At 41.4% G+C, this 72,089-nt stretch overlaps 1 long non-coding RNA gene across 1 annotated transcript; it reads right to left on the bottom strand.

Annotated features, from left to right (window-relative positions):
* Window positions 1-37,155: 37,155 nt before the first annotated feature.
* LOC132686529 (uncharacterized) lies at window positions 37,156-62,591 on the bottom strand. Its single transcript, XR_009613736.3, has 2 exons — window positions 62,466-62,591; window positions 37,156-37,858 (listed from the first exon to the last, which is right to left on the bottom strand). It is a non-coding gene; the product is annotated as an uncharacterized LOC132686529 (long non-coding RNA).
* Between the last annotated feature and the right edge of the window lie 9,498 nt (window positions 62,592-72,089).

Below are 72,089 nucleotides of genomic sequence, written 5' to 3'. Positions count from 1 at the left end.
AGAGGAAGGGGCTAAAGGTGGAGGAAGAGAAAAAGTTGGACTGGCCGGGAGGGAAGAGGGAGAAGAATCCAGAATTAAACACCCACACATACACACACACACACACACACACACACACACACACACACACAACTCTGGATGAAACCCTGCTTTGTCTTTATATGCTTATTTGTTTTAACCTTGGTGATACAAAAGCAGGAAAAAAAGAAAAAGGGTATTCCTTCAGGGGAAAAAAAGATAGAAAATAGTTTCTGTCTTCTGAAACGTGAGTGAATTTACCTTCAGGACAGCTAATTCTATCACTTTCTATGGGAAGGCTGGGCTACTTCGTGCGCAGGGAAAACACAGACACGCTGGGGGCAAAACCCAAGTACCTGGAAGGGACCTGGATCCAGAAGTTTCAGCCCAGGAAGCCTGTTATCTTTTGTCATGCAAACTGACTGCTGTTTTGGTAGAGATTTCTTCCCAGATCCTGTTTCTTCTTAAGGAGAAACTCCTTCCTTCCCCATGTAACAGATGAACATATAGATTACTTGCTGCCTGTACTTTGAGGCCAGTTTTTGTGATCTTGGATGTGCTTGTGTTACTGTGTAGCAAATATTAAGTACCACTATGCTGTAGTTGTAGATTTGTGTTTATGGGGCCATGACATTAGGGCCGCACCGGTAATCCTAATAATTCTAGTAATGCTTTCTTCACCGTAACACGAATGAGGGCTCATTTCCGGGACACTTTTGAGCCTGGTCTTACATGATGTCCTGCTTTTATTGGCCTATTCCACTGTGGGTACGTAAAAGTTTAAAATGTCATGAAAACATTTACGGGGTTTGTATCGCTATTTTTTGACTTTTGACCTTCTAATAACCGTATCAGGCCTCATTACCCTGTTGTTTTGGAGAACACAGACAAAGACGCTAATGGGGAGCTTACACACAAGTTAGTTCAGTTTTTTTCACGAGACCGGCCTCTTTGAGCAACGTTACGCTCAAAAGCATTTGGTTGAACTTTCAATTCTCAATACATTGGTTTGTCTTGTCTGTGTGCCACTAAAAATGTATCAAAAACAAACGTGGTCCAAACAAGTGGTCCATTTTCCCCCATTCCCCTCAGAAGACCAATTTTGTTGCTGTTGAATGTTTCATTTTTTTAAATTAACTACGCAGGCTTTTGGGACACGTGGACCTGGTTGGCGTGCACTGGGGGCAAGAGCAGAGTCTGGTGGAAATGCTCTTGTGCAACGATACATAGTTGCGTGTGTTTATGTGTAAATGCCTGTTTATGTATACATGAAATGTATAAAACACTGAGGCACAAACTAATTCTTGGCCCCTATAATTTAGAGCAATTTTCCAGCTGAAAACTTTCCAATTCCTTGGTTTCATTTGTCTATTCCCTTCAAGCCAGAACTTACTCTCCGCAGGGGATCATAATTCACGATCTGTGATTTGTGTCTCAAGAATTCCTTGGGCACTTCACCGAAATAATTTTGTTTGACCTTGATGCCATTCAAGGCTTAAAAGTGAAAATGGAGTTGAATTTATTAATTTTCAATGAATGAAATGCCGGAGAGCAACTTAGTTTGCTAAGGCAGGAGGTCTCTTTCCATGCATGGAGAAGTGAGAATCCCCTCTACTGGTCTCTTATTTGAACATATTCTTTTCCTTGAATAAATGGACCACAAGCTGGCTTCCCCAGTTAGCTGTACCTCACTGTGGGGTAACAGCCAGCAGTAAAATTTAGTGCACAAGTATATACTATGCCAGGAAAACCCACTCTTAACACTGCAGAAGTTAAGACCATTCTCAGAGGAAAGTATAAATTCTTAATTCCTACAACCCTGTGCCCTTTCCCTCTTCGGCAGACCTACAATTAAGGTATGGAGAAATTAGATAGATAGATAGATAGATAGATAGATAGATAGATACAGAGATGTGGCATTTAGAGATATGGGCATATAGAGATATGAATATCTATATCGATAATGGATTTATAAACCACTAATGATATATAAATATATATCTCCCACTCCTCCAGCATTCCACTGTCTTGAGTATGCTGTAAGGATGCCCCAAGATTTTGCCCTGCTTCTTTTTTCTTCTTCTTCTTTGTTTGTTTATTTATTTTGAGAAGGGGTGGGCAGAGAGAATAGGAGGGAATCCCAAGCAGGCTCCACACTGTCAGCCTGGAGCTTGATGCAGGGCTCGAACCCACGAACTGTGAGATCATGACCTGAGCCGAAATCAAGAGTCGGACGCTCAACTGACTGAGCCACCCAGGCGCCCCCTTTTCTCTTCTTATTCTGCACATTTTCCTTGGGCATTCTCGTGGCTTCAGCCACCACCTACAGGCTAATGGATCCCCAAATTTCTAAGTATTGTCCATATGTCTATAAATGACCTCATTACCTCCTTCCCTCTGGGAATGCCATTACCACCACCTCTCACAAACTCACTCAAGAATTTCTCAGGCACTTCAAGGGAATAGTTTTGTCTGATCTTGATGCTATTAAAGACTTAATAATGGAATATTATCACACAGCCTCTCATTAATATTATCAGCATTAGAAAACTCAGGACCATCCTAAGTCCTACCCCTCCTTGCCCCTTACATCAAATGTGTTTCCAAATCCTGTTGATTTAATGTCTCTCACATCTGGCTTCTTTTTTCATTGCAGTTCTTACTCTCAGAATTAAGCCTTGATCTCCCACATGAAGAGTTACTCAGGGACTAGGGAGGCAGGATATTGTATGTGGTGCCGAAGCATCTGAGTCAAGGTTTCAATCCTAACTTGGCTGCTTACTAACTGGGTAACTTAATCAATCTACACCTATACCTTCTTGTAGGGTTATTTTGAACATATTAGTTCAGTGCTGATGCTCTTGGGGCTTTGCCTCTTTTACACAGTGAGCCTTCAATAAATGATCACACCTTGGGGTTGTTGGAGGGGGGGTGGGCTAAATGGGTCAGGGACATTAAGGAATCTACTCCTAAAACCATTGTTGAACTAGACGTAATTAACTTGGATGTAAATTTAAAAAATAAAATTAAAAAAAAATTAATAGATAAATGAGTGCTCCTTACTAGAAGGTTGCCCTGTCTTGGGTACCCACTAGATACCAGGAATACCTCCTCTGTTATAACAACTCAAAATGTCTCCAGACATTGCTAATATCCCCTAGGTGAACAAAAGTCACCCCCAGATAAGAACCACTGTCCTGACGACAAAGTCCAAACTGTTTTCTTGACTCACAAGGCTGTTCACAAGCTGAAGCAAGGTTCTCTCTTCTCTGCTTCCTGCCACCCCATCCCATGCTTCTATGTGCTAGTCTCATCCTGCCTTTCTGGCAAAGCCAGGTCCTTGCCCAGAGCTTTGCCTCCCCTTGAACACGGTGTCCCTCTGCTGTGATGCCCTCCTCCAACCTCCCCCCTAACAACCTTTTCCTTTCCATCATACATCCAGCTCCCATGTCCTCTCTTCCCTGGGTCACCTGATCACAGATCCTTTCACACAACACTTACTGTTTTTATTTTATACTTTTTTAATCTTGCTTAGTACATTCTGTGTTTGTCCATCTGCCTACTCTACTTACCCTTAGTGTAAATTAACTTCTAGAAAACACATATCGTAATCTATTTATCTCTGTCCCTCCATAGTTGATAATATGGCATCTAACCCATCATAGGTATTTCGATAAGTATTTTCAAACAAATTGGACTGCCCTATGTCCTCCTGTTTACTGAGCCCCCTCTAAGTGGTAACTAGTGTATACTTTAAATTTCCCTTTACCTACTGAAATATTCTCATCTTAATTGTCATTTGGTTAGACCCCTTTGTGACAGTCAAACTAACAACCTAATCCACTCTTGGGCAGTAAATGTTAATGACATGGGGCATTCCCCATCCCAGAAGCCGGTTGCCAGGGCAAGGGACTGTGGGTAAGCACACAAACTCCACAGGCAGCTTTCCTGGGTTCAGATCAGTCTTGGTTTTGTTTTTTGTCTTAATTGGTAAAACAAGGGTGTTAATGGTATTAACTTCAGAGTGTGATTTTGAAATTAAATGAGGTAATGAATCTAAAGCACAAATAGATATTGCATAAAACTTGGCTCTGATTGTTAGATTTATACGTCTATGTAAGAACCTATTGAAATAATGCCTTTATTGCTGTGCTAAGACACGTAGGGAAGTCTGGTGACAGGCAGGGATTTTAGAATGTGTAAAATCATGCCATGTAAGCAATCTCATGTTTTAGTCCTTAGGGCAATCATATGTCTACCATATAACAAATGCCCCCCCATAAAAATGATGTCTTCTTCCTCCCACAACTTCTTCATTGATCTTTAAATGCTTCTTCACTATGCTTCTTGAAATGCTGACTTACCCTCACATTTTATATATATATATATATATATATATATATATATATATATATATAAAATATATGTGCACCCAAGTATGTGTATATAGGTGTTGTTTTTTAAGGACTACCCTTACTCAAACATGCTATACACATCTTTCCCTTCATCTAAATGTTAGGAAGAAATTGGCCTCTGGCAGTAGTTACTAGGCAAGTTCAAGTGCCAGTCATCCCAGTGTGTACAGCTGTGCTCCCTATGTGTTCTGCAAGAGCAGTGGGTGTCTGTATCGGCTCAGCTCTACAAGCAACTCATTCGACGTGAACCTACAAACTCTGAGGAGAATATGGAGGTAGGGTATATATGGGTAGAAAAGTGTCAGACTGACTTATATGTGTCCTATTTCTACCATTTCTGGCCTTCTTCAAGGAGGAAAAAATCCTATTAACAGACATATTTGGTGTACAACTTATTCCAATGCACAGCCTCTTGTGAATCTATTGTCCCTGAAAGTATTGTCCCCTGCAACGTCTTTACTCCATACATGTCCTTTATCTCATCCATCTTGGGAGCACTTGAGTCTTTGCATAGACAACCAAAAAAGTAGTTTGGATGGGCTTCAGTACATCTAGAACCTTCAGCGGTCTCAGTGGCTGCATTAGAAAATCACGTGATCATCGATACCAGTAAATGACATCATTTGACAGCTGTCAGAAGCACAACGGTCCAAGCGGGATTGCTGAACTGGGATTCTCCACTGTGAGCCTGATTCGGTTTATAAATATCTGTATCACCATGTGCATGTTACTTTTCTTCTCTGGCCCAACGTCATCATTTTTCAAGTGGGAATAATAACATACGGGGAGGTTGTTTTAACAGTCAAACAAGATACCGTATTAAAGACTCTTGCTGTTTTAAAGGTTTACATATTAGTGTTGAACGTTAAAATATTAAAGCTTAAATGTCAAAAATTTTGTATGACCTTATTTTCATACTGCAGAAGTTTCGAGACCATGACTTCACTTCTTGACATAGCACATTTGCCATATGTAGAGTGCCTCTGTGGGACAGAGACTATGCCACCCTCTGGAGTCACAAAGAAGAAAGACACAAATTGCCTGGAGGAACTTAGAGTTGGTAAAAGACGTGCACAACAGTGCATTGACCTATAGTAGGAACTATAATACAGACGATGTAGAACGAGCAACAGAAACGCCAAGGAAGGAGGACTGAACGCCCTGAGTTAAGCCATCCTGGGCAGTACATGTTAACGTGTGTGCTTAGAACTCCAGAAAGCCAAGTTTTATCAACTTGTATGCTGTCTTCATGGAGCTGGATGAGAATATACAGACGTGGAGGTCCGTGTTGTGGTGGGCAGCATTCAGAAGCTACTAATAGCCAATATTGATCGCAGCAGGGTTCATAGAGCAGCTTTTTAAAAAACATTTACCCCTCTAAAATCAAATTGGGTAAGTTTATCTAGACTTCAAAGATTTCAGGTTTTACATTTATTTACCGAACATTTACTATGTTCCAGGCACGGAACTGGATGTTTTTACTGCATTATCACATTTAAAAGCTAAATAAAGATGGAGGTAGCTTTAATTTAATCCCATTATAAGCTTCTGCTCTCCATCATGAGGCCATTGCTATATCCTGGCTCACAGCCCATACTCACACTACTTTGCTGGAATTCTGTTGAAGAAGAAATCTGTTCTAACCAAAATATTCTAAATAATTTAGCTGCCAGCCTGGGAATAAAAATAATATCTCTTTGGTAATGGATTTTTTTTTTTAAGGAACTGGCCTTGAATACCTACATAATATCACTTTTCTTAATAAACATTTACATGCTCTTCAAAGTTTTCTGGTAATTTGTTCAGCAAATGTGTAAATAAGAGAAGGGGATTTGTTGATGTATCCGCTTGCTTGGGGTGGCCTCAACAAAGTATCACAAACTGGGTGGCTTAACAGCAGACATTTATTGTCTCACAGTTCTAAACGCTGGAAGTCAGAGATCAAAGCGACCGCAAGGCTGGTTCCTTCTGAGGACTGTGAGAGAGAATCTGTCTCATGCCTCTCTCCAGCCTTTGGGTGGTTTGGTTTTCCTTGGCTTATAAAATCATTACCCTAGTCCCTGCCTTCATCTTCAGATGGCGTTCTACCTGTGTACATGTCTGTCTACATATTTCCATTTTTTAAAATAAAGACACCCACCATATTGGATTCCAATCCACCCTAACGATTTCATCTTCACTGGATTACCTCTGTACAAAACAAACCCTACTTCCAAATGAGGCCACATTCTGAGCTACTGGGAATTAGGACTTTGGCATATAAATTTTAGAGGGACACAATTGAACACGTGAGAGGTGGTAAAACACCTCTCTAAATACTGATCCTGGAGAGGATTATAAAATTAATTCACGATAGAGGTATATTAAAGAGCTAGAGGGTGCTTCATGGAAAGATCTGAGGTATTACTGATTGTAAACCCCCTGAAGAAAACGTAAATCATTGCTAACAACTTCTTGAACTTCAATTTACTGATTTCATTGAGGTTAGTGATAATCATTCAATTACTTTTGCATTTCACCACTGATTACTAACAGCAAGAGGTCGTCAGTAGTAGGAACAGTATCTGTGTGGTCACAGCGGTTGCGGGGGGGGGGGGGCAAACACACATGCATGTGCATGCATACGTGACAAAATAAACTTTGAAAGTGCTTTCAACCCTTCAAACTTTGAAAGTTAACTTTTTAAAGAATACATATTACCTTCAAATGAGGCTTTGCCAGATGGGTCAACCCAGTATTTATTTTTTCATTAACATCTTTCTTGTATGATTTTAAGGAAGTCTTTTGCAAATGTATTATGTGCCCCAAATAAGATTTAACTAACATTTATAAATGTATTTCATTGTCATTTCACATTTATTATCTTATTTGATGCTAGAACTAGGAGGGCCATAGAGTACTGAAATCTCTACTTAACTGAAGAAAAAAGAAGGCCAAGGAAAATGAATAACATATCTACCATCACACAGAATCTGTTGGGGAAGAAACTAGGTTGAGAAGCCAGGTTTCTTGCCACTTAAAGCAAACAAAATACAGCCAAAAACTTCCCGGGAGATACAAATGTACCCAAACACATGTTTTGTCACATTGTGAAACTGCACAATTCTTAACAGTAAAATTGTTGAGTTACCCATTTGGTTTTACCTTTACCTCTTCCTTACTCTAATCTGGGTAATCAGGAGTTAGAACCAACCTGACCCAGAAATTGTGCCAAAGATGTTGATGAAAGGAATTTCTCCTACACCAGCATGAATTGGTTTCACAATAATGCAGCTCCATGAGATTTAGTGGATTTTGCTTTCTTATGGATTAAAAAGCCTTTCTTATATGAAGCTAATTCCCAGGATATAAATAACCCATCAGAGGTCAGGTTGTAAATGTCCATAGCCAAAGTCAGGGGTTTTAACCACCCGAGAAGAAGAAACTCTAGGAATCAGATGGCATTTGTGAAACGGAAGTCACGAATCTATGATCTATGCCTCTCTTGGCCACAAGTGACACGAGCGTTTCATTCATAGTCAGTCACACGGTCTCAATGAGTGAAGCGCTCTCCACAGACTTTATAAGTGCATGTTCTGCACCCAATCCTAACCTCTCTTCTGGGTTCTCATTCACCTACTGGACATTGTACTCACTGAACCATCTTGTCATTTTGTTCACGGGCTATATCAAAAGCTAAATTCACAATCTTCCATCAAAACCAACTTCAACTCGTAACCACATTTCTGGCAGGTGTTCTTGGCACACCCTGGCTCAGAAATCCAGTCATTTTTAAACTGCCCTCAAGCAACCCCCAAGTACTAAAAATTCTCTCTTTAAGTGTTTCTTTCTTTCCACTGCTCTGGACAGGACCGTAGTTTAGGCTTTAGTGCTTAATTCCTACAAGAGAATAATGGCCTCCTACCTGCCTCCCATGTGGGTTTGGGCCTATAGAAACAAGTCTTGGCTTGCTTAGGACCCATCCAAAAATGTACCTCCTCCAACCCCTATAAACTCATCTCCATGAAGAGCAGGCCACATTCAGTTCTCTGTGACTCATTAAGCCCACAGATCTGCTTTCTCTTACATGGAAAGATGGGGTGGCTGTCTCATCAGACACCTTTTCCGTCAGCCTCCTCTAGCTCCCTTAGAAGCTATTGATCCTGTCATGAGCTTTTCAGATGGTTAGAGCGCATGAGTCTTAACTGACGTCACAGAATAGCCACCTTCTGCCTGTTTCCAAATAACATCACCTCAAATTGTTAACAAAATCTCAACTCCTCAAAACTATATTGACAGACTATTTTGTTATTCTAGACTATGGTGGTTTAAAACAAAAGATTTCTCTGGCTATTTCTACTTATGCAATCAATACCTTTTTGTAGAGACTTGGAAAATAAAGAAAAACAAAGAGAAAGGTTTCTTAAATCATCCTATAACCACTTAAAACACTATGAAATTGTTCTCTTTCCCCCACCAGTACATTTTAATTTTTTTTACGTTACTTCATCTTCATTCTCGTCCAATGTCATTAAACTATCTATACAGTCTTCAAGTATATAAAATGTATTGTAACTTAATCAATTACTTCAATTATTAGATATTTGGTTTGTTTATAAAATTTTGCCATTGGTTAAAAAATCCTCGATGGATATCCTTATGAATTTTGTGCACACTTCTGAGAATACCTACTCATCACAACCTCACTAACACAGAAAGTGACATCTACTTCTCAAATATCTTAACAAGTATTCAACTACCAAAGTGGATGCTTTCATATTAATGAAAGACTGTATTTCTTTTCTGAATTATAAGATTATATAAATTGCCCTTTTGATATGGCTATTACTTCTTTCTTACTGAGGTATAAAGGCTCCTTACAGATTAAAGATGTTATATTGTGATGGAATTTTAAGCTTCAAAATGCTCATGGTATTTAGCAATCGGGAGTCATTTATGACTACAAAAGTAATCTCAGTGGAGAGGCTGATATGGGATCCACTTTGCCAAAATTGAAATATGAAGGAAAATAAGGAATTAGAAATCTGGTATTGAAGTAAAGAGAGAAAAGAAAGAGAATATTATGTAGAGACAGAAACAGGATGTAATGTAAGGAATTGTTTGTGTATGTTTCTTAGTTTGCATTACTGGGTATGGGAAGAAGATAGAATGATCAAATCATGAAATGAGATTCCAGAAGAATAAGAAATATATGAGATTGAGAATCCAGATAGAGAAAAACAGATTTGGGAAGGATGAGAGAGACTCTTTCTCAAGAGTTAAAGGTGCCTGAAAATGCAGACATCTGGAGCTGTGGAAAGACCAATGAAGGAGACCAATTTACCATTTTCATCTCTAGGATATTTGTCTCCTTTTCACTAGCTGAGACACTGATAAAAAAGAAAAATGACATGAGAAATGGCAAAACAATGTCTTCACTTGAGCAGCATAAAATCACTTTTCCTCCAGAGAGATGGATAGAAGATTTGGTTTTTATAAATTCTTTCAGAGTCATAAGGGCTTTGACTCTAAGGTAGAGGCTCAAAATTAGTTGAAAGAGGCATTAGAAATATGCCTAAGGAGGTAATCAGAGAAAAGACAAAGCTGATTAAAATAGGACTTTTAAAGAGAGGCTTTTTAAATTATTATTTTGAAAGAGGATAGAGGGTAGAAAGGTGTACCTACATCTCCTCCTTAGCATTTTCTACAGAAAAAGCAATTAAAACCACAAGGTGTAAAACTTCATTTTCCAATAGGGTGACAGAATCTACAAAAAAAAAAATACGTAAGAGAAAAAAATTTCACTGAGTGCCAGACAGGGGAAAAAAAATGTAGTTCTTCAAGTAACATAGCAGCGCTATGAATCCATGTTCTATCACTGCTATAACAAATCATCACAAACTTGGTGACTTCAAACCACTCAAGCTCATTATCTTACAGTTCTAGAGGTCAGGAGTCCAACACAGGTCTCACTGGACTGAACTCAAAGTGTTGGTGAGGTGGTGTTCTTTCTGGAGGCTCTGTAGAGGAATCCATTGCCTTGCGTTTTCCAAAAGCCAGGGCCACCTGCATTCCTTGACTTGTGGCCCCCTCCCTCTTCAAGGGGAGCAATATAGCATCTTCAGCTCTCTAGACTCACTCTCCTGTCTCTCTCACTTATACCCTCATGAGTATATTGGGCCCACCTAAATAATCCAAAATAATCTCCCCGTCTCAAGATCCTTCAGTTATTCATGCCTACCAAGTCCTTGTGCCATGTAGCACATTCACAGGTTCTGGGGATTAGGGCGTCGACATCTTCGGAGAGCCATTATTCACCCACCACAGTAGACTATGTAGTGTCATTGGTAACTAAAATGCTCTTTGAAATCCTCATTTGGTGATAAGCCAAAGCTAGGCAAGGATCTCCTTCTCTGGTTTAAGAACACACACAAAAGTAAACGGTATTTGATGTATAATTTACATGCTGAACTTTCTTTATCCACAGGGCCTGTATGCTGAGGTAGGGAACAGCAAAGACAGGGGGAGCACTCTGCAGCAGCATTGAGTTTGAAACCCTTGAAGAAAGGATTTAAGGAGGCTCTGAATTCAAAATTGTGTCCAGCCCTGAAGTTTGAAACTGCTAAACCAAATTTGTCTCATCATCAGCCCTGACTCAGTATGAGGTTTCAGTGTTTCTGCCTTGTTTCTAGATCACTTCCTTATGATTACTTTTACCTCTTCTCAACTTACCTTTGATGTTTACCACCTTGCCCCATTCACTTTCCCCCATTTCGAACTTGCCCTTTTGTGTAGGGGCCTGATATGGTCCTTCTTACCTCAGTCCCCTAGTTGAGTTTTCCCCAGGCCTTAGAAAGTTGTCCATTTCTGACCTTCTCTGGGTACTGAGCTAGTAAAGCCCTTCCTTAAAGTTCGCCCATCTGCCCACCGTTCCTTCCAAGTTTACCACGGCCTCTATGAGAGGTAATTAGAAAGTCCTGGAGTTCTAAGTTTTAGTTGAAAATTGATTCACATTTTCCTAATGATAGTAATCAGTTTAGGAGAATTCCAGATACAAAATCAACTTCAACTAATCATTTGACAAAAGGCCCAGGGAAATGCTTTTATCACTATTCAAAGAAAAAAAAAAGTTTATTTATTTTGAGAGAGAGAGAGAGAAAGTGCAAGTTGGGGGAAGGGGTTGGAAAGGGAGAGAGAGAGAATCCCAGGCAGGGTCCACATTGCCAGCAAGTATTTTGTGAGTTCAAAATAAAAGTAAATTCCTTTAAGGAATAATAATCAAGATAGATACCTAGATATTTCTAGCATGTGTTCCTAGAAGGAAACTAAGACTATCCATCACTAGGCTGAAGGACTCAGATTAGCAGCCATGTTCTATTTGGTTTACGTTGCCAACGGCTCCCACTGGTAGGTGTTGGTTAAATATGAAGAAAGGAAAGAGGAAAGCCTGAAGGGCAAAAATCTTGAGGACATGGGGCATACTTCTATTCAAGGAATAAGATTATCACTTTGGGATGGGGTTAGGGATGGGGACATGGTTATAGACCTCGAAGGAAGTGATGGATATGTGTTCATGGGGAAGAATGCAGGACATGTCCGGTTGGAGAGAAAATGGCCAAAATTACAAGGGCAAAAATTAAAGAATCTCAAGGAGCTTGTTGTGAGATCAGCTTTGCTGGAACAAAGAAACAGTCCAAAGCTCCAGGAGGTGCCAACTCTTGAGAAATGATGGATGCTGGGCTGTGGGGTTTAGGCTGACCCCCTATAGGTCCTGATCTGCAGGCTGGTACATTGAAAACTGAGAGAGAGAGAGAGAGAGAGAGAGGCCAAGTGTAATGAACTTCAGTCCCAGGAGTGTCGGTGCCATTGTTTGGAGGAAGGGAAGTTTGTGTGTGTCAGGAAGAGGAGATGATTTGTTACCTCATGGGCTTCGAGGTGCATCGTGGTATGCATCACGATAGAGATCAGAGTCTGAGCGGTGTCCTTTTTGCACAAAGGACTGCTCCCTTATCTGAGATCCATCCACACGACCACATGGCCTGTCCTGCCAGATGGAGGACATTTTTCACATAATGCACTTGGCAGCGAAAGCAAATCTATTTTAAGCTGACTGTTCATTTTTCATGATGTGCATTACAAAAGCCCTGGTATAGCCCAATTCATTTATAAGTGGACTTAAAACACTTTATAATACAATGAAGCTATTTGGCTAAATGCGGACTCCCGGGAGTTGGGTTCCTGTAAGGGGGAGTGAGATTTAGTCTCTCTGTACCTATCTTAAAAATGTATAAAACAGGCAGGATTCAGGTTGAAGTATAACAGACTTAGTGGGGTCCTAACCCACGGAATGGAAAGACCACACAACAGAAGGATTGGAACTTATTAGTGGGGATGGATGAACCACTCTGTGGTTTAGGCTGAAACGCCTGGGATTGCTTTTCAAATGTTTTAAATTTGATAATATATATACATATATAGACACACACACATATATTAAAAAAGCAAATGCGTTTGCCAAAATCTTTCCCCTGTCTTCATTCTTCAGCCCATATGGATTTTAAATGTTTGTAATCCATGCATCTCTGATGTGTTCGCACAAGGCCCTTGGAGGACTGGCTCATAAAAGATTGCCCCCTGAGGAAATTGTACAAACCTTTTCTCTAAGAGTTGCCATGTTTTGCTCAAGCCTGGACCCTAACCCTTTGCCCCACTTTTCTCTGAGTGATATGGAGCAAGCAAAAAAGTGTGGACGTTCAATCCATAATTCACTCCTAATTCTCTAAGCTGTGTGGCTCTTTAGATTTCTCTTTTTCTCACTCAAGAAGAGGGGTGGGCTAGGAGAGTGGGGACCTGAAGGCTCTCTGGTCCCCTGGCTCCAAGTCTAGGATGCTGATGCCCCCATCCAGTTGGCCTTCAGTGACTTCCAGCTTTGCTGACTGGCTTTCTAACTTGCTCCTAATGCAAAAGTTCCTTCTTTTGTTTGATTTTTTCTTTTTTCTTTTTTTTAATGTTTATTTATTTTGGAGAGAGAGACAGACAGAGAGACAGAGTGTGAACAGGGGAGGGACAGAAGGAGGGGAAGATACAGAATCTGAAGCAGGACCCAGGTTCTGAGCTGTCAGCACAGAGCCCGATGCAGGGCTTGAACTCACAAACCGTGAGATCATGACCTGAGCCGAAGTCAGACACTTAATTGACTGAGCCATCCAGGTACCCCAAAACTTCCTTCTTTTGAATGTAGGAAATTAATTACTGAAGGAACCAGAATAAGTAAGGTAGGTTCTAGTTAAGGGCAGCACTTAGCTCTGGCAAATGGGAGGGTCAATAAAAAGAAAAAAGGCTAACAAGCGGCCCTCAAAATTTCTGGAAACTTACCCTTCGAACCCCTCCCTTTCCACTCAGCATGCTTGGAGTGTGAACACCAATGAAGAAATGCCAAAGGAAGAAGGTGGGAAATAAAAATGAGCCCTTCAAGGTCCTTTACCCGGCTTTACCAAAGAACCCTACGGAGAAACACAGAATTGAGAACTCCCACTGCCATGCATGCCTCTAATTAAGTGAGAGCAAGTGCAATGCAGGAAGTTAGGATATCAGATAGGCTTGGGTTCAAATCCATTTATTTCTTCCCCTACTAGCCAAAAGACTTAGGATTTAGCTAAGGATGCTTAAAAAAAAAAAAAAGAAACAAAACAACAACAACAAAAAACATGAGATGAAAGATTGACACACAGAAGCCGGTTGCAGTTGAAGAGATTGATCTAACACCTCCCTGGGGGAAGCAGTGGACGCCACGGGAGCATCCTAAGGCTGTGGGGCTGGGACTGGTCTCGGCACGTGTTCCTCCAGGCTTCCTCGCCAGCCTAGCGGAACCAGGGCTGCCATATTTATTTAGGGCAGACTTGAAGTTCAAAGAGCAGCATGCAAGAGAGGAAAAGGCAGAAGCGGGAGCAGGTGACTCTGGCATTTCTCCACCAGGGCAGAGAAAACAGTGGGTGAGGGCTGGCGTAACCAATATGACACATGAGTCCTCCTTGGCCAAGGGTCCTTCCTTCCCTGCCGTCTTCTCCAGTTGCCCTCAGCAGCGTGGGAGATTGGGGCCTGGGGAGAGGGGGAGGAGAGGATCCATCAGGAAGACCGAGAGCAGATGCCTTGTCCCCCTCTCCACCCCAGCCCCCCTCCCCGCAACCCCCAGCTCTGCAAGGCAATGGTTTCATCTGCCTTTCGTGGATTCAATGGACTATAAAACGACAAGAAAGCACATGGAAGGACCCAGAGAAGTGGTTTTGAATCTGTGCCAGAGAGTGGCCTCTATGCATTCCTCTCTTTAGGCTCTGGAAAGAGGGATGAGACAGGGCAGGGGCCAGAAGGAAAGTTCTTGGAGGGGTCTTGCCCCCCCCCCCCCGCCCACACACACAACCTTGTTGAAACCAAAGAAGTTCTGCTTTTATCAGTTTTAGGGTTCTAAGGTTGTATGTGAAGAAAGGCAGCTGCTAATAATGACAATAATGTTTTAGCTCTGGGACTTGTGTCGGGGTCCCTGGCAAGGGTAAGTGAGGAGGGGGCTCACACCCACTGAGGCCCCTGGCGGGGAGTGACTGCTTCTGGAAGGCCACAGCCAGCCTGCAGCAGCGGCAGGAGGCAGGGCCCAGCCGAGCCTGAGAGGCGGCGGCACAGACAGCAAGGGCAGTGGAAAGATTTCTGTCTGTCTGCAAAGAGTTGAGGGTGAGCCTCCCAGAGGGCAAGGGAAAGAACCCAATTACTCACCACCCTCCGCTCCTGTGACTGATTTCTGCCTTCATTTTTGATATTTAATTGATTATAAACTAACCAGAAACCCCAAAGGAGCCCCCAGCCTCCGCTGAGGTAGCCGTTCAGCTGGGGCACAGTCAGAATCTGAGGATTTTGTGGCTGAAATGTATAGCGAATGACCCGGGTCTGGCCGTCTGTGTGACACACAACAGCATACATTGCATGACTCATGGAAGTCAGGGATGGAAAAGACCTATTAGGTCATTTTTTCCATCTTGCAGCCATTGCAGGTTTACTCTCTGCCAAGGTGGGATTATATTCAAATATTTGGTCCAGTCTCGTTTAAACCGATTCAAGTAATAGGGCTCCCACAAGCTCCCCTGGGATCTTAATTCCACAGGATCATTGATCTCAATCTTCGGAAAATGTTCCTGATGTTCACTTTAAATTTTCCTTTGCTCAATTTCATCCCATTAATCCTGCTTATTACCCCTCAGGCCACCCTAAATAATATCCCTTGTTCTTTCATGTTGACATTCCTCCAGCACTGGTAGGGAGGAGACCGGGGAATACAAAAATGTCTTCTTGGCTTGCCTTACAGTCCTAACTATAAAATGAAGAATAGAAATGTTCTGAATAATAGCTTAAGATATTGAGGCGACTGTGTGTATCAGATGAGAAAGGGTTTTCCAGATTGCCCAGGAATAGTTGAGACAATCAATGGCAGGTGTTTCTGAGTTAAAACTTTACATTCTGAATATTCTGAGTCAGAGAGTAGCAAAGATGAAATGTCACATAATCCGCCAGACTGCCACCTAACATGGATAATGGGCTATGTCCTCATAGCCTTTGGGGGAGATAATTCTCTATAATCCTCTGATTATTTTTCCCCAGAGGGCAGGGATCACTTCAAATAGCCATAAACCACATTAGTTAAACTCTCAATGAGTAACGTCCCTTTCCAGGGCACAAGGCAGAGCAGACTTGGGGGCCAGTAAAGGCAGCCACCCCCAGACCTTGAGGCCCCCAGAGTGGGAGCCAGAGCGGGCTATCCCGCGTACTCCTCCAAGTGTTTTCCAGGTGCTGGGGTGCTTACTAAAATTCAAATTGTTGGGGGTCCCTCTCGGACCGAGTGTGATTCGGAATTGGTGGCCAAAGCCGAGAAACCGACATTTTTAATATGCTTCATAACATTTGAAAAGCTGAGACCATGGGGTGACTCTAATCCATCACCATTTGGGAACACCTTGGACTAGAGTCCAAAGAGAAGGGTTTGGCTGGGAATAGGACCGATCAGGAGCCAGAGACGAAGGAGGCTCAAGACTGAGAGCAGGAAAAGGCCAGTGAGCAGTCGTTGGTGGGTGCAAAGGTACAGTGGCCGTAGCCTGCACTTACTGGCTGTCAGAGCACAGTGCGTGGATGTGCAGGTAGACTAAATAGGTAAAAGGTCTGGCTGGACGTTGGTCCATGCGAACAAGGGCTGAGCTCAAATTGGCAACTTTTTAACTTGTTCTTTGCCAGCTGCACACATTACTCATGTCAGGGAAACCTGACTGCGAAGAGAAGGAGGAAGGAGAAAAGTGCCAGATTTCAAATTTGTCAGCCTGCACACACACGTGTGATGTCAAGGAGCCTCACGCCTGACTCTGGCCTCTGGTTTCCCGTGAAGTAGTCGTAGCACACAAACTAGTGTTTCAGCCAAGAACGTGGACGTGAGTGTTCACATGTTTATTTTGATACAAATAAAAACTGGAGAGAAACCAAATGTCCAAGAAGCAAGTGGAGACCACAAATTGCGGTATATTCCAACAATGGAATTCTACGCCACATGGAAAAGAGATGGATTATTGATACCTGCCACAACAGAGACGAAGCTCAAAAATACTATGCTGTGAAAAAGTCAGACATAAAAGAGTATATGCTCTAGGATTCCACTTATACAAAGTTCTAGAAGAGGAAAATCTAATCTTAAATTAGGATCTAAATAGGATTGATGGTTGCTTCAGGACAGGGACCCTTGGTGTTAACTGAGAATACCCAAGAGGAAACTTTGTGAAGACACGAAAATACTCAATATCCTGATTGGGTTGGTGGTTACAGTCGGGCGTAAACGTCAATACGCATCAAACTGTTCAGTTTAGAGGGCTGCATTTTATTCTACCTAAATTCTACCCGAATAAAGATGATTAAAAAGAAAAACCCAATTACATTTCAGATTTTTTTCCCTAACCTAAATTTGCCTTCTGTCAAAAATGTGTCTTTTTTTTAATTCTCCCCTAGCCTGCTAATGACCAAGACCTTATTAATAATTCAACAAATATTTCCTCAGCATCTATATTCCAGGTTCTATTCTAGGCACTGGATCAATTTACTGAGCAAAACGTATGAAACTTCCTACCTGGTGCAGCTTACAATTAATTCCCAGGAAAGAGAAGATTCCAGAGTAGCCAGTCCCAGAAGATAGTATGTCTTTTCATTACAAGCTTATGATTTCGTTTTTTTGCAGATATCTTTATGTGGCGTGACGTCGTGAGGCTCCTCTGTGTGAAAGGTGTAGATTTATCACAATAAGATACTGATTATAAACAATTGTGATGGAAGCTCAAGAGGAATTCTTTTTTTTTTTTAATTTTTTTAACGTTTCTTATTGAGAGACAGAGAGACACAGAGCGTGAGCAGGGGAGGGGGAGAGGGAGGGGGAGACACAGAATCGGAAGCAGGCTCCAGGCTCTGAGCTGTCAGCACAGAGCCCGATGCGGGGCTTGAACTCACGAACCGTGAGCCAAAGTAGGTCACCCAAACAACTGAGCCACCCAGGCACCCCTCGAGAGGAGTTCTTAACACCTCATTTTCCCAGTGTGACGGAGCCAGACTGATTTAAAATGGAAGTGATCCCGCCACCTTTCTCTGTGATCTTGTACAAGCCCCCAGCTCCTCACTCCCAGAGACACTCTAGGTGCTCAAAGAGATGATACTGTTCTGTAATAAATCGCCCTCTATTCAAGTAGGGTGTTATGACAATTGAGAAAGAGGTTTCTGATCCTTCTAGTAACCTTCACATCCTCGAAGTGTCCACAGTTTGAATGGCACAGGTCTTGTTTGCTGTTCCCAGTCAGAGCTTCGTTGTTCCTGGTGCCAGAGGGACCCTCTCCGTTCTCACGAACACCCTTGTGCCCAATGCCAGACTGCAGCGCTCCCTTGCTTTTCAGCTTAGTCGTCCACCCTAGGCCCTCTGCCCAGAGTCCCTTCCCACTGCCTTATGTCTTCCCTGGAAAACACACCCTCTAGTTAATACTCTTAGCAAAAGCTGTCTTCTATGCCCCTTGTTGGACGTGTCTGGATGTCTTTTGTTCCTTGACCAGGTCCTGGGGGGGGGGGGGGGGGGGGACGGGAGGAGGGGTACTCTGTGTCAGGTCTAACCACCTAGACATTTACCTCGGAAGTGTCTACTTGTAGAGCCATGCAGCTGTGAGTATCTCTCGGAGGTATGTATCTTTTTAGGCTGAACTGGGAAAGGCTCCTGCAAAACAAGGATTCCTGGGGAGCCTGGGTGGCTCAGTACGTTAAGCATCGGACTATTGATTTGGGCTCCATCATGATCTCACGGTTCCTGAGATCAAGCCCTCTGTCTGGCTCTGCACTGTTAGTGCAGAGATATCTCTCTCTCTCTCTTGTTATCTCTCTCTCTCTCTCTCTCTCTCAGCTGCGTTGACAGCTCAGAGCCTGGAACCTGCTTCAGATTCTGTGTCCCTCTCTCTCCCTGCCCCTCCCCCACTCATGCTCTGTCTCTCTCTGTCTCTCAAAAATGAATAAATGTTTAAAAACATTAAAAACAGGGGCGCCTGGGTGGCTCAGTCGGTTGAGCGTCCGACTTCAGCTCAGGTCACGATCTCACGGTTCGTGAGTTCGAGCCCCGCGTCGGGCTCTGGGCTGATGGCTCAGAGCCTGGAGCCTGCTTCCAATTCTGTGTCTCCCTCTCTCCCTGCCCCTCCCCCGTTCATGCTCTGTCTCTCTCTGTCCCAAAAATAAATAAACGTTAAAAAAATTTTGTTTAAAAAAACATTAAAAACAAAACAAAACAAAACAGGGATTCCTGGATGGCTCAGTTGGTTAAGCATCCAACTTCGGCTCAGGTCATGATCTCACGGTTTGTGGGTTCGAGCCCCACATACGGCTCTGTGCTGACAGCTCAGAGCCTGGAGCCTGCTTTGGATTCTATGTCTCTGCCTCTCTGCCCCTCCCTCATTTGCATTCTCTCTCTCTCTCTCTCTCTCTCTCTCTCTCTCTGTCTCTCTATCTTTTGCTCTCTCTCAAAAATAAACATTTAAAAAATTTTTTTCAAACAAACAAACAAACAAAAAACACAAAGAAGTGTTCCTATCTCTCAGAGCCTTTCCAATACATGGTTATAGGACAGGATGGGATAAAAACAAAGATGTGATGCTTACTGGAAATAAACAATGTCCAAGAAGGAAAAAAAATATATATCAAGACGTATGGTTGGATTTTTGTCTTTTCTCTTATTCCCCATCCTTACACACACACACACACACACACACACACACACACACACACAACACAAACAAGATACAGAGTAGAGCAAATAGAGTAGAGTTAATGCACCATCTTGAACAGAACAAAAGAAACCTTTTTTTTTTTTTTTTTAATATATGAAATTTACTGTCAAATTGGTTTCCATACAACACCCAGTGCTCATCCCAAAAGGTGCCCTCCTCAATACCCATCACCCACCCTGCCCTCCCTCCCACCCCCCATCAACCCTCAGTTTGTTCTCAGTTTTTAACAGTCTCTAATGCTTTGGCTCTCTCCCACTCTAACCTCTTTTTTTTTTTTTTTTCCTTCCCCTCCCCCATGGGTTTCTGTTATGAAGAAACCATTTTTAAAATACAAGTTGGTAACACAAGTTCGTCAGAGTCAGTGTTTATTTTTAGGCAGTGTTATGTTCCAGGAATTAGACTAGGTGCTTTCCCACACATCATCTCGTAACAATCCATTGAGGTAGGCATGACCTTCCTCGTCATAAAGATGAGGAAACTGAGACTCACAGAGAGTGAAAGACTTGCCCAGAGTCACCTAATTCAGTAAAGGATGCAACCAGACCCGAGAGTCTGCCCTTCTCTCTGACTCTTAGAGAGAAAAGATGGTTATGGTCTTTTAGGGAACAAAAGCATTTTATAATTAATAGCACATTAGTTTTTAGCCTCTGCTTACAGAATACCAAACCCAGCGTGTGCGTTTGTTGAAGAGGAAACACCAAATCTAGCGCACTGAGGAAGCTCTTAAGGTAGGGGTCTCATTTATCACAAGTGGAGTTATCAATCCCTTGTGAGTATGCCCTCCACCTCCCCTCTGCTTCAGTTTCTTGGCTCAAGCCCCACCCTCTGACAAATAGTAGTTAGAAACCCTCCTTGAGCAGGTCATCTGTGCCCCAAAGGGCTAAATCTTCACTGAAACTTCTCACTGGTGGTCGGAACGTGGGAGACGGGGGTGTACAGGCGAAACACGGTTCAACTTGCAGTTGTGACTTCTTCAGTGAGGGTGGGGACTCATGGGTGCTTGGATTGACTTCCCAGACCCAGAGGAACACCAGGACCTGTGTAGAGAAGCCCCTTCCCACCAGAAAAGTTTCTCATCAACCTAGAGACGGCCTGTGCCTAGGGAGGTAGTGCTTAAAGCACACCAGTGATTTCATAATGTTTTTATTTCTCTGGGAACACAACCTACTAATAATATGTCAGTTATTGTTTTGTTTGGTTTTGTCTGTCAGACATTTGAATTTCAATCATATTTTTTAGGAACGACTTGTTTCAAGCCCTTTATGGCTGTCTCCATAAAGAATGCTTACTAGTAATTGATCCATCATAGATGTATTCCTGAAGACTTTTCTGGAAATCAGATTCGGAGGAGTCGGAATCATAACACTTAAACATTAAAGGGGTATACTATGAAGGGAACCATCAGTTACTGTACTAATCAAACAAAAACTTTTCTTCAAGGAAGAAAGTTGTATCACACCTAATTCATCTCATTTGCTCATACAAATTTCTTTTAGATCCTAAACCACCTTAACGTGAGGATGTCACAGATGATGAGTTGGTACCAAAGCGAAACCTATACTGAAATTCCTTTGGGGGGCCTTTGTCACGGCCCGTTGTGAAGAAATAGCATGGCTGACTCTGCTTTGGCTAACAACACAGAGACAGAAAACATGCCCGAGACCAGAGCTGAACATTCATTCACATGGGATAGGAGAAGGTACAAGTGTTGAACACATATACTAAGACCTGCCAACATTTTTCACTTACAAGTTTCTGAAAGGATGGGATTTCATCCTGGACTGGCTAAAGAGGAAAAGGCTAAGCCAAATTTTTTTCTCTGATGTAAATATGTGGCTTCCAGGAATTCCAACAGGAGCCGCCCCTATGACTCCAAGGTCAAAATCCACAACTCAGGGGATTTCTGTTCACGCAAAGCCAGCTGAGAGAGGGTGTTTTCTAGGGGGCCAAGTCCACTTCCTGGAAGCTGTTAAGTTTTGGAAGTAAATACACCTACAGACAATATTGGGGATACTGAGACTCTCAAGAAGACAAGTCAAGCTTCCCAATGTCAATCTTCATTCAATTATATCATTTGAAATGGATCCAAAAGGTGCATTTTCTCCTCACCACTTTCTGCTAAAACATCTAAAGATTCCAGAAGGTTCAAGAATTTTGGCCACGAATGAAGATTATTCCAGCCTCCGTCTTCTCTGGACTGTAACCTGAAAGATAATTCCTTGTCCCATGCCCCAACTGCCTACTTCTTACATATGCCTGCAGGATGTTGATTTCACCCTGATTAGTTAAGCAAATATGGCGGTTACCTAGTCCATTCAGTTTGACGCTATCATCTACAAATGGCTTGCATTAAGATCCAAATCAGCCATCTGAAATCTGAAACATGCTCTCCTATAGAGCCTTTTCTTGTATGCCAGATCCAGCCAAAAAATGACAAAAAAGGTAACTGTGTGAGTGCTATTTCTGCTCAGATTTTCCTCTTCTCTGGAAAATTCAGAGAATTGGAGGCACCATCCCTTATTGACCCAATGCAGAAAATTGTGACTGTCAGTGATGGAGTGAACTTACTGACTGTCTGACTTGGGACTAAAACATTAATGTGTGGTGGGCAAGATAGGTCCAAATTTAATAGCTGCAATTTATGAAAAGAAAGAGCCATCGGGGAGGGGAAAGGCAGAGGTCTAGGCATCTGAGCAGCGTTTGAACTTTTTCCTTTAACACAGATCTCTGCTTTTCTAAAAACCCAACTCTCTCAAATTAGTTGGGTCATTGTTCCTCGGGAGTTTTATTTCTCTACAGGGAGAATTTCCAACACACAGCATTACTTCTTTTCATCCCTAATTGTGATGCCTCCTGCTAATTGAGAGCTGGGCCTTGTGGTTTCCAGAACACTAATTTGTGATGGTAAAACCTTTACCCATCATAAATTATTTCATTGTTCAACAAGGATGTAAAATAATTAATTGGCTCTTTGGCAGATAAGTTCAGCATTTGCAGGATCTGTTTTATAAGAAATTTTATTGATGAAAATGTGTCTAAAGCTTTAGCAATGCACTTGGCTTTAGCATTTGGCAGCAAAGAGACAAAATCTTAAAGCCAAAAACCTCCCTAGGGCATGAAGCAAAGTACAACTTTGCATCTATATTCCTGCTGTAGGTCATTGGGGGTCTCCTTTTACAGACAATTGGCAAAAGACTTCAGTGGCTGTTTTATGATCCGTTTTGATTTTGTATATGAGCAAATCTCACATTTCGGCCATGAGACATACCCATGTTTTACCGCATTGCCTTTAAACGATTTTTCAAGAAGTTGCATTAACTCTTAAAATTGACAAGAATAAATAGAGGCACCGTAAATTTTTAAAGTTGAAGTCATAGGCATCACACGCTAACTTACTTATTGTTAGGCTGTTGGGAATGGGGAGGGGGGTGTTTGGGTTATGTTTTTTTAAGACACAGAAATGTCTAAAATTCATCATCAGCAAATATGCTTGGCTGTCCTGACACGATGATTTTTAGGAAACTAAACTGGGTCTATATGACACCGATGCAATCAGCTCAGTCCAACAAATGTCTCAGAAGAAAATCCCTGAAACTGATTGTTTAGTGATGAATGGACAAAAGAACCAGCCTGATATTTAAGTTGATACCAGATGAACGGCTTCCTCGTTTGTAAGCCTATCTGTATCTTGTACAAAGCTGGCTCAAAGGCACCATGGAAATGCTAGTGGACTGAATTTGTGCTTTCAATAAGCACTCCATTCTGTTTCAAACAGAACATCAAGAGAGGCAAAAGTGATGCAGACAGTAGTTTCTCCTTGAATGGGGGCCATTTGCTGTACCAACGTGCGTTTATAATAAACACTTTCAGATTAACATGTCTATTCCCACATTCAACTGTACTCTTCAAAATTAGCCTAATTGGGGGGAAAAAATGCTGGGGAAAAGTAACACATTCAAAAACTGCAAACAAGGAGGTTACACATTTGTGTGAATAATTTCCATTGTATTGTAAATAAGACCAGAAGAACAACCAAGAAAAATGGACTATCAAGCATAGTGTTGACATCTCTTTCTTGCTAACACAACAGAGTTCTGAACACATTTCCATATAATCTCTTCTTTTCAAGAATTCATGATTTGGCTCCACAAAGTTTTCTTGAGACCAAAGCAATTTACTTAGACATTTTGAAAAGTGGTGACTCTTTTTAAAATTTTAAAGTAAAACTCCACAAGGAAAAGTACCAGGGTGGGGTCGGGGAGCTGAGGTAGTCCTCTGGGAGGGGCGAAGGGAGCCCAGTGCTACCCTGGATGTAGCCTCCTCACGGCCCTGCTGGTGCTCAGGGCCCTCAGGTTGGACAGGGGCCCAGGGAGCACCTTGAGGTCCTGCAAGTGGGGAACTGCTGGTGTTCCAGGAGACAAGTCTCCTGTCTTCCATCTCCTTGGTGCTGGCTCCTGGGGTATTGTGGGCATGGTTGTAAGCAGTCATGTTCCTTGGTGGGGCTCTGAGCTGTAAATGGTGACCACAACCTCCAGAAGAAGCAGCAGGAGGAAGAGGAGGAGGAGAAAGAGGAAGAGAAAGACAATGGGGGGGAAAAAAGCCTTCAGTGAATTACATCAGATGGCCTTCTCCAAAGAAACAGAACCAACAGGAGATGGCAGGGGGGGGGGGGGGGGCGGGCAGGAGGAGAGAGAGAGATGGAGAAATGGTATATATACACATGTCTTTCACCTATCTATCTGTCATCTATCTGTCATCTATCTATCTATTATCTATCTATTTATCTATCTATCCATCCATCTATCTATCTATCTATCCATCTATCCATCTATCCATCTATCCATAAATAGATACTTATGTTAAGGAAAAGGACTTATTTTAAGGAATTGGCTTACGTGTTTACGCGGGCTGGAAAATCTGAAATCCACAAGGGCAGACAGAAAGCTGGAAATGTAGGCAAGATTTTATCTTACAGTGTTGAGGCAGAATTTTTTTTTTCCTCATGGAAACCTGCCTTTGCTTTTACAGCCTCCATCTGATTGGATGAGGCCAACTCCATTATAGAGCACACTCTTTTTGTTTAAGGTCAACTGACTGTAAATGTTCATCATATCTACAAAATACCTCCACAGCAACATCTAGACTGGCGTTTGACCAAACAGCTGAGCACCGTCGCTTAGCCCGACCATCACAGAAGTCTCATGTGGGCTTTATACAGGAACCCAGTGAGGAGGAAAGAATGTGAACAGAACACGGGAAATCTCCTGCCCTTCTTTTACCACCGAAGGGTGACAAGACCCAGAGAAGTTAGTCACCTCTACAGTAACCTTTCCAGACACCCTGGTTTGGGACATCAAAGGGAATGGATCTGACTTATAATTATGGTTTCGCTCCAGCAAACACACCGCCAAGTAGTGTGGGTTCAGGAAATCACTCTTATTTTCATGAATCTCAAAGAAAGGGGCTCTTTCTGGACTTGGTGTCACCGAGAGAATTCTCTGAGGAGCATTGACTGCTTCTGCCCAAGGCTTCCCCTGCTGCATCGGAGGGACGGGAACAGCAGTGCCATGGCTGTGCTGGGACCCACACACATTAATCATCTTAAGTGGAGCCAGTCATCTTTGTCACATCATTGGCCAATCAACTTCAAAATATCAGAATGAGGCGTTGGGTAGAGTTGATCCTATTTGGGTGAGTAAACTGACTTGACTTGTTCATTTAGGGAAAAAGTTTGAAATGTGCTCAGTCTTAGTCATGGGCTGCTTAGGGTGTTTTTCTTTCAAACTACTCCTCATAGAGGACAACCTCTTTCCAAAAATGCAAGAGACATGTGGGCACAGTGACACCAGTCCCCGAATAAACTGCTGCACTGCTTTCTCTGTGAGTAAAATATTATAAATTCAAATGGCCTCTTCAGAGCATTTAAGGTACAGGAAGTGAGTCATAGAAAGAACCCCCTACGGTCTCTGAATTCTGGCAAAAAAAAAACCCAAAATGAAACAAAACAAAACAAAACAGCCTTAATTAGTGAGAAGGTAAATTTGAAAAATCTGAGTTAATATTATTTTGAAAAGAAATACCATTTATGACTTTAAAGTTCTTTCAAGTATAATAACTTCAAAGTATTTTTTAATCCACTTCTTTTGTGAATGTGTTTTTTTTTAATATGTGAGAATAAGATGAAAACATGCTCATGGAGAGGAAAGCTGTTAGGGCAAAGCAATATATTATAATTAAGTACTTCATGTTCGGTTAATGTTTGCTGGTTATCAGAAGGATGAATAGGAAATTTCTACGAAAGCAAATATAGACATTTTAAATGGATGTTTGTTGTGTTGTGTTGTATTCTCTTTCCTCTGTGCCTGTTAGATTATACTTGATAATTTAAAATTAAGTTAAAATTTGAAATTTATTTTCTTCCTGAGGAAAATAGTTCAGTATTCCAGAGCTCTGGGAATTTATCCTCAACGGGTACTTGATAGAAGACTTTTTTAATTTAATGGGATAGAACCCATCCTGTAAACATGTCCTATCAGTGTGGGTTCTCCAGGACCAATAGAATGTGTGTATATGTAGAGAAAGGAATGTATCGTAAGGAATTCGCTCACATGGTTATGGAGGCTGACAAGTCCCAAGTTTTGTAATTGATGAGCTGGAGACTCAGGAAAGCCATGGTTTAAGTTTTAGTCCAAGTGCAGGAAAAAGCTGCTGTCCCAACTCCCAAGAGACTCAGACAGAGACAGCGAATATTCTCGTACTCCAACTTCTGTTCTAGGCCTGATTAGAGCCTCCCATGGACTGGATAAGGTTCATCCGCCTCAGGGAGGGTAACCTGATTTCTTCAGTTTATCAATTCAAATGTAATCTCACCCAGAAACACCCGCATAGACACTCCAGAACAGTGTTTAATGAAACTTCTGAGGACCGGATGGTCCAGTCAAGTTGACACATAAAATTAGCCAGCACATCCCCCCAACCACCGCACACACACACACACACACACACACACACACAACCTGGCTAGAGATCTACTAAGAGGGCAAGTTGGAGGCTATGCTGGAGGCAAGTGGCCCTGCCCTATGGGGATCTTTCCTAAGAGGAGATGACTTACCAGAGAACAGGGGGGAAGACGAGGCCTTTGCTTGCTGCACAGTTTATATCCTCACTTGTACCCACAGACCCAGACGCGAGCAGGCCGTCAGATGACAATGTCGCTGAGTCCCGTGGAGCTGGCGAGGAAGGATTTCTGCACTCAGAACGGCAGCAAGCATATTCTAACCAAGCCTCAGAGGTGAGCACTACTCCAAGCCCCCAGACCTGACCAAATCTGGGGAATCCATACACTCTGGGAGGAATGTGTGGTGGGCAAAAGGACCCGTAGTTGGTCCATACAAACTGGAGAACCTGAACTACATAAGCCCTGGGTTCTAACAGAGGTCAAAGGAGAGAAAAATAAAGAAGATCATTGTTAGACTTCCCAGCACTTTGGCAAGAGGCAGGCACCTTGAAGGATTTGTTTCAACTTAGAAAAAAATGGGTAGACATTTCAACACCTTGAATATTATGTTTCATTTCATGCTTCTTACAATTTTAATGTGTTTGCAAATAGTTGCTCTCTCCCACAATAAACTAGTTGCTAGGACAACCCTTTTTCCCCTCTACTATTAACCTACCTACAGGCTTTATTTGAACTCTGCGTCCCATTCTTTTTGTCTGTTCCAGATCCCAACACAAGATACAGAATTACATTTAGTTGTCTTGTCTCCTTAGTCTCCTTCGGGCTGGGTCTCTCCCCTAGGCTTTCCTTGTCTTTTATGATCTTGACACTTCTGAAAACTTGTTGTATAGAACGTCCCTCAGTTTGAGTTTGATATTTTCTCATGGTCAGAGTGACGTGATGCATTTTTGACAAAAATACCACACAGGTATGTTTTGTGCTCTTCAGTGCATGCTATCTGGGGGTACATCACGTCCACATATCTTTTTTTTTTAATGTGTATTTTTGAGAGAGAAAGAGAGAGTTGGGGAGGGGCAGAGAGAGAGAAGGGAGAGAGAGAATCTCAAACAGATGCCACACTGTCAGCACAGAGCCCGACACAGGGCTTGAACTCACAAGCCATGAGATCATGACCTGAGCCAAAGTCAAGAGTTGGACACTCAACCGACTGAGCCACCCAAGCTCCCCTACAGGATGTTCACTTATCTTACTGGTCATGTTAAGCTTGATCGTTTGGTTGAGAAGGTGTCGGCCAGGTTTCTCAACTACACAGTCGCTACTTTTTCCTTTGTAATGAATAAACGTCTTGGGGAAGATATTGTGAACCTGTCCCTCCCAAAACATCTGCCCATTGATTCTAGGATGGACTGATGGCTGTCGCCTGCAACAATTATTACTGCAGTGTTTACCTAACGGTGATTTCTATTTCCCTCATTTCTTCTGCATTTACTAATTGAAAGTTTTCTGTAGGAAGTCTTCTGTAAGGTATCTTTTCCCCATGCGTTTATTGATTCAGGTAATTTATATCAGTATGGGTTTGTGGGTATTTATTTTACTTCGGGGGGGCTACAATTTAATACTATTTATTTTGTTGCTCAGATTGGTCCAGCTTTGGCCAATGGGATTACCTTCAGTTAGCCCCTGTGTCTTTTCGACATGATCTCTCTCTCTCTCTCTCTCTCTCTTTTTCTTTTCTTTTCTTTCTTCCTTTCTTTCTTTTTTTTTTTTTAACACTTGCTTCCAATTCAGGCTTCACAGGATAATCCAAGCTCATCTCACATTTTCCTGTCCCAAACCTGGAACCGACCACTTCTCCAGGGAATCCTGGTTTCTTCTGTTGAGAGATGATATTTAGGAACTAAAAACTGGACACGAGTATTATCTTTTTAATGGAAAGTTACTCCTCAGCCTTTAAATATCATCTTGAGATATGAACCCCTAAAGCTGGGATCACACAGCCGATGCCATCTAGAACATTCACTACTATTTTGTAAAATGCCCCTTCTTCTCCCACTGCGTATTGTCCATTCATTCAATCAAAACTCTATGCCCCGGATACTGTTTGGGGCCCTGGGTAATAAAACAGTGAAAGAGATCGGTTCGGTCCCTGCCCTGTGAGGTTTACAGACAAGTAGAGGAGTTAGACTTTATAGAAGAAATTACAAAGCAATATGCTAAGTACTGAAATTGAAACAGCGTGAGGTATTTCAGATCACACGGAAGAAACACGGAAGATGTGGGGGGAAGGGGGGCGGAGTTGAGCATGGTGCGGTAAAGGAAAGCTTCTCAGAATAAATCCTACCGAGGCCAGAAGTATGAAAAGGGCTTAGTCTCAAAGAGAGGGCACTGGGGTAGGAAGCAGAGAAAGAGAAAACATTTTAGACATGGGTAAAAGCCTGCACAAAACAGAACATATCTCAGCCTGAAAATTAAGGGAAGTGGCGAACAGAGAGTGTGGTGTTGGCTCGAGGAGTATCGAAGGGATACAGCGAGAGGGCAAAGCAGGAGCCAAATCAAGGCGGGCTTTGTTAAACAGATTTAAGGGTCTGCATTTATTCTAATAGCCACTGAAAGCCACAGAAACCTTTTTAGCAGGAAAGTGGCATGATCAGATTTATACCGTAGACACATCACTCAGGCTAACCTGTGAAGCATGGATTTGAGGGGCACATGGCCAGCAACTGTTTTAGCAATTAGGTGACATGATGTAACTGAGAGAAGGGAGAGAAGTGAATGAATTCTAGTGATATTTAGGAGGTAAAGTCAGCAGAACAAGATGATTTATTGAACGGGGGAGATGAGAAGGAAGCAGAATTCACGGGAGACCACAGTCTAATTGTGTTGTTGAATGTCCCTCAATTTGCCTTTGTCTGGTTGTTTCCCCTTGGTTGGTTTCAAGTTATGCATTTTCGGCAGGAGTATGACATAAGAGATCTCTGTCCTTCATCAGGAGGCACATGATTTCAATGGGTCCCATTTTTAGCAATGTTAACTCTGCTCACCTAGTTAAGGCGGTGTTTGCCAAATCTCTCCGGTCTGAAGGTATCTTTTATAACATTCTCACTAATAAATAACCTGTGGGAAGATGCTCTGAGACTAAGTACCTGACTACCCAACAAACTTTCACTCAACAGCTTTAGTATCCATTGATGATTGTTGCCAAAATCAGTTATTCTTGCCAGGCTTGCAAAACGGTGATTTTCGAATTCTCTCCTTTCCTCTTTATTAGTTATCCGACAGTTAATAGAATACAGATAAATGAACAAAAAAGTAAATAAAGATTCTTCTTCACTTTATTTATTTGTATTTTTCAGTATCACCATGGATGCCTGGTTATCATATTCAGTGTATTATAGTTCACTATTGTGGGCAATTTTGACGCCCAAATTTTTCCTGATTTAATTGGTAGAAGCCCCTTTAGGCTGGCTTCAGTGACCTTTTCATCTTTCTCACACAAAAAGATGTTTCAGACCAATGTTTACTTTCTTTGCTCCAGGCCTGGGACCAGCTATCCGCCCCCCTTCCCCCACTAATTCCTGTTTCTTTTCAAAAAGAAACAAATTTACAAACCCAGATCTGAGCACTAGGTGTGCTTAGTCATTTTTGATTGCGAGATGACCAATTTCTTTGAAAAATTACTTTTGAGACTCTACTGGGGTCTAGGGAAAAGGTGCACACTTCCAGACAGAATTTGCACTGGTTTTTGTGAAGAGTCTAGAGAGATTACCAATCAATAAGACTTCAGATCAAATTCACGGTGGGAGTATTTGGGGGCCACCCAACTAGTTGGAGTCAGGGCCTGTCTCTTCCCCTGATCCCTTTGTTTAGCTGTCTCCTAAAGGAGGCCTAAAGGAGACCAGCCCTTAGGCCTCGCTAATTGCTGTCTGATCACTCTGTTTGAGTAAGGGAAGCTTTGCGGCCAGTCTTTGAGATTTCATCTGAGCCCACGAAGGCTCTGCTCTGCTGTCTCCCTCCCTGATTCTCTGAGGAACTAACTGACCTATGGTTTTGCGCACGGCTCTTCATTAAGAGTGCCTATAGTCTTGAACTTTCCAACACTGTTTTACATAAAATGCCCCCCAATTCCTTTGGGGAAAAGCTTCAGAGATCTCTGTGCACTGCCTCTTTTGGCGAAATTTCTGAGCCATTGTTCTGGGCACTGGGTCGAAAGCTAGCCTCTGGTCTTGATAACACTCTCCCCTGCCGTGGACCCTGACAATTCCAAGCGAGCTTGGCGGAGGGTTGTTGGGGCCCCAGTGTTCCCCACGTGCCACGTCTGAGTTACACACTCAATCCGGTGAGAGGGGCTGGGTGGAGGAAGACAGCTCCCGACCTAAATTCCTGGTATATTTACCGCAAATTTCACACCTTCACCTTGGGTTGAAGGGAATGAGAAATGCTAGCAACTTGCTACTCTTCTTGGTAAGGTACCATGCTTCTTGGTTGAGCACTGAGTGGAGTGGGAGTCATGTATTTTTGGCTCCTTTGCCCGGAGTGAAGCCTCCAGCAAGGTGAGCTGGGAAAGGGGAGACAGAGCAGGTCAGGACTCAACCACCACAGACTCTCACCGTTCTTACCGAGATTAGATTTTCTTGAATAAATATTTCCTCATTTGCCCTATGTTTTTAGGCCAATTGCCAGAGACTTTAAATGGTTGGGGGTTTTTTTAATACGTGTCATTTTCTCCAGTTACACTTATTTCACTGGAGAGTGGGTCCGCAGGGCTCAGGCTGCTGTCCCAGCATCGGAACTCCCACTTTTCCTTTTAATTTTATATTGTTTGTTTGACATAGAATAGCCATACATTTTTATAGAGTCAGATCTATTCATGTTTTCTTGCCTTATTTGTTTTACTTCTTTTATGCTTGGAAATTCATCTTCACCCCACAACTTGACATTAATAGTCACCTATTTTTATGTTTTCCTAATTTGACACCTAATTGTTAGTACATCAGAATTTATCTTAATATAAGATGCACGATTGCTATCAAAATTAACTTTTCTCTGAATAGAAAATATCCTAACACCACTTGTTGACTATTCTGTTAGTCTCTCGATTTTTTTTCATTACCCTTTGTCATTTATCGAATTGTTACATAAAATGTTGGTCCATCTATATTTTTACAGACATCTCATTGCATGAATACTTTTATTTTTATATTTTAAAATCTAAAGCCTTCATTATCGTGAATGTTCAACATTACCTTAGCTGTTTTCATGAATTTATTCTGCCACGTGAACTTAAGACTTATTTTGCTAACTCACAAAACTCTAATACAAGTTTGATCAGAATGAATAATCTGTTAATCAATTTGGAAAAGCCAACACTTTTGCTATATTAAGTTATCCCATATGAGACATGGAAACCAAAAACCTGCTTTTTGCTCCCTTCCTGCTTCTGTTCTCTCTAGGACCTGCACCACAGCCCTACACATGCTTTAATGTATGTCCTCCTTGTAAGGGACGAAGAGTTAATGATTTGTCTGGAGCCTTCCAGCACAACAGATAACATCTGAGGAATGACCAGGCAAAGCCATCACGTGCGTATTCCAGACCACTGGTGCTAGACATCTTGACGCCAAGATCCCCTGGGTCCCGGGAATAAGTGACTTATGAGGGACACCTGGACCCTGTCCTTATTCTGACCAGTTCCTGGATGCCCAAGAGGACACGTGTATCAGGCCGGAAACATCAATAACCACCCGAGACCCCAAGCAAAACCAAGACTCCGTTCTTTACTCTCCGAGTCTCCCAGACACTCTGTCTGTCCCTGCACTGTCTCTATACCTTCAATAAACTCCTCTTTAGCCTCTTGCTGGCTCGCCTTGGATTTCCATCCTGCACACAGCCAAGGACCCTCTTGGCTAGTCCTGCAGGACCTCTGTGGGACCTCAGACCTGGCCTGCTGGCATCCATAGAGGAGTGTAATATGCTTTTTCATTAATTTTTACCATCCCTTAAAGCTCTCAGAAAGTTTGAAATTTTCTTCCTAAAAGTCCAGTATATGTATTGTTCAGGTTACTCTTAAGGGCTTTTTTTTTTCATTGCTTTGTTTTGTTTTGTTTTGGACAGCGCACATGACTAAGATTTTTCCAGTATGTTACATAATTATGTCTGTTATACAGGATACTACCAATATTTGTGACTGTATCACATCTGTCCACCTTACGAACTCTAATGAATTTAACAGCTTTCAATTTAATTCTCTGGGGACGTTAAGCAGCGAATTCAGATTATCGACAAATGAGGATTATTTTCTATCCTCCCCACCGCCTCCATCTTCAAGGACAAAGTATAGTTCCTTACCATCTCATTTGCAATGTTGGGTTCAGAGTTGAGGTACTTTGCAGACAAATGATATCCAACATCCATTTATTTAAAATAGCCAAGAAATATGGAGTGGTTTTATTGCTCGAACTACACAGGCAGGCGACGTCTAGGGCCCCCAGCAATACTGCCTTCATGTGCAGATATAGACCCCACAATGTCACAGAGCAAGTGCTTCAGGCATGGCTCCCTTCATGCAAATGAAGAAGGCAGATGGAAACCATTGTGATGAAAATCTAATTTTTCAAGAGCTTCGGTGTGCATTATCCACATTGTCCAAGCATTTGCCACAAAAATTTAAGGTCAAGCTGGCCTTCCCAAGACCCTTCCTGCTGCCAAAAACCGTGTGCATGTGCTCAGGGTATAGAACTCAATTTAATATCAGCCAGAGTCAAATGTAATTAGAAAGACAGACTAACTGGAAACAAAATATCGACTGTATTCCAGGATCAAGTATACCTATTTTAAATATCTAGTATTATAGAGCAATGGGCCTAATTCCAGGGTTAGTATAGTGCAAAGACAATGTCTGTGCCTGACTAGTCCGGGAAACCAGGGTCAGAACCCCAGCTTTCTTTCACTAGCTGTGTGACCTCGGGCGCTATACCTACGTTAGTAAAGGTTGGGTTTGATTCTAGCCCAAAATATCTATGGCATAAACTTAGCTTTATTTCTCTCTCCTCTAAAAGTCTGGACTTAGTTATTAAGGGAATAACATAGAGGCTCAGCCTCGCAGTGACCTCACAGATTGCACTGACGTTCCCCACCTGTGGGCGTGGCCCCTCCTCCTCATGGTTCAAGAAGGCACCTAGGGTCTCAGTCATCATATCTGCATTTCCGGTAGGGAAATAGGGAAACTTGAAGGACTCCATAAAAGTCTGCTTTTTGCTTCTTTTCCTGCTTCTATTCTCACTAGGACCTACAACCCCATTTCACACATGCCTCATAATGCAAATATTGTAAGGGACAGGAGTTAATGATTTCTTTAGAATAGATAACACTCAGAAGGACCAAGTGAGAGTGACCAGATGAAGCCATCATACACGTATTCCAGACTCCCAGCACTAGACATCTAGACGCCAACATCCCCTAGCTCCAAGAAATAAACCTGGACCCTCACCTTTGTTCTGACTGGTTCTGAATGCCTGAGAGGACCATACGGTCCTCAATAAAAACCCGGAACCTGAGCAAAGATGACGCTTTCTCTCCTTTCCTTCCTGAGTCTCTCAGACACTCTGTACCTGCACTCACTCTATACCTTTAATAAATTCTGCTTTCACCTTCTGCTGGCTCCCGTTTGATTTCCATCCTGCGCTTGGCCTGGGACTCTCTTGGCTGGTCCTGAGGGATCCCCCCTCGGTCCTCAGACCTGGCCTGCCTGTATCAGCAGGATAGGCAGCACAAACTAAAAACAAAAAACAAAAAAAATGACAACAAAACAAAGAAAAAAGACACAGGGTGAACATGACTATCTTTTAAGAAAGATTCCCTGAAGCAGCCACACAACACTTTTCATTTATAGCCCATGGACAGGAATGTAAGTACAAGACAACCCTCACCTGCAAGGGACATTGGGAAGAGTTGTCTTTATGTCAGGTGGCCAACTAAAACTCAGATTCCACTTGGAAATAAGGAATCTGTGGGTATTGGTAGACAACTATTTGTGTTTGCCATTATATTTCACTCTTAGCTGTTTTAATTTCCTTGTCTATAAAACGAGCATAGTAATAATAATCTCATAGACTGTTGTAAGGATTAATGTAATGGAGGTCATAAGTGTAAGATGCTTAACCTAATATCCTACATAGGAAGCATTCGATAAATTTGGCTATAATTGCAAAAAAAAAATCACATCAGTAGTACATTCTTTATTGGTCTCTGCTACAAATACCATGTTTTCTATAATAGGTATAAGTTATCTGAGGAAGCACTGTGAATATCAAAACTTGACAGCCACGAGTCTTGGCCCGTGTGGCCCAAACGCACAACTGCGTCGAGTAAGCAAGTTAAAATCTAGGCAAGTAGAGCCGTTGGCCTTTGTCGCACAGATCTGACAAGTGAGTGGCAACCCGGATCCAGAACTCCGAGCCTCCTAACTCATATTCCAAACCTCTTTGTCGTTGATCCAGCTCCCTTGCCTTTCACTGTGGCAGACACTTGACTGCTGGCCAGAGAACTGGAACACGGAGACGTATAAAATTTCCCCACTGAAATACTAAGTGCAACAAGGGGCCGGAGCAATTGTGCACGTACAGTAAGCAACTTTAAATGGTTGATTAAAACAGTTCCAACCGTTACATTAAAACCTAAGAAGAGGCAGTAATTGAATTGAACAGGTCTGAGTTGTAAACTCTGTTGCTATCTCTCTAGGTTATGTATTCAATCCCCACCCTATTTTAATACAGACTATAAGAATAAAGCCAGTGTCAAATGTGTGCGTATCCATTTGCCGATCGTACCGGAGGGGGAAAAATGTTCTGCTGTCCAAGAGAAAAAGGTTTTCAGATATAACCATTTTTATTGAACCGAAAGCATATGAGTAAGGCCTTAGAATTTGAGGTTCTGTAAGAAACGCAACCCTTGTGGGGAGAATCACAAGGCTAAATTCTCCTGAAAGAGGACCAAACTTCCTTTGCCATGTGGGCCACAGTTTGAATGAGAGTGTCAAGTTCTGATCTGATAGCAACTACTCACCCCTGGGACCCCTCCAGCAGGGAGGGTCAAGGGCTCTCAGAATAGCCAGATACGCTAAGTTCCCGGGGATGTTCAGGAGGGGCAGCATGAGGAAGGAGGCACCGAGGGAAAAGATCCTGCATCCTGATGATCCTAAGACTGAGGATTGGTTTACAGATCTTCTGTCAGGTGGAAACTGCGTCCTAGGTTTTACCATCTCATTCTTTTTACCCACCTAGATGTCTCTTCCTCCCTCTGGCCGAATTGCATTTGAGATGCAATTTGATTTGCATTTTCTCTAGATTTTGTTGTCAAACGGAATCATAACAATAGTGGTAGCCACAGTAGCTACTGTTTCCCGAAAGCTATTCTATTCCGGATATTCGGAGACGTACTTTTTGTACATTAACATATTCATTTAATCCTCAGAAGAACTCTATGCGATCAACCTTGTTATGATGTCCATTTAACAGATATGCAAAGCGAGGCACAAAAGAATAGATGAATTGCCTAATGTCAAACAGCAGGTCAGTGGCAGGATGGGGATTTAAATCTGGTTGATTCTAGATGATCTTGGTCACTACCTTGCGTTAACTTCCATCTATCACTTATTTTTTTCTCCATTATACCAACTAAATATACCGTTCTCATATAATAATGATTTTCACTTGCTGGTATTTTGCTCTGGTGTTAACAGCATATGTTCTTCCCGGTGCTGATGATCTCTTCATGATTTTTGATTCCAGGGAAAAGACTATAGGAGAACCTAGTGTTAGTACATTGTTTTGCACATAGCAGATATTCAAAGTATTTGGTTGAATGCTTTGAAGCATCTGAAACACAGAATTTTCCCTTTGACTTTTCTGCCTAAGGAGTAATAGAATAGAAATCTGCCTCATTTGGGGCACCTGGGTGGCTCAGACGGTTAAGCATCCGACTCTTGGTTTTGGCTGAGGTCATGATCTCGCGGTTGGTGAGTTCCAGCCCCGCGTTGGGCTCTGCACTGACCGTGTGGAGCCTGCTTGGGATTTTTTTCTCTCTTACTCGCTCTCTGCCCCTTCCCCACTTGCATGCTTTCTGTCTCTCTCAAAATAAATAAAGCGACTTTAAAAAAATGACTGGAAAGAAAAAAGAAATCTGTGTCATTCATATGAGGACATTTGGGGAATTTTCTTTGGTTGACCTGCACTGCTTAGATTTCAGTGGCCCTAGAACTAATCTTCACATTTAACAGCTAATGCTTTGGTTATTTCTCTTTTTTCTCCAGATATCTTCAAGTGATGAAACAGTTTCTACCCAGGAAATCAGTTCTTTGTTAATTTTGCACCTCTGTATACATACATATACATATAAAACTTATTTCTAAACGACAAATTGATCTGGTCAGATAGTAGCTTTAAAACATTAAGGATAAAATGACTATAGAAGTGTGTATTTTATTCCATTGTTTGTTATAAGACCAAAAAGAGATTTCACAGATGTATGTTTTGCCAGAATGCTGCCCCCGATTACTCATGGATTCAGTGTCAAAAACCCAGCTCCCTTATTCCCTTCAGCTCAGGCCCAGAGGAAATAATCCAAAGTGATGTCAATTGGCTGTGAGCCAACGTGTGACCGAAGCCCATGCACACTCAGAGACGACCCAGACTTAAATCCATATGAGTCTCCTGTGATCTCTTGACTATGACCCTGTCCTGCCCTGTCAGCAGCGGTCAGCCCCTCGGGTCTGTCCTTGGTGCCGTTCGTCTCCTCTTTCGCGGAGCACTGCCCACAGGAACGTTCTTACTTCACCATCTGGGACTGCTGTCCACAAACGCTTCTGTATATATAGTAAGTGATCACAAGCAAAGGCACGGGTTTCAGTCCCATAGGCAGCCGAGCAGTGCTGACAAAACCTTAACGCTGCATTTCATGGAGCTAATGCAAAAGAATATTTTTATCTGTTGCCTCCTTGTAGCCTTACAGATGCCAAGTGCTGGACATCTGAAGACTTGCAGAGACTCCACAGCAAGCAAAGAAGGAAATCCAACTGTTGTAGAAGCACAGGACACAGCCTGCCTTGAACAGAGTTTTCCAAATCACAGAGCTCCAGAGAGACCTGCATGAGCCGCACGGCAAAAAGCCTAAGACATAGAAGCACAGTTACTAAATTAGCTCTGCTTTCGGTAACACCCCTTTCGATTAAAAATCATCACATACAATGGAAGTAGATGTGGCCTTAAAAAAAATGATCAGGTATAGCATGTAAGCTATTCAAAATTATTTCCATGTCCATGGCGCGCAATAAATGAAAGTGCTAAGCAAATAAATGTTTGGTGATGATGATTTTCTAGCAAACACGTATTTGTCCCACATATACAGAAAACATGCACGGAAAGAATGGTTCCGGGGCGCCTGGGTGGCTGGGTCCATTGAGTGTCTGACTCTTGTTTTCCGCTCAGGTCATGGTCTCGCAGTCGTGAGACGACACTGGCCGTGGAGCCTGCTTAAGATTCTTCCTCTCCTGCTCCCTCTGCCCCTCCCCTGCTCACATGTGTGCACAGACATGCCCATGCTCTGTCTCTCTCTCTCTCTCTCTCTCTGAAAAAAATAAAAAGAGAATTGTTCCATAATGCATTTAAAAATCCTTCCTGTGTCTTTAGCTCCAAGCATCAGTTCCTTGGCACCAAATAAAACTGGCCCAGAAAGCCATATCAACACAAGACCATTTTCCTCATGGAAGGGTGATCACCTTGATGGCTCTATCCCTGAAAGCTAGTTATTTTTTTCAAATCAGTAGAATTCCTGATGGAAAAACAAACATTTGCTCACGTTCTAAAGTTAGTCACCTAACCTGAGTGCTCTGTAACTACCCCTTGTACCAGCATGTGGTTTCCAGTGAAGGTTTTCAAAGCCATGTCCGAAGATACAGCATGGTCCACTGGGAAAGAAGAAACATAAATTAGACCCAAAGATGGAGGAAAGCAGCAAAAATAAAATCAAGTGTGCAGAGTAGAAAAGCGAAAACCAAAAGCAGAAAATCACAATGCTGTTAAATGGTCAGACTGCATGCAAAATAAATGTAGTTTCTGGTTTACTCAAATAGTGATGACATACTTTTTCTTTTAGTGTTTATTTATTTATTTTGGGAGAGAGAGTGAGCAGGGGAGGGGCAGAGAGAGGCGGGGAGAGAGAATCCCAAGCAGGCTCCACACTGTCAGTGCCGAGTCCAACGGGCTCGATCCCACGACCCTGGGATCATGACCTGAGCCGAAATCAAGAGTTGGATGTTTAACCCACTAAGCCACCCAGGCGCCCTGTGATGACATACTTTTTAAAAATCTCCCTATTTTAAGAAAAAGCAACCACAGGAAGGAAAAATAGGCAAGATGACGCACTGAAAAAGAGGATGTAGTAAACAGAAGATAAAGAAAATGGGACAGTGAAATAGGTAGTTGATCAGAGTTGTAGTGAGGGCAGCAAAGCTCCATGAAAAGAGCTTTCTAATGGATACTGAAGCCTCCTGAGGAAACGGAAAGCCCCATACAACACCCACAAACTGAAGAGTAGATGAGACAAAGAGGGAAAAAGGAAAAGGCAAGGAAAAAAACACAGACTGTGGAGACAATGAATAACTTCCTGACCGAAAAAGCATATATAAGCATCAGTGAATCGGCTGATCTGTTAGGTGGTCAGTCAGCGAGGCACTGACCTGGCCGGGTCTAAGTGCAGAGCCGTTACCCGCTTCCCATATGGTCAGCAACTGGCAGTCAAGGCTAAACCCACACTTGGGGAGAGGGCTTGTAGTTAATTATTGTATTTCTTTTATCTGCCCCGTTCACATCTAGGCATTAGTTTGTGCATTCTGTGCGACTACGCTTTTCTTTTTTTTTAAGCATTTTCGTTTGCAGGCAGTAAGAGATTTACTGTTGGCTGTATAACAATAAGTGGGCAAACCAAAAACAAGACAAAAGCAGATTTAGAGATGTCACGGGCACCGCAGTCCAACTGTAGTGGGTTTAAGAGAGAGTGGGGAAAGAGCAGTTGGAAACCATAGCATGGAGACATGTTTTGAGGAGTTTGCCTTGAACTGAGGAGAGACCCGGGACTAAAGGAGATGAGGTTTTTATTGCTTAAGATGGAAGAAAAAGCATGTTCTCTGCTGCTGCACTGGTTTCTCCCCCTAAAGAGGGGGAAACGCTACAGGAAAGGAGGAGAAATGCTACGTCAGTGGCCTCAAACAGATCAGGGGGATAGAGGTCTAGGGAGGGATAGTGGGTATATGTGAGGATAGGAGCCTGCCAAAGGTGTCTTCTGATTATTCTTGTTTTCCCCCATGAAACAGTAAGTGAGGCCCAAGAGTGAGGAGTAGGGAAGGGGCACTGGAGATCTGAAGACAGAGAAGACACAAAATTGTTATTGAGAAGAGTGCAAGAGGCAAAATAGAGCAGGGAAGTATAATATGACTGCCAAATGGCGGTCCAGTTCGACCGAAGATTAACAGATTTAGCGTGAGCTGCGCCATTTTACTCAGGCCTACCTAATGGCGTTGTCAGTGCAAGTGTGCAAGAGGCAGAGAATTGTAATGAGCCAGACTTGAGGTTTTTACTGAATGTGATGAAGAGAGAGTGGGGCGAGGAAGCTGATCATGTATGCAAGAAAGTGATTGGCCTCAACTTCCATGGAATCTAAGCTGGGGAAGGAGGAAAGTATGAACAGGAGCAGAATGAGGGACAATGGAAAAGGAGTAGAAAACAATGGGTTTGAGAGCATCCATAAAGTTTGAGAATTGCTTGTGTCTGGGGATCAGAGGAAGCAGGCAGCAGACGTAAGAGGTGACCGTCTGAGAACCTGGTGCTGAAAATCGAGATGGGGGAAGTGTGGCCAGCTTCAGAGGGAGTAGCTGAGATAGGGACAACATTGTTAGAAGAGAGGTTAATAATCTCAAAAAAAAAAAAAGCGTGTTGGAAGGATCATCTGTGTGGTGACTGAAATCCTGCAGAAGGAAGATAATGGTACCGTACGTTGGAGAGAGCGATAGTCATCTAAGACTTCACTACTCAAAGGGTAGCCTGGAAGCAACCACATCACCTGGGTTCTTGTTGGTCATTCAGAAACTCAGGCTCCATCTCAGAAATCCAGAATCAGAATCCACAATTTAGCAATATCCTCCTAGACATGCATGTGTCCATGGAAGCTTGAGAAGCATTCAGTCAGGAACAAAACATCTTGGTGAAATGAGGAGAAACCCAGGTGTTGAATAACTGTTAACAAGAAGGGCAGAGTGTGGTGCGGGGGGTCTGATGACAGACTTGAAGTTGTAAGATTTTAGGGAAGAGAAACAGTGAGTGGTCTGGAAACCACAATGAGAAACAAAGAGGACAACCACCCCACTTCCGGGATGAGTGGGAAGAATAGCCACCATTTGAAAGGATGCCCAGGGAGGCAGTGTCCCCAGGGAGAGCCTAGGTCTCATTGGAACAGAAAGATAAAATAAAAATCTGAAGAAAGGGTTGAGTATGCTTGAAAACTCAGGAAAATACGGGGGTTGCCAAATTACGGGCAGTGGGTTGCAGAGGGCACGGTAAAAGAGGCTCAGGGTTGAGGAGGTGCAGGAGATGGCCTTATGGCAGTTATTGTATAGAATTGGAGGGACACCTGGAGTCTGGGTCTTACCCTGGTGACTGACTGACATAAACAGACATGAAGGAGGAATGACTTGTTCCTGGCAGAATTCAGGCAGATAGTGAAGCCGAAATTGTCAGTGTGGTGGGATAGACAAATGTGGGTGCTCATGGGGGGCCCTCTTCAATTCCAATTATGGAGGCTGGGAGGCAAAAACAAGCAAACAAAAGTGGAACCAGTTCCACTTTTTTCAACAGAGGAATAAATAAATGCAGTTAGATGAATGCATACAATGAAACACTACAGTAACGTGAATTAAATTAACTGGGACTATGTGTTTTAACATGGCTTAAACCCAACATAATGTTCAGTGAAATATGCTTCGTAAAAGTTCTGATAGCAAACATTCAGCTTGATAACATTTATGTAAAAAGTGTAAAGACAGAAGAAATAGTGAATACTGGTAATGAATATATATGCATATATGCAAGGATATAATAAATATATGCTTAACAAGAAATCCTGATGATGACCCACCAATTTTAGGAAACTGGTTACCTCTGGAACAGAAACAAAGAGAAAGGGTAGAGATAGAATTTTAGTTATATTTATAAGGCTTATTAAAGAATAAAAATAAGGGCGCCTGGGTGGCTCAGTCGGTTAAGTGTCTGACTTAGGCTCAGGTCATGATCTCGCGGTTCACAAGTTTGAGCCCCACGTGGGGCTCGGTGCTGATAGCTCAGAGCCTGGAGCCTGCTTCAGATTCTGTGTTTCCATCTTTCTCTGCCTCTCCCCTGCTCGCTCTCTCTCTCTCTCTCTCTCCCAAAAACAAATAAAAAAAAATAAAAATAAAATAATAAAAAAATAAAAATAGATCTGAAGCAAATATATAAAATATCAACACCTGTTCTGTCTTAGTGCACACATGAGTTTCTGTATAATTACTCGAAATGCTTTTCATTTTAAAATAATACACTGAAACGATAGATAATGGAAGAGGGATTGTAATTCACTACAGAGCCTTGGGAGACAGGCACCGAGGTTCTTTAAAAATCGGGACCTGGCCATTTTATCAAGTTACCCCTTCTTTCTTTAGGGTGTAGCCACAAGAGCTATCTCAACCTACCTTGTCCTTCCCCCGTCCCCTTTCTCCGGGGTAAATGCATCATATTTTCTTGTGCAGAACAATTTAGCTTTCACATCTGCCTCTCCTTCTAGACCCTTCCTGGGGTATATTATTTCACAGCTAAATGGTATTTTGCATTACCTAGATAGTTTCTTCCCCAAAAAGGAATTCAATGCTCGTTGTTAAGTAACAAGGAGAAGGGAATCAATACATTATCACAAAAAATACCTGCAAAAGCCATATGTTCCATCCTTTGCAAACAAGCAAACTGATGCAACTGCTTTTCTCTCAATAGGGTGTGAGTTTTGAGCTTATTTTCTGGTGATAATGGTGATGATTTTGAGATATATTTGAGAGAACTTCTGCTGGAGTGAGTCATGTCATGGGATTTAGGTTTTTTTCTCAAGGCAGCATAACACAGACTCAGAAATCAGAAATCCAAAGCAACTGAATTCATCTGCCTGTACAGGTCTATACAGAGTACAGAGAATAGTGTATGAGCTGAAAGGCCCACATTTGCTGAGAAAACTCACCTACTTTGTCTTCAAAAAGTGTCTTCAATTCATCAGTCAACTGAAGTACAAATGTCAGTGGCTAAGATCAGTCAACATGTCACAATGCAAACTTAGCCAGTCTAGTAGACAAGATTTTTGTCTTCAGTGTAACTCAATAATCAAATTTCATTTGTAAAACTGGTGAGTTTTATTTAAATAAATGCATGGACTATGGGAGCTAAAATAACAAATGCAATGTTGAACTGCATTCATAGTGTCCAATCAAGAGCAATGCTCTAGCAAAAGTGTTTCTTGATCTTTCCATTATCACTCCCTAAGGAGCCTTTTAGATATCTTTTCATAATTGTCATCTGTCCCATGAAACTTTAACTTGAGAGATGTGGTGTTTATCTCTCTATGTATTGTGTGCGTGCCTGGGCTTTATACATAAAAAGAGTATCATTTCCTCTCCAAGAACCAATTTGTGCCCCTTGGGGGTGATATCCCACTGCTGAGGATGACTTCTGGATGTCAAGCCTGCTGTTATATTACATTAAACTTACAAACTGATTTTAGACCCAATCCTTCTTTCTTTTCTTGTTTAATCCTCAGTGAAACATAAATATATTAACATATGTGAAGTTCTAGAGCTTAATATTTACTCAAAATGAATACTGCAAGTAAACAGGATCAATGAACTATTTTCCACCCAGCCTTCATTCAACACTAGCAATTTGATCATTACCTTAAAAGCAGAAAGTTTTTAATGACCAGCCATCTGCATATCAGCTTTCCTTTTGTTCCTTCTTTCGTTGACCACACTGGTTCTAAAACTTTAATGAACAGAAGAATTTCTGTACAGGATTATACACACAATATCCTATGTACTCTCTATTATGAGTTAGTTAAGGGCTTTCTCCAGGATAATTTTGACCATACTCAATTTTCCTCTTGCATGCTGATTTTAGAGCCTAACCATTGAATGATTCCACACAATTCCGTGCATTATTCAGACCCTAGCTGAATCTGTACTCAGTTCTGGGCACTTGTTTTTATTTTATTTTATTTTATTTTATTTTATTTTATTTTATTTTATTTTTTTAGAAAGAGACAGTGTGAGCAGGGGAGAGGTGCAGAGGGGGAGAGCGAGAGAGAGCAAGAGAGAGAGAGAGAGAGAGATGGAGAATCTTAATCAAGAATCAGACACTTAACTGACTGAACCATCCAGGCACTCTCTGGGCACTAGTTTTAAGACAGACGATGACAGAATAAATTATGCTTTACTAGAAGATAACAACTATGGCATGAGAAAGATGGTTACATTAACCAGAAGCAGTTAGCCTTAGGGGAACTTAGCTTAGGGGAACCCCAGTAACTATCTTCAAATATATGAGTAACTAGTGAGAAGGATTAAACATTAAAGCAAACCATGAGCTCAGACACTGATTAGAACCCTTTGACCTCAGGAAGATTACATAACCAATCCATGCCTTAATTCCCTCAACTACAAAAATATGGAGATTAACAGCATTTATTTTGTCCAATGACCATATTATCCATGAGGTTAAAGAGACGGTTAAGTGAGTTAATATATAGATATAAAGTGTTAAGAATAGTGGTTAATATGCACTATCCCAGTGTCAGTTCCGGGAAATTAACAGTTCAAAGGTACAGATCACTAATTTCAAAAACTGCCTCTGCACAGCATGGTGAATGCCCCTTTGCTGGAAGCAGTCAAGAAAGAAACTGGTTGAGTACCTGTCCGTGATACTGCAAAGCAGAACAGACCATAGGCTGGGGGGCTGGGCTAGGTGATCTCTCAGACTCTGTCAAGTCTGAAACTCAGTGTGTATGCAGACCCACCATCTACCTAATTACCTCCAACCTTAAGCTCCTTGGATATTTGGTCTGAGGGAAGCTGTTTGCAAAATTGACCCATAAACAAAATCCCACACAGCAGTGGTCTGAAAAATCTTCCCTATGTGGTTAGTGATGTGTCTTCGTGCCTGTTCAACCGCAACGCTGAGCACATTGGCTACCTGAACATTGGAGCCCACTGACCACCCCCTTGGTCCTTACACTGAAAATTCTTTGTTAGCCACCCAATGGCTGCCAGTTCCTGCTGAAAATATGTCTCGACCTTAGATGGACTGTGTTTTCCCTGATGCCAACAATGAACAGCCTTCACTACTAAGAAAGGCACTGTATATCTGAATTCTTCTTGTGATACCCAGTGCAAATGGTTTATTGAAAGTACAAACCAAACAGCTTTATTTTTAAATGTATGCATAGCTCCAAATAGCTCGGGGCAGGCAATTATTTCCACTTAATTCGTAAAACTGACTTAACTAGTCATCAACAGGTCACATATGCATGGCCACAGGCATAAATTGTAAGTCCAGCTTGAAAAGTTTTAATCCAATAGTCTTCCCTTGATTTTTTTTCCTCTCCTACCTTTCTTTAGTACCTGACAACTCTTATTAACTCGTTATTAAAACTGTCGCTTTCCCTGACTCAGTGACTTGCAAATCTGCGGACTCAAAATCCTTTACACGCATTCAGCCTGTGTCGGTTTCCACCCCTCCCTACCCTCCTTCTCAGTGTGGTCCTTAGCGTTCCGTTATTGACACTCTTCTGCCAGTGAACTCCTCTTTTTTTGTTGTCTTTAAATACCATCACTCTCAAGTTGTCCAACAAGGCTCACGAGGGGATGGTAATGAAAGAAGATGGAGAAACGCTTTGATACAGCGTCGTGTTGATTTGGACACCATAAATGCAGTTCAAATTGCATTTGTTGTTGTAGCTGTCATATTGGATGCCTTCTGAATTTATATAAAATGTGCCAGTTTTGCAAAACAATTTTGATGATTGGGTTATGATGAAAAGATTTTTGTTAAAGCCTAACATGGTCGATTTCGCATTGTAACATGTCAGTCTAACTTAATGGCTAACATGTGTACTTCCATTGAGGACACTCTTAGCTCAGGTCTGCGGCTCAGGCACCAGCTGGAAGATTCTACTCAGATGATGCCTCTGTGCAAAGGCATCTACGACAACCCTAATCAAATGATGCTACCCCTGCTCACTTCCCACAACTTGACTACTTCTACTCAGATTCAAATACCCAACCACCTTTGATTCATTTCCTCTCTTCATCTTAATACTTTCCCTGTAGCCCACCAGCCACGATGCACCCCTGACTTTCCCCATAAAATATCACACCCTAACCTTTCCGTTGCATTGGCATTTAAGTCTTCACAATCAAAAGTCTGGATCACAACAAAAGTTCATGTGTTCTCACTGCCCATGACCTCCTTCCTCTCAAATGCAGCACATTAGCCTCCTGAAACACTAGCTTTCACCAATTCATTAATTCTTCATCCAAGAAATGTTTATTGAGTGCCAACCTATATGCCAGGAAGACACTCCAGAGTGGTAACCCCATGAGTCTTACCCAGTAAATCTTTGTGGAGAATTTGTAAAATTCTCATATTTATTTAGATTTAGTGAATATTCATTGAGCAACTTGACACTGGTGATTCTTCCTAGAGGGGGAATGAGTCAAATGATCTGGGTTGCAAACTTTCTTAGCATAACAGTGCAGCAGATTGAAAATTGTTCCTCCGGGGCCACTGTGAGTGCCCCACACAACCGTATTAATGCTTCAATGTCCCCTTCCAGTTTGCCATGGTACAAAGGACAAAGTCAAGGGAACGTGAGAGGAATAAAGACGTTCTTATTCTTGTTATTTATTTGCCTAGCCCATACCTCCGCATGGGGTCAGGCTCACAAATGAAAGAAGTATGGAGTTGTTGTTTCTCAAGGCTCATCAAAAAAGCCTTTGACCAAAAATATCCCACCTTATTGGGCCAGTCTCATAGTAAAAAGTCACAAGTTAGTTTTTGGAATTACAACATCAAGTGTTCAGCCTAAAATGTTATTAGAGGAATGACATATTAAATCATGATTGGCCTTTCATTCTTTACTACCAATTAAATTACGTTCAACAACACTTCAATTATTTTATAGTATCTCACACATCATTCCTGATGCTGTCACTCTAGGTCAGGCCCCATCAGGGCTGACATGCAGGTTTGAGCACTGAACATCTTCGGGATGTACCACTGCCATAGACCATACAGCAGTCTGCACATCCCCAGCAGCCTTTCCTCTTACCTCACTCCCATCCAGTTAGAAAAAGAATTCACCCCTCTGGTGTAATCCGTATACAGAAGAGTATAAAGTATAAGGCCCTGCCTTTTCAAACAGAATTTTTGTAATATATAACATCAGTCCCCTCATCTCACATAGTTCCATTCACTCTTCCTGTTCACCTACTGGCCTTACATTGAACATGGTAACACTTTTTTTTTTTAATGTTTATTTATTTTTGAGAGAGAGAGAGAGAGAGAGAGAGCAAGTGGAAGAGGGACAGAGAGAGGGAGAGAGAATCTGAAGCAGGCTCCAGGCTCTGAGCTGTCAGCACAAAGCCCGATGTGGGGCTCAAACTCATGAACTGGGAGATCATGACCTGAGCCCAAGTCAGATGCTTAACTGACTGAGCCACCCAGGCACCCTGAACATGGAGACACTTGATCATTCTTTCCCTCCAACCAAAACTGTCTTTCTCCTTCTCCTTTTCCAAGTCATGGCCATTCCCTAAGTCCTCGCCTACATTCATTTGGTTTTCCACCAAATCTTCCCAGAAGACTCCAGTTCAGTCTTCTCTCCCCTCTGAACTCTTTCAACAAATACCATCTGGCCCATTCACTTAGCACATGTTCTTTGAAGAACAAATTTTTTTTAAGTTTATTTATTTTATTTTGAGAAAGAGAGAGAGAGCAGGGGAGGGGTAAAGGAGAAAGGGAGAGAAAGAATCCTAAGCAGGCTCTACACTGTTAGCATAGGGCCCAGTGTGGGGCTTGAACTGATGAACTATGTGATTACCACCTGAGACGAAATCAAGAGTCCGTCGCTTAACTAACTGGACCGCCTCGGTGCCCCGAACAAATTTTTTAATGTACGTGTTTCCTTTTTAAGACATTATAAATTTTTCACTGGCATGATCTATTATTATTTTTTATTTTTCATTAAAAAGCAGACATTATTCATTTTGAGAAAATTCAGGACACTTTTGCACTTATGAGCATCATTCTGTGTATATATCGTGATTCAACAAATGATTTAACAAAACAGAGCAATACACACAATGGACACACTGACCAAGGCCAATGGGAGAGATATAAAGTCATAGAACATGGGTAGGGAGCATCCAGTTGAAGACTGGTGTGAAACAGAAGAGTTGACTAAAGAAACTTCATGAACATGAGTCACTGCTAGGAGGACAATATCACTTAAGCTACCAAATTGGACATGTGGGATAGGTGGGGGAAGAATTTATTGAAAAGATATTTGTCAATTACCTTCTATATATAGGTACTGTGTTAGGCTCTTGAGGTCATCGTCTCAAGGAACCCGTGACGATATATGTTCTAGAGTGTCGTGGGCTCTCACAATCCAGGACCCTTTTTTTGAGTTTAGCCAAACTGTATTCAATCCTTTGCAATCGTCTCTGAGAACATTAGAGACTTTTAAGCCAGTTTTTCTTGACGGTTTAGACTAAAAGTTGCAATGTAATAACATAAGGAATACAAAGTAATGACTTCATTGCAATTCAGAAATTCTCTAATTTTTACAAAAGAAACCATCAGTCTCCAAGGACAGATCTGAAGCTGCCAGGCAAGGAAAAACCTAGGCTCTAATCCCGGTTCAGACTCAAACTGGCTATGGGACGATGGGAAAGGCACCCAATCTCTCTGAGCCACATTTCTGTCTCTATAAAATGTGGGTACTGGACTAAACGATCTCAAAGACCACTTCTACTTCTAATGTTCTATGATTCCGTAATTGCTGTGGGTTGGAATTTAATACAAGGCTGCTCTGCCTCGGATCCCACCTATTGGAAATGAGTGGGGAACCAAAGGTCCTCCTTAAAGATGAGATTTCCCAAGAAGTCAAGGCAGAATGTATGCACCAAAGGCAGAACACTATTCTTTCTCTTCTATAATGTGCTTCACTCTTTTGACTTTGCAGAGAGAGCTTGAACAGCCAGAGGTAAGAATATGCCCGCACCTTCTCCTTTCTACAACCTCTTGCAGTGGTCCCAAGGTACCCTTCTGGCTAGTATTTTGATGAGGACCACAAAGGGCTTTTAACGCTGGTAGTGTCCCGATAAGGTGTCTTCTCTGAGACCTCAGCAGCGAAGACACACATGGCTAGGCATATCTTCCGTAGCAGACGTGCTGGTGCCTAAGGGCTCACAAACGCCCATGTTTACAACTCTCTGGGATCTCTCGAACCGAAAGGAAGCACATAGTTGAACAGGGCTATAGGGAATGTCCCCACATAACTTTCCTGTATTTGGAAACGGCAATACAAAAATTGAAACTTCTGCTCTTGAATTGGCCACAGAATTGTGGGAAAAGTTTCGGATGAAAGGAAAATCAGTGAAGATTGGTCTTTTGGCTCTGTCTTTTCATAAAAGGCAAAAATGACTCTTCCCTTAATGAAGGATGGCTGGGGGAGGCTTAGAAGATTCACTGATTTGGTTTCATTTTAGTTGGCTTATCTAAACCAGATCCAAATGATCTAAGACTTTGGGGTTATAAAAAGGGACTGGAATTCTTAGGGCAGACATGCAAAATTTCCAAGGCTCCCTATTTCTTGTCATCCCTTCAACAATGTGGTGCCAGCAAAAACCAGCTAATAGAATCTCATGATCCAAAATTAATTTGGAAAAAAAAATAACCAGCCAGAATTTTTTAACCTAAAAAACAGGGTGGCAATTTAGGCTGGATTTGCATTTTCGGCAAAGGTTCATGTCAGTCTCGCTTTAACGTTTGTGGGCATACTCAGGACTGATTTTATTTTTTGACCAATAAAAATAATTGTGTATATTTAAGGTGTTCAGGGTGATGCTGTGATATATGTATACTTTGAGAAATGATTGCCACAATCAAACTAATAAACGTGGCCATCATCAGGTTGAGTTTTTACGAGTACAGTTTTAGAAGCCTGGCGGAGATCTTGAATGACTACTGGATACCAACAACGTTAAAAGAATGCTATGACCCCCGGAAGCTCACCTGGTTTCAGTCTGAAAGTAGGTAGCTTCCTCCTTAATTATGTCCCTCTGGGGGAGGGAGGAGGAGAAACTGAAAAGGCTTTTTTTTTTTTTCTTTCACGTTTATTTATTTATCCTGAGAGAGACAGAGACAGCACAAGCAGAGGAGTGGCAGAGAGAGAGAGAGAGAGAGAGAGAATCTCTGCTGCCAGCGCAGAGCCCGGGGCAGGGCTTGAACCCATGAAACTAGATTATGACCTGAGCCAAAACCAAGAGTCAGATGCTCAACCAACTGAGCCACCAAGGCATCCCTGTTTTGTTATTTCTAAGTGAGAATACTTATTCTTCGAGACCTGAGTCTCCATGGATTGACTTTCATAGTTGATAACAGTTCTCTCAGTATTTGTATCTTTATACTAATTGCTTCTGAATTCTGAGATAGTTTCTCAGTTTATTGTCTATTTCCTTCTTTACATTTTCTGTAACATTGAATTTTCAGTTTAGTATTTTAAAACAGAATTTAATTGGATTACTGTTTTTGTTTTGAAAATTCTCATCTCAGCCTGCTTCAAATAGAAATAATGTTATCATTGAGAACAAGATGTTCTGTAAATATTTCTTATACCTCATGAAATAAATCTTTTCATTTTTTCTGAGCAGCTAATGCTTTGGTTCTCTTATGCTGCAAAAGATTCAAAGTCTCATGTTTGTTTTTCTGTTTCCTCATTCTTGAGTAAGGTAATGAACATGCCCTGATATGCTGGTTTAAAGCCCATGTTTAATATCCTTCTTATACATAGAAAGATATCCATGCCTGGTGTTGGAAAACAGTAATTTTGAAGGCATTATTCTCACCAAAGCCTACGTGCTAGCCATTTTCTCCATAATACTCTATTGCTGGAAAGCAATATTGTTTTTGCCCAGCAGCTTCTAAATAAATGCAAATTCTTTCACCAGGTCAGAGGTCTCTATTCTTATCCTTCAAGCAATACAAGTAGAATCTATTTAATAGACCCTTCCGGAATCCCAAGAGTAAGTAGAAAAAGAAAGCTAAGAGGAACACCCCTGAGTGTAGTGTCTATTTCTATAGAGAGAGTTTTATGCTTCTCATTGGTCCCTGATGCCTTACTACAGAAAGGGTTTTCCATGAAGCTTGTAAACTTCAAGCTTAAACTCTCATTTGAGTGAGAGTTTTAAGGCTTGTGAAGGTCTCCAACAAAGTGTTTTATATAGTCAATTTTTTTCTTAATGTACAAAACTAAAGGGGTGCCTGGGTGGTTCAGTCGGTTAAGCATCCGACTCTTGATCTCGGATCAGGTCGTCGTCTCACTGTTCGTGGGATTGAGCCCCACGCTGGGCAGTGCAAAGCCTGCCTGGGATTCTTTCTCTCTCTCTGCCCTTCCCTTACTCATGTGCTCTCTCTCTCTCAAAAATAAATAAATACAATATTTTTTAAAACTTTCAAAACTTAGATATTCTATCTACTCCATCTTTTCCTTATTTCAGGAGACTGCAAGGTAGCCATCGGCATTTCTGAAATATCAACACAAGAAATTAAGTTTGAGATCTATTTAGTTTGCTCGGTGGAATATATTTGTGTGGATCAGAGACATTTCCATGGATGGTTAAATTCTTGCTTGTGATGCTAGTGTAGGGATGGCTTCCAAGAATACTCCTACTGGCCACATTAATGACCCATCCCAAGTTGTGATGGAAAGATGCAGGGCCACAATATAAACACATGCTTTAGCCCCCACACAAGCATGTGGAGTAGTAGAGAAGAAATAAGGTCTAAAATGGATGGCATCCAAAATTATCTCTGGAAAAGTCTTCTAAATCTTACAGATCAAATTGAAAGAAACTTGATAAATGTTTTCCCAAATTTGGCAACCTTCTAAAAACTTGCAACATTATGAATGAGTTGTTTGAAAAAAAATCATTAAATTGTTAGCATTAAAGTGTGCACCTGAAACTAACATAACACTGTATGTTAATTATACTTCAGCAAAAAAAAATCGTCGATATTAAAAATAATTTTGGATCAACCGTAAAAGAGGTAGGATTGAATCATCTTTCTCTGTCTGGTGTAGAAAAAAAAAGGTATTACAAAATCAATAAGTAAAGAGGCACTAAATAATTATGTAACCAAAAATTAATTGAAATGAGTAATTATTAATTAATTTTAATCATGTTCTTTTTTATTTTTTATTGCAATATTTTTCACAGTTTTAAAAAATATTTTAATTTGTGGTGATTTCTTTTCCCATTCTAAATAAATGTTAATTTTCACATCAAATTTCATCTTTGTAATTTTGTATTCCTTTAGGAGAATCCTTAATATTTTATAACTTTCAGACCCCACAAAATCTGGACTCATGTTTCTGATTCACTAGAGAGGAGTCTGTGTAACTCAACAGTCCTCTTTCCCTTGACCTACCCCTGCTGGTCAGTAACCTACTCAACTGTCCTTCTTGCCCTCCAGCCTCACCTTCCACCACTCCCCATTGCCACACGGGGATCGCAGCCAGTTGCTTCTTAGGCTGCTGTAATTTTGAACTATACCCAGCACACTTTCCTTTCTTGCCACCATGCCTGGAGCATTCTTTCCCTACTGTCTGAAAGTTCTCTCAACCTCGGCCACCTCACCTACCCAGCTCGCCAAATTCTGCTCAAGCATCATTCCCCTGATCCTTCTCAGATGTCTCCAAAAGAAGGTCATCACCCCCTCCTGTGAACTAACTTTGGACTTAGAATCCAAAGCTTTTAGCATTGCATACACTATTGTGATTATTTGAGTGTGTGTCTTTCTTTCTCAGTAGACAATGGGATCTTCAAAGTCACGAAATATGTTTTATGCATCTTTACCCAAAGCTTGGTGGATATTGTCAGGAAACAGTATATGTCACCCCCAAATATTATACATTGGCATGAGGATTGTTTTGAACTGAGGGCAATTAAGAAGCAGGAAATGTAGAAAGATCTCTCTTCCCTCCTTCTATTTGCCTAAAAGCTGGACCGAATTTCCCTTTGTGAAGATATTCCCCCTTCCCTCTCCAGAATCAGGAAGAGAACAACTCTCTCCACTGGAGACAAAGTCAGCACTGGGATAGGTCTGCAAGCAAACTTTAGTGAAATAACCCTTATCTTCCATTCGTTCCTCCTATATATTTACCTTCCCACAATAAACCACCTCTAGAAGCCCAAACCCCTTTGTTAAAATGGCATCTAAGCCCCCAGGTCTAACCCACCTGTTTGGGTACTTAGCTCTTTTCTTTGAAGGGTTCTGTGCACATAAAAATATTAAAATATCAACATCAAATAAAACGTGTATGCCTCTTCTCCTGTTAATCTTTTTTTCTCAGTTTAATTCACAAGCCGCAGTCACTTAAATTAAGAGGATACAGAAAGCTTTTTCCTCCCCTTCAATATTAATTAAACTGCAGTGAATTATATAAATAAGGCCCAGTTGTAGTTTATGATATGTAAAATTAAGGTTAAGCACACAGCCTACGATCAAAGATTAGAACAAATCTAATAAGCTCAAACCTGAGTATAAACCTAGTCTATGGTCTGAGCTAATTCATTTAAGTGGGCCAAGCAAGGACTGCTAATTATGCCTGTAATGGGATCGTCTTCTGGTCTAAAACCCAGTACTGTACCACCCTGAACACAGATTACATCACCACATCACTTGCTGTGACACTCAAGGAACTTGAAAACAAACTTCACATTACTTGCAACAGAGGCCACACTCACGTTAGCTCAGAAACTGCTATTATCACAGGAAAGGTGGATTTTTTTTTTTTTTTTTGTAACCTGAAGTTAGTAACTTCCTCAAACTCTTTGAGATTTAGAGGAGCCAACACACATTTTGCCATTGGGTCTTCCTGAATATTAACAATCTCTGTTTACTTTAAAAGCAAATGTACTCCATATGTTCCAGAATCATTTGTACTTAAATCGCCACATGGGAGACATAAATAAATATTACATGTACATATGCTTGAACATTTGTAGATGTGGAAGAGACTACTTTTATCTTTAAAATGAGGAGTTCTCATTTTGATGTCTAAGAGGGAAAAAAGAAGCTGTGGGTTCTCTCCCTGGCTTGGCTACTCATTCTATACGTAATCTCAGGCACTGGGATGGTGTCCTCCTCTTGAACTTGAGTCACTATAGCAAATCCTTCTGGGTTCAATTGAACGACATGCTAATTTAGGGCAGAGTTCAAACCTCCTGGTCTCATGCCCTTTTGTCCCACTGACAACCAAGGGACCAAATCTTCTGCACCCTAATTCAAAGACAGAAATCATATATTTGGCCCCAAAGTTCAGTTGCCTGACCCTGCAACTAAGTCATCATTTGACTTCGAAGAAGGAATCTGCTCTGAGATTTATCCATCTCAAACTCTGGAACAGTTTGTTCAGTGATACAAGAATGATGTAGCCTCTTCCACCTTGATCTTTTTAAAATATAAATTGAGGGGAGAAAATGTTCTCTAAAAAAGCACCGTTCAAATGAATTCCCATACCCCTTGTACAGCTTCTAGTACATTGTCATTATAACAAGAAGAAGAGAGAGAAGGAGGAGGAGGAAGAGGGGGAGGACAGCGAGGGAGGCAAAGGCAACTCACTAAGGCTGTGTGACATCCCAGCTCAAGGAGAAGCTAACACTTCAGCTTCCAGTAGCAAGACTCTGATACACAAGCAACAGCACCAAGCTCCCAGTGGCTGTAGAATGCGTCGCAGGAGCCCCACTGCTCGTACACAACTACCAGGGCCACTGCCGTGGACTAGTCGTATTATCATTCAGCCCTATATCATTCAGCAGAGTATATATGGATCTGACCCTTTGCACCGTTTTGTCTTTCTCCCATAGCATACCCTTATCTATTCATGTTGACCAAGCAAAAAGCTATTCTGGTCCTCTGTCTCTTTAGCTGCTGGTGGCTATATCCAGATTGAGTTTCAGATTGATGAATTCTACTTGACATCTCTTAGACTTTTCAAAGATACCAAAAATTAACATATTAAGCATAAACCCTTGATACTTCCTCAATTTTTAGGCTTCCCTATGTTTTTCCTCCCAGGGAACGCGGCCACCATCCCCCTCTTCGAGAGCCAAACCCAGCAACTATGTAGACTCCCCTCTACCTCAGCACCCGTTCCCAATCCCCAGGCCCTGTTTCCCCTCTATACAATTCTCACATATTGGCTTTCCCTTAACATTTGCAGGGTGCAGGGCAAGAGCTCAACATACTCTATGTCTAAATATTTAAAAGCTATGAGTAAAGTAAGCAAGGTATCAGGTAACGTGGTTCTCTTCTCCTGCCTTGATGAGCATATCTTCACGATGACTCAGAGAACAGGGTTCAAATGAAGAGTCGTCCATCTCTCTGGGGCCCTTATTTCGTGACTAAAGAAGAGCTGGTCTGGGTACCCTGTCATCCCCTCCCGCCTGCAAGGGACACTGTGGAGACACATGGGCATCCAGACTTTATGTCTGAGCCCTGTGAGCTTTCTTCACAAGCTCTGCACAGAGCTCCTCCTAGGCCACCCTGGGGCCCAGGACCATTCGCTCTACAGGTTCAGAGCACACTTGGGGAGACACGCTAGAAAAAGGTCAGCACAGACCCCGGAGGTGGACCCAGGGCCACTGGGGCCATTTGGGCTGAATGAGTGGCTGAAGAGCCCCCGGTCCAGGTTTAAGTGTCCTGAAAGCAGAACGAGATATTGACTTATACATGCTTGAGAAGCCCAATATCTAACACAGGCCTGATTGTATACTAGGTGTTTCATCAGGATTTGATTTAAAAAACACGTGATTAGATTAATGAACTTTCATCTTTAACAGCAGCGCAGAAACTGGCATGCTTTGACCCGTTGCCTTCACAATGCAATCCTGCTGGTAAAAAACAAAACACACTCAGTCCCGAGGCCTGCCCTATTGTACGTTTTACAGAATGATTTACCTAGAAGCAAAGGCAGCCTGTTTGTCAAGTTTAAAGATGACATAAAACTGAAGGAATGTGGAAGAAACTAATGGAATATGTACCAGAAAAATGATTCACAATGATCTGCAACGATGACATAGAATGGTTATATAAAACCAAAAAAGGGCTTCGTTGAAATGAAAGCGAAGGCTTCACTTCGGTGTAAATACTTAGTTTTGTTGCTCTATTTGTTACCCATAACCATCTCTATGATTTTATGTAAATATATGTGTGTACAGAGAGGCACAAACTTGTATACACTTTTAATTTTTAGAGAATAGGAATCACTTGGCACATAGTGTTGGGCAATCTACTTTTTTTCGGGTTAACACCACATCATTAAATATTATTCCGAAGTATAATTCTCCAATATCCCAGGAGATATTCCATAATTTATTGAACTATCATAAGATTGTTGTCAGTTCTGTTGTTTTGGACATTGTTGCCACGAACTTTCTTTTTTATTTTTTTACCATTTATTTATTTTTAAGAGACAGAGCACGAGCCGGGGAGGGGCAGAGAGAGAGAGGGAGACACAGAATCCGAAGCAGGCTCCAGGCTCCAGGTTGTCAGCACGGAGCACAAAGCGGGGCTCGAACCCATGAACCGTGAGATCGTGACCTGAGCCAAAGTCGGACGCTTAACCAACTGAGCCACCCAGGCTCGCCACGAACGTTCTCAAAAATAAATGTTTGCCCAAACCATTCGTTCTTCACAATAACTTCTAAAATGTGATTGTTGTCACCTACACTGCAAACTCGCTTTCCAAAAAGGCTCTAGCAATCTACTTTCCCACCAGTGTGAGGATCCCTGTCTCCCAGTTCCTTTGCGAAAATGCTCAGTTCCATCTTTGAAAATCTTTGTCTCTGTATAGGTGACACGTGGTATCTCAACGGTTTTGACTTACTTTTTTTTCATTATTTGTGAGGCAGAATTCTTTCTTAGATTTTTATCAGCTTTTTGTATTTCCTCCGACAAAATGAAACTTAAAAACATACACTTCGACATTTGTTTCTCCAAAACTCAGTAATGTAACTAGAGAATGGAGATTTGGCTTGATAGCAGATTGCATGAAAAGGAAAATTTTTTTTTAAATGCAAAGGGAATATGATAGCTGCCTTTAAATATTTGAACAGTTAGCATATAGAAAAGGAATAATGTTTAGTTTATATTTTTTCCGAGAGGAAAAAGTGGGGCAAGCAGATGGAAAGTTACAGGTTGGCAGACTTTAGCTCATCTGAAGAAAGAACTTTTTCACTGTCTCCGCTATCCAAAGATGGAATGGATTGTCTCACATAGTGAGATTCCTGCCACTAATGGAGTTCAAGGGTATAAATAATCCACTGTTGGGAAGTTGGAGAAGGAAAGTCCTCCTGTATTGGGTTAACAAGAGACTTTGAATGTGTCTTCAAACTGCATGATTCCTTGCTCCTGTGAACCTGGGCTCGCAGAAATTTCTTTAATAAACGTATTACTATCTACTACTTTTATTTTTTTAATTTTTTAAGTTTATTAATTTATCAGAGAGAGAGAGAGAGAGAGCATGCAAGTGGGGAAGGAGGAGAGAGAGAGAAAGAGAGAGAGAGAGAGAGAGAGAGAGAGAGAGAGAATCCCCACCAGGGTCCACATCACCAAGGCAGAGCCCTATATGGGGCTTGAACGAACAAACCTGAGCCAAAGTCAGACACTTAACCAACTGAGCCACCCAGATGCCCCTATCGACTACTTTTTTTTTTTTTTTTAATTTTTTTTTCAACGTTTTTTATTTATTTTTGGGACAGAGAGAGACAGAGCATGAACGGGGGAGGGGCAGAGAGAGAGGGAGACACAGAATCGGAAACAGGCTCCAGGTTCCGAGCCATCAGCCCAGAGCCCGACGCGGGGCTCGAACTCACGGAACACGAGATCGTGACCTGGCTGAAGTCGGACGCTCAACCGACTGCGCCACCCAGGCGCCCCTCGACTACTTTTTATATTAACTACTGTGTACAAGAGAATGGAAATATCTTTAAAAGTACCATTTTTATATCATCTAATTAAAATATTGTGGCAGTTGGGTTTTGAGATTTGTGCTTTTTACTCTTATCTAGCACAAAAACTTACGCTCTTCTTTAGATTTTTATCTGTTCAACTTCGAATATGTTTATATTATATTATAAACAAGATTCCTGGGGCTGTTAAACTTTAAAGTAAATTTTTAAAAACATGAACAGTTTAATAATAGACTAACAGAAATTAAAGGCATGGTCTAGTTAGCGAGTCTGCTAGAATTTGGGAGCACATTGCTGGCATTTAGTTGAAGCAACATAAGCCCTTAAAAGTGATAAAACTAGAAACTCCTAGGTGGCTCAGTCAATTAAGCATCCAACTCTTAATTTCAGCTCAGGTCCTAATCTCACAGGGTCATGAGTTTGAGCCCCGTGTCGGGCTCTACACAGACAGCATGGAGCCTGCTTGGGATTCTCTCTCTCTCCCTCTCTCTGCCCTTCCCCCCACTCATTCTCTCTTTCTCTCTCTTTCGCAAGCTGTATAAATAAACATTAAAAAAGTAATAAAACTATTTTGCATTAAACTAATCTATACATTTTCACTCAATTAGATGTGTCCCCAATAGTGAGTTCACAATTTCTAGTTTTGAGGGTTGGTTCCACTTGAAAGCTACAGGTGGTAAGATCAAATCATTAAACATTTTCATCTTTCATATAGTACATTCCCTCTCCTTTTTTCTCTTGGGTCACCTGGTAAAGTAACACCTGTACTTCTTTCCCTCCCTTTCAAGTTCTAAAGAAAGAAGACTGTTGGACACATCTCTGTCAAACCCAGAGGAGTATAATCATTCCACAAGAACAGGCTTCTTAGCTGCATTAAGCTGTAGAAATCAGCCTTTACATTGGGTTTATAAAAGCTGGCATCACATTGCAGAGCACAGGGATTCTGAATCAATTAGTCAGATCTAAAGCTTTAATTCATCATAATACGGTAATGAGCTAGGCATGCTGTGGTATGCATTAGCGCCCGACTCTTTCCAATATTCCACTATGGATTTTTTTTTTTAAGCCCAGCTTGTTAAGTGATACCAGCCTACATTGTGTTATATGATCTTGCTGATACTGCAGATAAAACATAGCTGCTATTTATTTTGGTAATTTAATATGGTAGAAGGGCTTAGAAAATTGTACTGCTCACATGCTATTTCAGGGTAACAGTGACCCACCCCGGTCCGGAGAAATCGCGTTAAACTGGGTCCGGTGTTTTCCATTCTGTTTTGTAGCAACGTGTTTCTGGGCTATGTTTAACCCCAAGAAAGCTGAAAACGCTGGCTAGGTCAGGAAGAAAATCCCCATAGATTGGCTGTGATGGAGCATCAGAGCAGTCTCTATTTTCGTCATTTATGGTTTTCATACTCCCATTTCCAATTTAGGGTACTAATAGCTTCTTTTTGGAATGCTTACTTTCTAAAATTATGTGCGGGGGAAGAGACTATATCTGGCCTTCTTCACTTGGCTTATAATGGAAATGCACCCAAGCAGTATTAAGAAATTCCAGGTGCTAGAAAAATCTATATGCCATCCAGAAGAACCTTTCTTGGTTCTGTCAGGGTCAATCTAATGAACATAATGAAGAGTTCAGGAGTAAAAACTGAGAAAGAGCCAGGCAAACCTGGCTGCTGGATGTTTTCCCAAAATGCTATACTTTCTCTTTTCCATGCCTTTGGATATGCTATTCTATTTGCCAGGAATGTCAGTCAAAATCTCTTGGAGGTAGGTTGGGGTGTCGCATTGGTTCATATCTATGTAGAGAAGGGAGGTCATCTCATAATCACAGGGAGAATTTTCCAAATACTCGAGCCTCTTTCCTCTATACTTCCTGCCCCCACTGGGAACCCTGGTTTATAAAATACTAAGTAATGACTGACTGATTTGATGTTTTGGCACATGTTTTAAAGTTTATTTATTTATTTTGAGAGAGAGAGAGAGAGAGAGAGAGAGAGAGAGAGAGAGAACATGAGCGGGGGAGGGGCAGAGAGAGAGAGGGAAAGAGAGAATTCTAAGCAGTTTCGTGCTATCAACGCAGAGCCCGATGTAGGGCTCGAACTCATGAGCTATGAAATCATGACCTGAGCCAAAATCAAGAGTTGGACACTCAACCGCCTGAGCTAGCCAGGTGCCTCTGTTTTTGCACATTTAATAGAAAGAAAGATGAGTGAAATAATATTTTCAGTCACTCAATCTAACCCTTCACTTCTTTTTTTTTTCCCATCTACTCTTCTCTTGTGATATTTTTGAAAGAAAGCTATATGTCAGGACCTCTGCTGAGTGCTGGAAATGGAGAAATGAATGAGACTTCATTCCTGTGAAGCTCATGAAGATCTAGTTAGGGAAACAAGAACAATATAAATAATTCACTTAATGGGAAAAATATAGGCAAGACATTTCACTGGTGTGGAGATCCAAATAGGAGGGAGAAATGCAAGGAGATGGGCATTTGTTAATATCCTTTGGTTGGTATTTTGAACACAAAACTTGTGTAATTTCTCAGAGTCCCTCTGCCACTTCCTTCGTTCATTCTTAGTCCATGTTCCATGTGTGCCAAGCTCCCTCCTCCCTTCTTAACCTGATTGAAATGCCATGTCATGGAGCACGGGGTCTGGCTTCCCGAGAGGCTGCAAAGAGACAGATGCTGCAACTTAGAACTTGAGGACAATTAACACCCAGAGGTGGAATCTTGACTAATGCGAAACAAGAGACCAGAGGGAACTCAGCACATAATTTGTCTCCCTGTTGCCTTCTGCAGGAACGACTCTGAGGCGTGATTCTCCTTGCACACCTACCAGAAATTTCTTCCCCGTGAAGTGAAGGAACACACTATCGACTTACCTATTACGTGTCTTTTCAACTCATTGTGAAGCAATGGCCAATGAAGTAACCCATCACATCACACTATTTCCCATCTTTCCTTGTCTCGAGGTGCCTTTTCCTTCAATCTCACTATCTTAGGCTTGCACCTCTGAAATAAATGGTTGACATTTTAATCCTTGCCTCAGGCTCTGCTTCCTAAAAGATCTAGAATATGAGAGCTGGATTTGTGAATATCTGATACCACGTAGCCCTGAACATTTTCTGGGACAGCTGAATCCCAGGAAGCCCTAATGGGGTCTTCACGATGAAGAGACTATTGCTGGTGACCCAGAGTAGCTGGCCTTGTTCTGTCCTGTCCACCTTCACTGCCCTAACTCGCACTGTCTTGTGAAGATAAAAACTTTTTTTTTTTTAGTGTTAAGAGACATGGAACACCTCCACAAATTTAAGTTTCATGTCCAACTGTAAATTTGTTTCTATATGTGCAGTTTGTCAGAGAAAAAGCATTGTTTTTGTATGAATACAGAATGTGATTTATGCAAGTATTAACAGAAAAACATGATAAAATAATGTCTTTATTATGTATTTATATATTTTAAAATTTTTAATGCTAATTTAATTTTGAGAGAGAGGGAGAGAGAGAGAGAGAGATACAGCATGAACAGAGGAGGGGCAGACAGAGAGGGAGACATAGAATCTGAAGCAGGCTTCAAGCTCCAAGCTGTCAGCAGAGAGCCCGACACAGGGCTTAAACCCATGACCTGAGCTGAAGTCAGAAGCTTAACTGACTGAGCCACCCAGGTGCCCCTAGAAGAATTTTTTAAAGAAAAAAAAACTGGATTAAGTCCTCTTTGAAATCTTATTTGCACATCTTGGCTATTGTACTACGTGTCTGTTGACACATGATTGGAGTAAAAAAAAGTGGTTTATATATGCAGCAGAATAGTATTCTGCCCTGAGAAAGCAGTACATCTTGCTACTTACAACAACGTGGATGGACCTTTTGAGCACATTATGCCTATTGAGATGTCAGAGAAAGACAAGCACTTTATGGTATCACTTGTATGTGGAATTATAATAAACCACACATAAAAACAGACAATAAAAGGGTGGTTACCAGGGAAAAGGGAATGGGGAAATGAGACAGATGGTTAAGGGTACAAAATGACCAGTAGTAAACAGAGATTCATAATGCAAAATACAGTAAATGTGGACTACAAAATGGTATAATCATGAAATTTGTTGAGACTAAAACTTAATTATTCCGACTGCTGAAAAGAAAGGATAATTGTGAAACCTGACAGACTTACTAATTATTACTACAATGACAATCATTTTACAGTATATAAATGCATCCAAATAACATGTTGCATGCCGTAAGTTTACTCAAGGCTATGTCACATGTTTCTGTTAAAAAAAGACATAGACTAACAGTAAGATGTTATTCTCTAGACTGAAAACAAAATTATTTCGATACTGACAAACTATTTTCCAGTAGTTGTAGAACCTCAGATGAGGATACGTTTACCCACTTTATGGTCAGTGGAACTGGCCTCTTCATGGTGTCTTCATGGACAAACGTCGCTCCGTGTATTGCAAAGAAGCTGTCGTTGGCTGTCTTGTCTTCCGCAGCTGATCTTCTTCTTGGGTAGATTCCGGGGTTCTGTACAACAAACAACCTGAACGTTAGTTTCAAAGTAGGTAGAGACAAATTCTTGCACATTCATCATCAAGTGGCCACGAGGAGCACTTCTCTTCCAAATCTAACTTTCTGCTTCCTGAACTAATGCCATACGTTTCATACTCCTTCAGTTCTACATCCTTCCCTATAAACGATGTGGGCCACTTCTTTCCTATTGTTTTTCTTCTCACCCTTTCCTTCTGGTAGTAGCAAAGTTCTCTGAACCACTCCTCTGCCTTTCTTCCCCACTTCTTGCCAAACTGTGCATAATTTGTATGACTTTTCAAATTATTCCCTCAGGAAAGGCAAAGCACTTCTGTAACTTGGGTTGCAAGTTACAAACTTGTGTTTGCACACTTAACCTTTATCTCAGTATCTTTCCTGACACCTGTCTGAAATCTTCTAAGAAGCACAAACTGATTAGTTAGACAAGCCAGTGTTCTAAACTTGCAGCAAATACCCGTAGTTCAAAGGCAACAAACTTCCAAAGAAAATAAAATATTCACATACAGCCACCACCCTACTAGAAGAGCAGCTCCATAAGGGATATTTGATTGTTTGGTTCACTGTTTTATCCTCAGAACCTAGAGCCTGTGCAGCGCAATAAGCATTTGTCAAATGAGTAAATTAACAAGTAAATGTGCAAAGTCCTATTTAAGATTCATGCAACCCCAGTCAGGATCGTGTCTAAATCCAGACAAACCCTAAAAGTTCATTGCAAATGCTACCGTTCTAAGAAGACTGTCCTGAACCCCACTCCATCGCTAAAGTATCTTCTATCCTTTCAATTGCCATAATGTTTTATCTGCCCATCTCTTGTGACCTTGATCCCTTTCTCCCCAGAAGCATACTTACACTTGCACTTAGATCTTTGAGTTCTAACCTGCACTTAGTACAATACCTGGCCAACCTCCATGTTGTTGAATAAGTAGTGTGTGTGTGTGTGTGTGTGCGCGCGTGCATGTTATGAAACCATTTCAAACTATTACCTTTGGAAATGCCATAATTATCTCAATCAAAATAATATGTATAGATAACGGGAAATGGATCCCGATAATGCTCTGTCTAAACAACAGAACAAAGTTTTCTTCATATGCTCAGCAAGAGCGTACTAAGTCATGTGATCCATCTTAGAGGTTTGGGGTTGGGGAGAACCAAGGCAAAAATTACATCAATATCATGTTTCCCCAGAATAATTACCTTAGTCATTCATCTGCTGATTTATCTTCCACCATGCACATACTTATGACAAATTATATTATTATTTTTACTTATAAAAGGAAAACACAGGATTTCCCCCTCATATATTTCTTCTGGTTGACCCCAAATTTGCTTTGAGTCCATTGCTCTAACACTCACTCTGATTTTTCTCTAAACTTCTGGATCATAATTCACCCAGATCATTAGCAATTTTTTTCCCTTATTGCATGATTTCTGTCTGCCCCTGGGTGGCTTTATTTTAATTAGAAAAAAAAAATAGAATGGAAAAGTTTCAATTGTAAACACACAGGGGTTCTGTTGGCAAATATGAATTTGGCAGAAGAAAGGCCTGTGGTCAGCTTAGCTGAAGTTTATTGGCTCAAAAACAAGAACAATTTTGAAGGAAATTAGGATAGTTTTTTTAAAGTGACAATTTTCTCCATCAGGTAGATTACACTATTTCCTGTTATTTTATGATACTGATATTTCACTTATACATTTTCTCCAGCTCCCATAAAATTTTCCATCTGGAGTGTACTTTTCTAATCCCTTTGTAAGCCTTTGGATTCAGTTTCTTCTTTTCTTTCTCCCTTTTCTTTTCTTTTTTTTTTTCTTTTTTCTTATTTATTTATTTTTTTATGTGTCAGTCCCCAGCAACCTTTATCAGATACCAGGGAACATAAGTTTACATCGAGCTAAGGAGCTTACCCACTCACAGAGAGCTACCCGCATAGCCCTGGAGGGTGGAGGCAGGACTAGAAATCAGGTTCAACTACTAAAGTTACCTTTGCCTGAAACCTTAGCTCATGCCTTGAATGGCTTACAACTAAAATCCTTGCAAATTAAGACTCCTAGGGCTTCGAGCCGATAGACATTTTTCCACACAGGAGATTAAAGAGCAGGTACAGCCGAGGTTTCTTTCAAAAGGGAGGAACAGCAATTGGCTGAGGTCTGTAGGAAAAGGAAAAATAAAGTAAATGCTCTTTAAGAGCTTAAAGAGTACCCAGCAGATCTTTTTCTCCCCTTCTCTCCCAGTGGAACTGTAAAGTCTTTCCAGGCAAACGACCATGCAGAAGAAAGAGACAGAACAAAGGTTGTAGCGTTACGTGGATACAGTTACAGACTGATTAAAACTCATGTGATGAGATTTTATTAGTGATGGCACAAAACGGGAAACATTTTCTTTACACACATTATTTCCTGTTTCTGGAACACGGTCAGTTGTTTCTTTCCTTTGTCCAACATGGCAGATCAATTGGCATCCCCTTGTTCATCTTTGGTGGTTTTTAAAAATTTTTTAATGTTTATTTATTCTTGAGACAGAGACAGAGCGTGATCAGGGGAGGGGCAGAGAGAGAGGGAGACACAGAATCTGACACAGGCTCCAGGCTCTGAGCTGCCAGGACAGACCCCTGTGGGGCTTGAACCTACGAACTGTGAGATCATGACCTGAGCTAAAGTCGGACGCTTAACCGACTGAGCCACCCAGGCGCCCCTGTTCATCTTTGTTTATTGGCCAAATGATGGTTCAGCTTCCCCCACCCCTGCACATATCCTTGTCTTCCCTCCTATTTCTAGTGGCCCTATTCCAGGGGTTTTGCCATGACTTCCAGAATTTTAATAGCATCCCAGGAAAAATTGTTGGTAGAAAAATATGAGAATGATAATAAACATGTTTACCAGAATTTTTAAGTAGGCAAGCTGAGAATAAACACTGAATTCTAAAAGCTGAAGCATCTCCTCTGCCCAAATGAAGAAGGGATGGACAGGCTGCTGGTTATGTGGTCACACCAGTGATTTGGAGCAAGTTGCATCCACAGCCAGAGAGAACATGGAGGGGTCTTGGTGAGCTAGATAGATAAGAGACACAAGCAATGCCCAAGACACTTCTTGCGAAGAGGATGCTGTGGCATTAAGGACCCACAATATTGCGTTCTTCCCTCTCGGTGATCTGGAATGTTCTGGAGTATAATTCTGGTGTTAGGATATGGGCTCTCTGTTTCACTTCACTAGCAAAGTTAACACAAAAATTTACACAATTATCTAGATAATTCCTATCAAAGAAAAACTACTAGGGAAACAAAAACTTCATTACATTCAAAGTATGTTTTGATTGCTTACCAATCAAAATCAAATGGATAATACTACCTGACAAATTAAATGCTTGGTTTATATCTGCCCAGTGAATAAATGAATGAGTGAATGAGTAAACTGAACAAATTGCAGGCTTCTATGTCACTCTCTACTTTGCCTAAAGCAACAGTACAGCAGCAGCTGAATTGACACACTTTATATTAAACATTTCACATATATTCCCTTGGCATTTTATCAAAGTTCTGAAAATTGCCAGCCATTTAGATGCTCATGGCCTACTTTTAGACCATTGCATTTTTGCAAGAGGAAAACCTCTTCTTAAAATTATGATACTAACCAAAGAATCAATCGGTCTTTGGTTGCAAAAAGGATGAAAATTGAATTTTTTCTGAAGACTAATATTATCTGTTGGAGAAAAATAATAGATGGACATTATCTAGAGAACAATTTACTGGAAGAAGACCATTGTCATCGCGTGAAAGACAATGTCTGGAGAAATGGCATATGAATCTATTAAAATTACAATAATGATGTATTCATTAATTTTAAATAACATTTTATCGTTGCTCTGAGTGGTGGTCATATTTGGAGTGATTTTTCTTACCCTATTCCCTTCCCCATTTAGAAGTCAAATACTTTTGTGACTTGGCATCGCAAGAATAATGCATATGAGCAATGTCAGTGAACACACAGGAACGTGGGCTAGCTTGATTTTGTGTAGCTCCTTCTAAGACGCTCAAATTTGCTCTCCCTAATGCTTTCAGGAATTCTCATCCACACCACTTCTTATTACCATAATTTGTCAAACTTTCACTTCAAAATTATGTGTAAGTAAGGGAAAACATTTTTTCTCCTCTCTGCATCCAAATTATCAAAGCAACATGTTTGCAGTTTTTGACCCTGAGACAATAAATCCAATCACCTAGGGAAACATGAGGTGAAAGTCCAGTAAGAAGGAATTGAAAAGTTCCCAGTAGACTGATTTTCGTACTTAATTGTATAAGCTGAGGAATTTACCCAAACAAATAATTGTTAAGCAAATGACTTAGTAATGCTTTTAGATAGGGTTAGAAAACCAAAATCAAGAAACTAAGGTATGTTCTTTTTCATTTAACTTTAATTTTAAATACATAGACCATTTCTTAATCCTTTTTAAGTGTATAGATCAATTGTACTATATAATTAGATTCATATTGTTGTGCAACAGGTCTCCAGAACATTTTCATACCCGTTAAACATCTCTCCTCACCCTAGCCTGGCAACCACCATTCTATTCCTTGTTTCTATGAATTTGGCTACTCTGCATACCTCCTATAAATGGAATCATACAGTATTTTCTATTGTGACTTGCTCAGTTCACTTAGCATAACTCAAGATGTATTCACGTTAAAGCATATGTCAGAATCTTCTTCCTTTGTAAAGTTGAATAGTTTTCCATTGTATGGATGTATCACATTCTGCCTATCCATTCATCCATTTGTGAAGCCGTTTGTTTATATTGGCAGATGTTTGCAAAGATGTTTGCTAACCTGTTGTCACCATGTGGACATACTATCTCCTTTCCCTGAAATAAATGATACTCATATCAAAAAGGAAAAAGGGGAAATAATTGCTTACTCGGGATTTCCCACAAAATGATCTTGCCAGACCCAACCAATATATAAGTATTTTGACGTTTCAAAATTGAGGTGTCTAAGTCACTGTATTTTATCACCTGTTAGATTTAAATAAAAAGTGATTAGCCAGAAAGATTTGTTTGTAAGCCAACTCAAGTCTATGCTTCTAGAAATTCATGCTGTAAGACTGCAGAACTAGTTTTGGGATGTTAAATTTGAAGGAAAACATACTTTTTATAAATATATTAACTCAGCCCTGGACCATCTCTGCATTGCCCTGCCTACATTCTGTTGGTAATGCACCCATTGTGGCAGCTAATATGCCTAAGAAAAGGAAAAATTTCTTCTCCCTGTGCTACCTAATAACCCAGTTAAATTTAAGTGTGATAAGGGACCTAGAGGTGAGAAGATCTCTAATTTGGATTTAATACTTACAGGTTGCTAGATGAAATACAGGACATCCAGTCAAATCTGAATTTTAGATAGCCAACAAAGAATGTTCCAGTATATTGGAGTACCAGGGTGGCTCAGTCGGTTAAGTATCTGACTCTTGATTTCAGCTCAGGTCATCATATCACAGTGGTGAGATCAAGCACTGCATCACGTTGGGTTCTATACTGACAGCATGCAGCCTGCTTGGGATTGTCTCTGTCCCTGTCCCTCTGCCTCTCCCCTGTTCATGTGAGCACTCTCACTTTCTTTCTTTCTTTCTTTCTTTCTTTCTTTCTTTCTTTCTTTCTTATTAGTTTAAAAAATGGTGTGATGTTAAAATTGTATGTAATTACTTAAAAAAAAAAAAAAGAATGTTTGAGCACAAGTATACCCCATGCAACATTTAGGCTATACTTATGCTAAAACATTCTCTACTGGCTATCTGAAATTCATATTTATTTCTTTTTAAAGTTTATTTATTTGTTTGCTCTGGAGACAGAGAGAGAGCACAAGCAGGGGAGGAGTAGAGAGAGGGAGAGAGAGAATCCCAAGGAGGCTCAATCTCACAAACTATGAGATCATGACCTGACCTAAAATCAAGAGTCTGACACTTAACCAACTGAGCCAAGTGACCCTGAAATTCATGTTTAACTGGGCATCCTTTATATTTATTTGCCAAATCTAACAATTGTAGGTGATTCTCTCCCCGATCTGTAAGAATTTGAACCTCAGGGTGCCTGGGTGGCTCAGTCAGTTAAGAGTCCAACTTCCGCTCAGGTCATGATTTCATGGTCCGGGTTTGAGCCTTGCATCAGGGTCTGTGCTGACAACTCAGAGCCTGGAGCCTGCTTTAGATTCTGTGTCTCCCTCTCTCTCTACCCCTGTCCTGTTCATGCTCTGTCTCTGTCTCTGTCTCTCTCTCTCTCTCTCTAAAAAATAAATAAACATTAAAAAGTTATTTTAAAGTATTTGAACCTCAAAAAACAGGTATGAGACAATCAACCCAAAGTGTAGTAACACTAGAGGCCACTCAAAGAAACTGAGCAGGTGGCCATTGTGCAGGAGGCCGTTCTGGAGCTAAATAAAGGTCTGTAATTCTTGGTTAAAACACACACACACACACACACACACACACACACACACGCAAGAGGTCCTCTCCTACCTGCCACACAGCAAAGAGCAGTAAGGCAATGAGGACCATGGACAGGCGAAGGGGCCGTATAACCATCAGATCCACATAAGCCAATCCCAGTAAAGACACAACCCAAACAGGGCAGGCCACTAGTGACCAGGGAGACCCCAAGGCCACCAGCCAGAGTGACAGAAGCAACAGCTATAGCTATAAAGCAGCTTATCAGACACTGGCCTCAGCAGCCACAGTGAAAGAATTTTACCAGCTTCCAAAAAAGACATTTGAGCCTCCCAGGTATTCTGCCAAAGAAGGGGAAGTAGATATTTGGGAACTGCAGCGCTAACAATCCTGGTGGGGGAGGCTCATTTCAAAACCTCTTTTTAATTCCATTGCCATGGCCCCATTTTTGCTGCACACACACACACACACACACACACACACACATGCACACACACGCACGCATGCACCCCACATACACTCATTCCCAGAGTGATGTTCTCAAAAGCCAAAGCCAAAGAGTTTTCAAAAGCAGAAAATATCTCATTTGCAGCCCTAACCATCACTCCCCAAAGTAGTTGACCCATGTTCTGTATTTCTCTTTTCAACTTGCCTTCAAATACAGATGCCTCCATAAACTCTTACATCTCAGTGAGCTCCCTAGTCCTTCAGGTATAAAAGGAAACACTTAAAGTAAAAAGGAATTATTGGCTCCAAAAATAATAAAACTAATGAATGCCAAAAAAATATAGTACAGATAAATCTTACTAAATAACAGACTCTCAGTCCTGAGCATAACATTGTATTTTTGAGGCACTTCTCAATCTGTATCCTTGAGAGAAGTATGGGAATTGGAAGAGAATTGAAAAGCCAGTAATTTCACATCCCTCCTCTGGCTTTGAACTTCACTTACATTCTCCATTCAAGAAGCTTGACAGCTGGGAAACCAGGTACTGAAAGTCTGAGAAGTCATCCACCCACTATACATAGCCTTCCCTTTGAAAACATAAAATCCATTTGAAGTTAGATAGATTGCAATGTTTATATAAGCTTTGAGCATTTACCTGTCCTGGTTTTCTCTTATCAGTGGAAGAAAACATGAAAATAAAGAATTATGGGATTAGTCGGTGACATGAGTCACAAGCTGAGTGCAAAAAACAAGGCTTTGGATTTGTCGAAGGGAACAGAAGTACTGACTGCCTATTCTGAAGAAAACTGCTTGAAATATATTACTAAACTTTATTCTTCTTATACACAAAATCAGAAAGAGTGAATTGAATTAGGACTTTAAAAAAATGTAGGCTTGATTCAGCTCTCCACCAAGAGGACCAAAATTTCTGGTGACAGAGCAGATTACCCTGAGAGGTTTGAAAACCCTGTTGATGTGCCATAATTACCTGTATGATATGATTAGAGGGTTCTGGGAAATATCTCTTGTCTGCCCAAGTCTGGACTATTAATTAATGAAGATCTCTATGAAGACCTCTATGAAAATGCACAAAAGGTAAAAAAAAAAAAAAAAATCAAATATACTATATTGTGGGCAATTTACATCTTCTTTCAAAATTCTTTTTTTATTTTTTTAAAATTTTATTTATTTTTGAAAGACAGAGAGACACAGAGCATGAGTGGGGGAGGAGCAGAGAGAGACAGAGACAATCTAAAGCAGGATCTAGGCTCTGAGCTGCCAGCACAGGGCCCAACGAGGGACTCAAACCCAGGAACCGTGAGAGCATGGCCTGAGCCAAAGTCAGATGATTAACAGACTGAGCCACTCAGGCACCCCTCAAAATTCATGTCATATGGAAACTTTGGTCAGAAGGATCCCCAGTACATAGCTCTGTGTAGAGTTCTGCTCCTGGAAAAGTAAACCAAGTCCCCCAACGACACCCTACTGACAAATTTCTTTTCTTTGTACAACACTGTATAGATGACAGAATGCTTTTGTATCCATTTTCTCCTTTGATTCACAGAATATGTATGTGAGGTAGAGCCTATGGTTCTTGTTTTGTGTTTGAAGAACACAAAGATCTTACCAGACTCATCTCCCACCATAGTTGTCTCCCCTCGGCCCCAATCTCCCCAGACTCCCACCGTCTCACTCATGTTCCATGTTCCCAACAAACTGCAATTCTCTCAAGTGAAATGTTTTGCCAACAGTTCTTTTGTCTCACTGCCTAATAAGGTCCAGTTCCTTCTTTGCAACACACTCTTTCCCCAAATATCCACTTAACTTTTGAAGTCTCCCGATGAAAGCATGAGGGAGCTTTATCTGACCCTTTAGGGCAGAGGCACATCCTTCTCAGCATTGCCACAGGCTCCTGCATGTCCTCTAAAATAGCTGACGTATTGCTCTTGACTATAATGATTTGCTTAATGGTCTGTCTTCCCCATTCAAGCTTTAAATTCCATGAAGGCAGAAATCATGCCCAGTGTTGAAAACAGGGCCTGCTGTAGGTGTCTAAAAAATATTTGTTGAAAAGAATGAATGAAGTGACTTCCCAGCATCACAGAGGGGTCAGACCTGGAACCAGAATCTGGGTCTCTGTTTCCCAGTAAAAGACTGGCTGTTCACATGGTTGGATGGATGGATGTGTTTTCAAGATGAAAGAGAATAGCAGCCAGGTCAGAGGATGTTCTGAATCACTGGGATCACATGAAGAATTCACAGTAAATATTAATCAACAAAATGTTAAAATTCAGTAGACAAATCTGGGATGGATCACCAAACCATTCAGAATGTGCTAAAGTCACAATCTTGTTGTTATCCTGGTGGACACCACAGCTCCATCGTGAAAAACACGTCATGCCATTGAAATATTATCCATAAAGTGCTTTAAAAAGCAACAACCTGGAACTCTACCATAATGTCTTCTCCTGGCTAGGCAAGCTTTGGGTTAAATGCACAGATGAGAAGGCTGGCTCATACACAACGTTCTATGCAATCTGAACAGATGAGCTCATCCCTTCATCAAGGACCCAACCAAATTAGTCCCCATTCTTC

The sequence above is a fragment of the Panthera onca genome, chromosome F1 (assembly GCF_046562875.1).
Source record: "Panthera onca isolate mPanOnc1 chromosome F1, mPanOnc1 haplotype 2, whole genome shotgun sequence".
NCBI lineage: Eukaryota > Metazoa > Chordata > Mammalia > Carnivora > Felidae > Panthera > Panthera onca.
Note: the sequence above shows the minus strand (reverse complement) of the source record. Positions and strands in the feature narration are given on the sequence as shown.